Raw genomic sequence first — 72,089 nt, 5'->3', positions numbered from 1 at the left:
TGTGTTACGCTGTGAAGCAATCCTTTCTGCACAGGCCGGTGTGGCTCTCATAAATGGCGTCCTTTCTTATGCCCCTTTTGGTCCACACTCCGCACCTTTGCAGGTTGGGGAATTTTGCTTGGATGTGTTGTCCTGGTATAATGCGGGCGCCCTCGCTTCCAGCAGATATGTTTGGGTCCTCCGCTTCCTGGTTCCCTAATTTTAGGGCCTTGATAAATCGCCTCTTGAAACAGAAGAAATGTTCCCGTCAGGCTGCACAATTGCATATTTTTTTATTTCCTGACTTATTGGAGCCTTAACTAATTTTATTTTTTCATAGACGTAGTGGTATCAGGGCTGTTTTTTTTTGCGGGACGAGCTGTAGTTATAATAGGTACCATTTTTGGGTACATGCGACTTTTTGATCGCCTTTTATCCTATTTTTTGGGAGGCCAGGTAACCAAAAAAACGCAATTCTGGCATAGTTTATTTAGGGTTTTTTTTATACAGCGTTCACCACGAGTTATAAATTACATGTTACCTTTATTCTGCGGGTCAGTCCGATTCCGGCGATACATATTTTATTGAACTTTTTCATGCTTTAAAATGTTTAGCACAATAAAATTATTTTTATAAAAATAATTTATTTTTTCTGTCACCAAGTTGTGAGAACCATAACCTTTTTAACATTTTTGTCGACGGAGCTGTATGAGGGCTTGTTTTTTGCGAGACGAGCTATAGTTTTTATAGGTACCATGTTTGGATACGTGCGACTTTTTGATCACTTTTTATTCCTATATTTGTAGGGCAAAGTGACCAAAAAACAGAAACTCTGGTATTGTTTTTTTATGTTGTTTTTTTACTCTGTTCACCACGTGCAATAAATAACAGAATATTTGTATACCTCAGGTCGTTACGGCAGCAGCGATACCAAATACGTATTGTTTAATTTTTTTTCAAAAATAAAGGATTTGATAAGGGAACAGGGCGATCGTGTTTTATTTTCATTACTTGAAACTTTTATTATGTTTTCAACTTTTATTTTTTCACTTTTTTGACACTTTTTTTTCAAGTCCCACTAGGGGACTTGAAGGTCCAACTGTCAGATATATATTTTTTTTAATACATTGCACTACCTACTTAGTGTAATGTATTAGATCTGTCACTGACAGCAAGCCGATTAGGCTTCGCCTCCCAGCGGGGCCTAATTGGCTTCCGTAATGGCAGAGCAGGAGGCCATTGTGTCTCCTGTTGCCATAGCAGCAGTCGCCAGTCCTGATTGCCTGTCAGGTCTGACGATCTGCTAGCAACCGCTAAGATGCAGTGATCGCTTTTGATCACTGCATCGAAGGGCTTTATGGCAGGGATCGGAGCTAGCTCCTGTTCCTGCCGTTACAGGTGGATGCCAGCTTTAACATACAGCTGACTTCCACCGCTAAAGACGCCGGAACAGCTCCTGAGCCGGCGCCATCTTGCCGGTGGCTAGGGAAGCTTCTGAGGCGTATGGATATGGCAAAATGCGGGAAACACTAGCTTTCCATGGCGTACCCATACGTCAAATGTCGGGAAGTGGTTAAAAAAAAGACAGATCTCTCCTAGCCTACATTGACTATCGTGGTCTCAACCAGATCACGGTCAAGAATAAATATCCATTGCCACTAATCCCCGAGTTATTTGACCGTATACGAGGAGCCAAGATTTTCTCTAAGCTGGACTTGCTTGGGGCTTACAACTTGATCCGAATCCGTCGGGGTGATGAGTGGAAGACTGCATTCAACACTCGAGACGGACACTATGAATACCTGGTAATGCCCTTTGGTCTGTGTAATGCACCCATGGTCATCCAGGATTTTGTGAACAATATCTTCCGAGATCTCCTCTATGTCTGTGGGGTGATCTATCTAGATGATATTTTCATCTTCTCCCCAGATCCGACGACACATCGGAGGCATGTCCATCAAGTCCTGTTGCGATTAAGGGAGAATTGCCTGTATGCCAAGCTGGATAAAAATTCTCTCCCTTCATTGGCTAAATCATCTTTGATCAAGTCCTCAAGATGGATCCTGAGAAAGTTATTTCTGTCCTAAAATGGCCACGTCCTAATGGCCTGCGGTCCATACAGCGTTTTCTACAATACAATAATTCTACCGGCAGTTTATCCCAAATTTTTCATCACTGACGGCTCCCATCTCTACCCTTACCAAGCAAGGTTTGAATGCCAAGGTGTGCACTCTGGAGGCAGAATCAGCATTTAATAGCTTCAAGAGTGTCTTCACTTCAGCCTTCATCCTTCATTATCTAGATGTATCTCGGCAGTTCTCCTTGGAGGTGGACGCTTCCTCTGTTGGCGCAGGTCCACCTCTGTTTCAAAGAAGCTTCAAGGGAAAGGAAGTAGTGTGTGGCTTCTACTTTAGACTTTTTTTTATTCTGCAGAGAGCAATTACTCTATTGGGGAACGGGAATTACTGGCTATCAAGCTGGCACTGGAGGAGTGGAGACATCTGATGGAGGGCGCAGTTCATTCCATCTTGTTATATACCAACCACAAAAAATCACACTTATCTCCAGTCGGTTCAATGACTAAACACCCGTCAAGCCAGGTGGTTGCTGTTCTTCACCCATTTTCAGTCTGTGCTCCACTTCCATCTCGCTGACAAAAATGTTTTGGCCGATGCCCTGTCCAGGTCATTTGAAATGGAGGACACTGTGGAGACCCCTCAATGTATCATAGACCCATCCTGTAGTGTATATATAGACATCCCTCCGGGGAGGACATTTGTTTGTTTGGCGGGCAGGAGGTGAGCTCTTCACGGGAGACACAGCTTCAAACTGGCTGGGCACGCTGGTGTCTGTAAGACACGAGACTTGATAGCTCGTCATTTCTGGTGGCCCACATTGCCCAAAGATATTGTGGACTATGTCTCTTCTTGCATTGTCTGTGCTTCTAATAAAGTTGCCCATACCAGACCTGCCAGTCTGCTCCAACTTCTACCTGTGTCCAATGCTCCCTGGCAGCATATTGCAAAGGACTTTGTCACAGATCGTCCTTCCTCAGCAGGATGCAATACTGTTTGGGTGGTGGTGGACCGGTTCTCTAAGATGGCACATGTTATCCCGCTAACCGGCCTACCTTCTTCTCCTCGTCTGGTGAACCTCTGCATTCTACATATCTTCCGCCTGCATGGCTTGCCTCTTCATATCGTATCTGATTCGGGGGTCCAGTTCACCTCAAAATTCTAGAGTGGCCTCTGTAAACTCCTCGATTTGAGATTGGACTTTTCCCCGGCCTACCATCCTCAGTCTAATGGTCAAGTCGAGAGAATTACCCAAATGTAAGAGAATTATCATCATCACTTTATCTCCCTGCAGCATGATGACAGCTTCTTCCATGGGCCGAATTCTCCTATAACAACCACACAAGTGAGTCCACTATTTCCACGCCATTCTACAGCCAACATCCTTGAGTTCCTCTTCCTATTCCTTCTACATCTCAGGTACCCGCAGCTGACTCTGCGTTTGTGGACTTTCTACACATTTGGCAACAAACCAGGTCCTCTATTTGACCGGCAGTCGATCGCGAGAAGCGGAAGGCTGATGCATGAAGAAAAGAGTCGCCTCAGTTTCTTCTTGGAACCAAACTCTGTCTGTCCTCGAGGAATATTAATTTAAAGGTGCCTTCAAACAAATTTCCTCCCTGGTTCCTCAGACCTTATGAGATCCTGCAACAAATAAACCATGTCTCCTATAAGCTTCGGCTGCCTCCTACCCTCAGAATCCCCAACTCCTTTCAAGTGTCCCTCCTGAAACCTGTGGTTCTGAACCACTACAGTAAAGCTCCTAGACCTGCAATTGTTCCCAGTGGTTCTTCTGATGTGTTTGCAGTAAAAGGAGATCCTGGAATTCAAGAGTAGGTGGATGGACTTTCTATTTAGTGAACTGGAGAGAGTTTGGTCTTGAGGAGAGGTCCTGGAATCCAGAGGAGAACACTAATGCCCCTACCCTCATTAAAAAAATCCTCTCACGCTCTGGACCTAAGAAAAGGGGGTGTAAGGGGGGGGGGGTACTGTAAGGGCCCGTTGTCTTCTTGCCAGCATCTCCCTCCTAGAAAACGGCAGCACTCATTGCCGCTTTGCTCTGAAGTGTCCTCTAGGGTGCGTGTGCGCGCACTCGCGAACTTAAAGGGCCAGTGCACGCACATGCAAACAATTCCCAAATTTTCCCAGATCACCTTGAACTATAAAAAAGGCTCTGCCTTTCCACTCCTTGACTGAACGTTAATGTTTTATTCCCATATTATTCTTAGCAAATGGTCCATTAGTTGTATCCTGTTCCTAGTGTTCCCGTATCCTGCTTCCTGTATCCTGCATTTTGTGCTGTGTTTGTTCCTGTTCCTTTTTCTAGTGTTGGAGTCGTGTTGTGTCATTTGCCACACCTGCTGTCATATACCATGTCTGGGGTCATCTGCCATGCCTGGTTTTATCGGCCATGCCTGCTGTCATATACCACATCTGATATCATCCACCACGTCTGGCATCATCTGCCACACCTGGTTTGATCAGCTATGCCTGCTGTCATATACGACATCTGGTATCATCCGGCGTCATCTGCCACATTAAGTTCCATCTGTGCCAAAGCCTCTGCTACTGTCTGGAATCTTACAGGTACTCTTGTGCTAAGGACTTTGCATAGACTTTAATGACTGTTAGCATTACAGGTGACCAGGGCAAATCTTGCAAATAATTTTAACGCTAAAAGGTGCCCGAGGCTGGTACAGAAGAGAACAAAAGCACTTACAAATGGCTAGGGCAGATATAAAAGATAATAATAACACATACAGGTGACCAGGGAAGATATAGCAGATAATAATACTAACAGGTGACTGGGACTGATATAGTAGATAATAATAGCACTTACAAGTAACCAGGGCAAATCTTGCAGATAATGAAACTTACAGGTGACCGGGCAGCTTTAGCAGATAATAATAACACAGGTGAACGGGGCAGATCTAGCAGATCCGAAGCTTCACAAACTGACTTGTGACATCCTATGACTGTGCCACATGTAAAGTGGCTGAGCTCTTCTGTGTGACCCGTACTACTAGCAATGTTAATCCATGGAGAATACATGACTGTGTGCTGGCTTTTATGAACCTGTTTGCAATGGGTGGGGTTGAAACCCCAGAAATCAATAATTAGTATGGCCCAATACTTTTGGCCATAGATTTTGTTTAAGAATAATAGAACATGAACTTTGACAAGAAATATCCAAACTTTTGTATAAGATTGTATAAAAGTGTCACTTATTCCTCATGAACAGGTGCAGTACGTGAATGTTATGTAGGTTCCCAGCAGTGTTGACTTGTGGCCATGGGTGCAGATATATTACAGCACTTTCTGTCATTCATCCCATTGTAGAACAATATGGCTCCTTATACTAAATATATATAAATATACATCTGCATAGGAAAGGGAGAAATGACAAACATCTTGTGTAACGTCCCTTTACTGGACAAGAAGCGTTCACCTAAACACCCATAACAGTTATTTCATCTTCATGTCATAGAGGGATCCACAATATAAATGTAACATAAGACGTATTTAGACGTTGTTATAAATGACCCTCAGATTAAATCAGAAACATCTCTAGATATTTATTGTATTTCCAGAACAGTAGAGAAATATCTGAGCCAGGAAACAGCTGAGCCCCCACATAATCCAGGCCACACTGAGATGTATTATACTGAAGTGTATAAAAGGGGGGGGGAGAAGCTGATATCTAGTACATTGTCCCCTGTCCTACACCATGCTTCATGATCCTGCGCTCTACAGACACCCGCTCCTGTTCTGTGTTATATTGGTGTCCCCTGTCCTACACCATGCTTCATGACCCTGCGCTCTACAGACACCTGCTTCTGTTCTGTTATATTGGGGTGCTCTGTCCTACACCATGCTTCATGATCCTGAGCTCTACAAACACTCACTCCTGTTCTGTGCTATATTGGGGTGCCCTGTCCGTCACCATGCTTCATGACCCTGAGCTCTACAGACTCCCGCTCCTGTTCTGTGTTATATGGGGGTGCTCTGTGTTATTTGGGAGCCTCATACACAGACCTCTACTCTCAGCACACACCAGAACTGCCCTATTGCTTGTACTGATTCTGTATGTGACACATTGTAGATCCCATAATCCTCCACCAGCCTGTCATCTGCATCTAGCGAAGGCTGTTAAGGATTATGAATATTTTCGGGATGGAGACATCATTATCGGAGGAGTTTTCACCGTCAACTATTTTATGAATGGATTTGTAGAAAACAACACTCTTCCTGATTACATCTGTTTGAGGTAAGTGTGAATGTCTCTGGTCAGTGTTGAGGGTCTCTCAGGTCCACGTCTTCTGGACACCACAGATCCTGTATCCATGAGATCTCTGAGACATTAGACAATGTTATATCCCCGCTCACATGCTGCTTCTTCTTGGAGTGCATATAGTATCACAGCGATATCAGGAATTCTCTCAGGTGTTAGTGACTTCTATACATTGACGGCTGTAACAGTCTATACCAGAGCCGCTGTCTACTGGACATGGTCACTGGGGGTCGGAGGTCATTTCCACCTTGACTGGTAAAATGTTGTATGTATGTAATTTAGACAATGTAATCTTGGACTGCAGCTGTCACTCAATAGTTAAAATCAATTTGTAGTACAAGAAATCTCAGTGTATCTCTGGTCTTAATGTCAAAGTGAAGAAATCTCTACATAGTGATGTAATTGTTCATAGTCGGAGGTTTGGCAGAAGAAAGTTCCCATATATGTGATCGTCCGGGTAAATTCCTGTTCTGTTCCAGTGCCGCGTTTACTAATATTAATAATACTGTCAGTGAGTGTCGGCCTATGCTGCATCAGGACAGGTCACTGTCTACTATCATAGAGAGAGGGATTAAGGTGGTGGCCGGGGAATCAACTACCATAGGACAGAAACGTTCCCCAATAGTCCAACAGGAACCGCTCTGATCATCACATAAATGTTATAAAACGTGGGAACAAGATACTGAATATAAACCGTGGAAACTTTCTCCACATCAGTCCAGGCTATAAATGAGGATAGGAAACACAACATCTCTCCTTACATTACTGGTAATTCTAGGATCGTGGTATATGTGACTGTTACTGATGTCACCTCCAGTATGTGGGGTGTACGACACGTGTTCTGACCGTGCGAATACATAAATCTATCTGACATTACAAATACCTCTGCCGTGTCCTGACCTTTTACTTTAAAGTGTAAAGAAACTTTCAAAAAAACGATGCCATCAGAAGGTTTGATCAGTGGGGTTTGAGCACTCAGGTGAGTCCTGTGCCGCTTTGTTTCATTTCCGCTCTGCTCGGCATTCCTCAGAAAGCCGAGTAAGCGGTGTACGGGCTCACTAGAAAGTTTATGAGTCCGAACAGTTCCCGCTCGGCTTTTTGAGGAAAGCCGAGCATTAACAAAGTGGCACAGCGCTCATCTGAGTGCTCGGACACCACCGATCAAAACTTCTGAAGTCATTATGACATGTCAATAGGTTTTTGAAATTGCAGGTCCACTCTAAGTCACGGTGATAATATTACTGGATTTTCTTTTAAAGCCATTGAGACAGGGAGGTTTTCTAGCAGAGGTGGAGACCCTAGTTGTGCCCTGTGTAATAGGGAAGAAAAAGAGCAAAAAACACGGCGTCACCTTGTGCGGATCAATGGATTAGGTAGGTGAGAGTGTAATACATTGCCATGCTCACCTAGGTCAAATGTATATATCGCAAGGAAGGTCCACAAGTGCTCCTGCCAGATCCGAACCGGTTCCCAGAAGGGACCGCTTAATGAAACGAATAGAGGGATGAAAAGGAGTGGATCATCTGAAGGCGCTGCTGCGTGGTGAAATCACGGAAGGATAAGGAGATGAAGTCCAGGTAATGCAATATCTTTTTATTTAAGACAAGACGTGGCGTCGAAACGCGTAGCCACGTCTTGTCTTAAATAAAAAGATATTGCATTACCTGGACTTCATCTCCTTATCCTTCCGTTATTTCACCACGCAGCAGCACCTTCAGATGATCCACTCCTTTTCATCCCTCTGTGTAATAGGGAGACCTGATGGATCTTTATCCTGATGACCCGTGCTCTGAACAGCCGGAATTACAGACGAGATCTGATTCTACATTATTAAAAATAAAAATAAACATTAAATGTTGAAATATGTTCAGATGGAAGGTCATTCAGTGTTATGTATATATTGGGGATATAACAAGTGATCACATGGAATACAATGATTTTACAATGTCGCATTGTTTAACCCCTTAATGACCAGGTCTGAAAAGACCTTAAAGTGTAACTAAACGTTCAACAAACTTCTGACATGTCATAGTGACAGGTCAGGAGTTTTGATTGGTGGGGGTCTGAGCATGGAGACCCCCACTGATCGCTAGAAAAAAGCGGCAGAAGCACTTGGGTGAGCGGTGAGCCGCTTGGTTTCTGATCAGCTTTTTTTGGAAAGCCGATGTAGCGGTATACGGACTTATTAGAAAGTCTCTGGGCCTGTACACAATTACATCGGCTTTCCGAAAAAAGTTGATCATAAACTAAGCGGCTCAGCGTTCACCCGATCACTTCTGTCACTTCATTTTAGCGATCGCTGGGAGTCTCAGTGCTCAGACCCCCACTGATCAAAACTTCTGACCTCTCACTATGACATGTCAGAAGTTTTTTGAAGGTTTAGTTACCCTTTAATGACCTGCTGCATTTTTTGGTTTTTGTTTCTTTGTCTTTGAGTAGCCATAAGTTTTTTATTTTTGTATTGTTGTAGCTGTATGACGCCTGGTTTTATGTGTGAGAAATTGTATTTTTTTTTCTGTGAAGTTTGAGTGTACAAATAAAATACTGTGTCATTTATATAATTTATTTTTGTGGTGTTAATACAGGAAAAAGTGATGTTGCCATTGTTTTTTTCTATTCTGTTCAAGTTGCACGCTAAATTAATCTGTTCAATTAAATCTTCAGGTTATTACAGTCGTGTAGATACCGAATATGTGTACGTTTTATTTTTATGTAACATAGGGACAATAAAATATATTTTATACTAAATAAGAACTTTTTGTGGACATTTCTTTATTATTTGTTGCTAGTTTTTTTGAAGTGCTGCCTTTTTAGTAACTTTATTTTATACTTATAATGTATTAGCGTTCTCCTGTATTATCTATTATACTGTCACTATAATGTGTCCTAACAGCAGGCTTACAGAACAGACTGCCCTGGGGTCCTTACTAGGTCCCCAGAACTGACTGATTATAGTTCTCTCAGACTCCAACCATGTCACTGGGCTTCCAATGACACAATCAAAGAGGGGAGTCCCTTTTGATCATGCCACAGTCACGGACCGCATCAATCAAAGGGTTAAGTAGCTGGGGTCAGCATTTCCTCCAGTCCCAGCTGTATTCAGGAGGCTCCTCTGAGAACAGGAGATGTTAGTAACAGGTCCTGCTTAGATAATCAGCGCTCATTGGAGTACACATCAGTCTTTCGGCGTGGCTGAAGACTCCGGACCTGCACCGCACGCCATCAATAGACAGTGGGTGGTCAGGAACGGGTTAATGGCACATGACACAAAGGCCTCATGCACACGACCGTATTTTTTCCCACCCGTAAATACTGGCGTAAATACGGGTCCGGTGTCACACGTATTCGACCCGTTTTGCACCAGTATTTACGAACCCGTGCCCGTAAATATGGGTCCGGTGTCACCCGTATTCCACCCGTATTTACGGGCATGTTTTTGGCGGCAAAATAGCACTGCACTAATCGGCAGCCCCTTCTCTCTATCAGTGCAGGATAGAGAGAAGGGACAGCCCTTTCTGTAATAAAAGTTAAAGAAATTCATACTTACCCGGCCGTTGTCTTGGTGACGCGTCCCTCTCTTCACATCCAGCCCGACATCCCTGGATGACGCGGCAGTCCATGTGACCGCTGCAGCCTGTGACTGACCTGTGATTGGCTGCAGCGGTCACATGGCCTGAAACGTAATCCAGGACGTCGGGCCGGATGTCGAGAGGGACGCGTCACCAAGGCAACGGGCGGGAGACCGGACTGGAGGAAGCAGGAAGTTGTCGGTAAGTATGAACGTCTTTTATTTTTATTTTTTACAGGTTTATACTGATCGGTAGTCACTGTCCAGGGTGCTGAGTTACTGCCGATCAGTTAACTCTTTCAGCTCCCTGGACAGTGACTATTTACTGACGTCGCTTAGCAACGCTGCCGTAATGACGGGTGCACACATGTAGCCACCCGTCATTACGAGAGCTCCATAGACTTCTATGGACTGTCCGTGCCGTTATTACGGCCTGAAATAGGACATGTTCTATCTTTTGCAACGGCACGGGCACCTTCCCGTGAGAAAACGGGAAGGCACCCGTCGCCAATAGAAGTCTATGAGCCCGTTATTACGGGTCGTAATTACGACCCGTAATAACGGGAGTTTTTACGGTCGTGTGCATGAGGCCTTAGTTGTTTCCGCCCTGTGAGTATATGTACATCTGTATGAATTTTACTAATCACGCACATGCTACATCTAAGGATGGGTTTTGCCTGAATCGTGTAAGCGGTTCATCTGTTGAATCGTATCTTCTGCTTCCTGTAATGACTTTATCCTCATGTGCTGGTTAATCCTTGTTATTTATTCATTTCTGCTGGGCTTTGTGGTACCTCACTAGTTGTACATCGAGCACATGGAGGACATAATGTATTGGAAGTGAATTGTCTGGGTTGGGGAGATGATTATTATTTTTTATATTATATATATTTTCTTTGCTCCAATACAAATGTGAAATGAATTGAGCTAATAATTCCTGTGTAGTCGGATCCTGCAGTCATACGTTCCTCCCCTGCTCCTAGGTATGAGACTCCAGAGCTCTTTTCTTTGGAAATATTCCTTCCCTCCTGTTAACAGGCTTACTCAGGGGCGGATTAAGGGTAATATGGGACATGGGCTGTTCAAAAAGTGTGGGCCCCATCCAGGCCATCCACACACTAAGGCTCGGGAGCTCTGCAGATAACCAAGGCCGGACCCTCAGCAATCCAGACTCCCAAATCTGTGCTCTCACTCAGCAGCACCCCTACATGCACACATATAGAAACCTTTACCATTTTTGCTCCTTCCTTCTTTGTCACTTCACCTGCCTGTACCCTCATAGTCACTCGCCAAATCCTAGAACTCTCCTTCTTGTGTTCTCCTACCAATGAACACACTTAATGGAGTTGGCCACGAAAATAATGTATCACCTATCCACAGGATAAATGTATGATCGCTACAAGTCTGACCGCTGGGATCCCAAGCGATCACAGGACCGATGGCCCCCTTTCCCCCATTTAAATGGAGTAGTGGTCATGCGTGCAAGGCTTTATTTATTCCCTATGTGACTCGCAGAGCTATTTCTGTCAGTAACTGATTGCTACCGGGCCTGACAACAGCGATACAAAGTCATCCACAATTTTCTTGTGACTCTGCGTCCCTGTGGAGCCCTAACCTTAGCGTTAGTTAAAAGTAGCTTAAACGTTTGCCTAAAGGTGACGTACCCTATACTGTATGTCCCGGAATTGCTCATTATGTTATAGCAATGATTTCCAACCAGTGGCTCTGTATCAATTCTGTATTGATGTTAAGAGCTTGAAAAGTGCTGAATAGAATATTCGAAGACCTCAGGATGTCAGATACGACTTCTCGGGGCAATCGGAGCACTTGTGATTCGTAACAAATTTTTTCGGACCAAATTCATTTTGAGAAATTTGCTCATTTATAGTCGCAGGTTATTGGTTGCGAGGCAGGAACTTCTTGCAATGTTTACAGTTTTTATTTGTCAGGATTTATTCACCAGTAAATTATTAATTGATTCACCTGAGATGAGAGGAAAGGGTCTGAGGATTCAGCACCATTTGAATGGGGATGAGCTGCAATACCAGACACAGCCCATGGATAAGAGAGGCGCTATTACTAAAAATTTTAAAAACAGACAATTTTTTCATATTTTCGAAAACCAGCTTAAGTTTGCGATGGACTTGTCGCCTTTGGTGGGATCTGCTCATGTTCTATCGATGTGTTATTGCTGAAAGATTGCACTGAAATTTTCTGGATCTGCCATCAATATCTCATGTTCAGCTATAGGGGGTGCTTAGGTAGCAGGTGAAACTGAGCCCTGGTGCCTGAGGGGCCCAAAGACCCTGCTGCCACATTAGAGACACCAATATTATTTGTTACAAGTTTTTGCAATGGGTCCAGGAGCTTCAACTCACACCCGTGCCAATGTCCATACATAATGATAATGCAGCTATACACATGTAATTACTGTCGACCAAACGCCCAGACATTCAGAGAACAGATATTCCCCCTAACCCCCCATAATCATGAACAATGCGAGTGACCAAGTGCGCATGTTTATTTCAATACAGAAAGGGACATAAGCGACTGCCGGACTCCTCATGACTCCGAGGAACTCAGAACATAGGACCGGACATGTTGGCTGTTTGCCTTCCCCTATTTTCATTAGATCATAAAATTATTCCATCGATATTGGGAGGTTGGGCCAATGTCCAATACTGTTTTCCTGTAGAATATTAGTGAGATAATAGTGAGATAACTTGGCCGTCCTTACATCACGTTAGTCCCCTACATTTATAAACCTTTATAAACGTGTTCTTTGTGCTTCATAAGCCAGACAGAGATCAATGAAGTGCACTTTTGGTCTCCGTCGGGCTGGTATACATGAGTATACCTTATTTATGAAGGATGGAATAGCGCACTATTCAGTATAATTTTTTTTTACATGGGAGCCTATTGGTGATGGATGTCACTGTATGGAATCCGTTACAAGTATATGTTACACATATACTTGGGGAAGATCTCAACATCACTGTCCATATATACCAGAGTCCCCGTGCAGAGCATCGGAGGCACTGGGGAAGCTCCTGACATCACTGTCCACATATAGAGAGGGACATTAGGAGCTTCCTCAGAAACAGTACTTCAGGTATTGCTCTGCCCAGGGTTTTGGCAACGTATCACACTGTATGCCTATACAGGGAGATACATACAGCCTTCCATCACTGATATATCGCGAGACTCCTCCCCCGTATACCTCCAATAGAAGGTTAGATTGTGATTGGTTATGTTTGGGCACAAGCGCTCGTTACTATGATCTTTAGTCTCCATACATTTCCATCATGCCGGCAGCACATCGTCGTTTACACGGGGAGATGTGCTGCCGACAAAGATAATATTTAATGCTGCATAGAAGATACGATCAGCCGATGAATGAGCATTTGCCCGATCATTGGCCCATGTAAAAGGGCCTTTAGTGTTTTAGGTTCAGCAGTCCATTTGTAAGATATTCAATCTTGTAACGGCTGCCGTCGCGGACCATCGCCGTTCCTCTCCTTTGGACGGCCGCGACTGCAGGCTCCTGGCTTCCTGCTAGCGTCTCCCTTCTCGGAGATGCCAGCTCGTGCGGCCGTCCTGCTCTTCACTGCCTCCTAAGGTGCGCGCAAACTCTTCCCCAGCCTTGAAGGGCCAGCGCACATGCATATTAAAAGTTCCCTAACCAATCCCCAGATCACCCTGGACTATAAAAAGGTTTCCACCCTTCCACTCCTTGCCTGAGCGTTGTTGTTGTCTACCCATGTTTGTATTGCAAATGGTCCTTTCGTTTTTTCCTGATCCCAGTGTTCCCGTATACTGCTACCTATATCCTGTTGCTATCATTATTACCTGAGCCTAAACCTTTAGTTGGAGTCGATTGTGTTATTAGCCACGTCTGGTATCATCTGCCATGTTTGGTATAATCTGCCACGTCTGGTATCATCTGCCACGTCTGGTATTATCTGCCATGTCTGGTATCTTCTGCCACGTCTTGTATCATCTGCCACATCTGGTGTCATCTGCCAACTCAAGCTCCATCCATTCCAAAGCCTCTGTTACAGTTGGAGTCGATTGTGTTCTCAGCCATGTCTGGTATAATCTGCCACGTCTGGTATCATCTGCCACGTCTGGTATCATCTGCCACGTTTGGTATGATCTGCCACGTCTGGTATCATCTGCCACGTCTTGTATCATCTGCCACATCTGGTATCATCTGTTACGTCTTGTATCATCTGCCACGTCTGGTGTCATCTGCCACGTCAAGCTCCATCCATGCCAAAGCCTCTGCTACAATTTGTGTCTATCTGGACTCTTACAGGTACTTTTGTGCTAAAGACTTTGCATAGACATTATATAGACTGTTGTTTGGCAAATTGCCACCCCGCTACGGTGGAGCAGCCTAGTGGGTCCACATAGCCCAGGACCATGACAGTACGCTCAGGCCATGGATTCCGCTGGTCAACCTAAGACGATGTTTCAGGTGATGCAAACAGACATGCATGACCTGCGTACACGCCAGGATCAGCTCCTACTGGCAGTAAATTCTGTCATCACCCGTTTGGATCATCCTCCTGCCCCTTCTCTGTTTGCTGCTACTGTTCCACTACCTGTTACCCCTCCTGTCTGTTCCGGATCTACAGTGTCTGATGTCCTTCAACATCATCACATACAACACGCTTTTCTTCATTCTGGTGAGATCCCGTTGATGCCACTTCTGGTGCTTCCGGGACACCCCCTACACGTACAATTCTGATGCCGACACATGCCATGTGATTCATGCCAGGAGTTTCCGGCGGTCCATAAAGTGGAGGTCGCTGCAAATACAGGCAGCGCCTCCATAGCTGTCATCCGCATTCCATTGCGCCGTCACACTGTTTCTCCAGTATATTACAGGTAAGAAATGTATGGGATTGAGACATTAACACTAACATAATTTAATATAATATTTTCAACCCTGTCCCCTGCATATCATTATCTTGTGAGATTAGCTACTTCTCCCTAATATAGTAATCCAGACAGTACTTTATAACATAGATATAATACACATCTAAACACCAGACCAGTATTGATCTACTTTTTATAGCTAATATCTCTCATCAGATCATAATATCCATGAGTGCTACACATACTTTAAGTAACTAGAAAGGTACACAAACAATTTCCTCCTACAAGTGAATATATGTGGATGTATTTATATTAAAATATGTTTCTATATCTGTTGTTACTATTGCTTATATTCCGGATACAATGTACGTTCCTTAAGGATAAAAATATATATCTTCAGATAGAACACTGTTCATACGAATGTTTATTTCAATAAATATCTCCGTTTTCTGGATGACCTAGCACCTGGACTCTGTATTACTGTATACCCTGTATTGCATTTTTGTATCATTATTGTATCATGTTATATCACATCATATCATATTCCCCAATACTTTTGACAACTGGGTCCACCTGATTCCTATTAAAACTCTTCCCCTTCTCCATAGGTATTATTTTGTACACTATACTTTTTGATTCTCTCTGACAACTTTGTTTTATATACTCTATGGAGGTAATATATGTATATGTGTTATTATTAACTTCTAGTGCTTGATGAAGGTCTAGGATTAGACTGAAGCGTTACGTTGCACATTGTCATTAGAATAAAAATATTTTCTTCTAATCAGCTCCTTTTGGTGTGCGTAGTACTTGTCACAGTTTACAGTGTGTTGGGCCCCTACATATGCACCCATCGACAAGAAACCTAGTACTATCTGAACCTATGACACATCAGATCTACCTCTACCGCCACGCCATAACCGAGATGCTAGAGCCCGTAGAGGCATCATTAACCAATGACTTTAGACTGTGTGCTCATCTGATGAGGCCAAGGTAGCATTCAATGTTTCTCTTCTCGCTGGCAAAGCCCTGGCTTGGGTGTACCCCATCTTGGAACAGAAGGGCCCGGAATTCTCGGATCTATCATTGTTTTTAGAAATCTTTCTTACAGATTTCGAGGAACCAGGTCGAACATCCTCTGCAGCTGCCACTCTTCTAACCCTCAAGCAAGGGAAGTGGACGGTAGGAGAGTATGCCATCTCCTTCCGTACACTGGTGGCGCAGCTGGCGTGGAACAATGAGGCCTTGGCAGCAACTTTTTGGCAAGGACTGTCCATGCACATCAAAGATGAGCTTGCAGCTCGCGATCTTCCTTCCACCCTGGATGCTTTTATTCTGTTGGCGACCTGGGTCGACATGTAGATCCAGGAACGTGCTCAGGATGTTCGGTGGGAGAGACGTTTCTACAGACTCGCATCCTCTTTCCAGAGACCCATACTGCCATCCCCTGTTGTTCCACCTGAAGAGAAAATGGAGGTGGACAGAATCAAATTGTCCAAACAGGAGAAACAGCACAGACTCTCTTCAGGTTTTTGTCTGTATTGTGGCCTCAAAGGCCATTTTGTACGTCAATGTCCACAAAAGCCAGGAAACTCCGGCACCTAGGTTGGTTGGAGAGACAACCCTAGGTGGTACGACGCCAAATCCTCTTCCAAATTATCTATTCCTGTAACCATTGTCTCTGGAGAGAGATCACACAATGCCTCTGCCTACCTGGATTCCGGAGCAGCTGCAAATTTTATCCAGCAGGATCTAGTTGAACGCCTGCATCTACCCACAGTTCCTCTGGAGGGACCCCTGACTTTTGTCTCTGTGAATGGACTACTATTGCCCGATCCTATTGTGTCCATCACTGAGCCGCTGACATTACAAGTCAGAGTTATCCACTCAGAACAGATTGCTTTTCCCGTCATGCCTAAAGCTATCAACCCTATTCTGCTGGGGCCTGCCTTGGCTTAGTTTACATGCTTCGGTTCTCAACTGGAGTTCCAGAGAAGTCCTCCAATGCGGATCCAAGTGTCTTCACCGCTGCCTGCCACAGGTTCGTCCTGTTTTTCCTCCACTGCCTCAGTCCCTCTCCGATCTACCCACACATTATGGCAGCTTTGCAGACGTCTTTACCAAGTAGGCAGAGACTCTTCTTCCTCATCGCATCTATGATTGTCTTGTTGAACTGCTCCCTGACGTCTCACACCCTCGTGGACGAGTCTATTCTCTCTCTCTGCCGGAGATCCTGACCCTATCTGCTTACGTTAAGGAGAACCTTGAGAGAGGGTTCAACCGGAAGTCTTCTTCACGGGCCGGAGCCGGATTCTTCTTCGTGAAGACGAAAGATGAATCTCTTCGTCCATGTATCGACTACTCAGGTTTGAACCAAATCAAGTAAAAAACAAGTACCATTTCCGCTCATCTCAGAGCACTTCGATAGAATTTGTGGGGCCAAGGTGTTCAAAAGGCTGGATGTACACGGGGCTTATAACTTGATCCGTATCCGCAAAGGCGACGAGTGGAAAACCACATTCAACACTCGAGATGGTCACTGTGAATATCTTGTGATGCCCTTTGGACTGTGTAACGCTCCAGCTGTGTTCCAGGAGTTCGTAAATGACAGGAATCTGCTGTTTGTCTGTGTGGTGGTCTATTTGGACGACAGCCTGATCTACTCACCCGATCTGAAGACACATCGGAAGCATGTTTGCCAAGTTCTGTTGCGGTTAAGGGGGTGTCACCTATATGCTAAACTCAAAAAATGTGTGTTCGAAAGGAACTATCTGCCCTTCCTGGGCTACATTGTCTCCGATCGTGGACTCAAAATGGATCCAGAGAAGGTGAAGTCCATCTTAGAGTGGCCACGTCCACAGGGTCTTTGGTCTATACAACGATTTTTGGGATTCGCACACAGCTACCTGCAATTTGTCCCAAACTTTTCATTTCAGACTGCTCCAAACTTTGCTCTCACTAAGAATGGGGTGAACACCAAGGTTTAACCTCCGGTGATAGAGTCGCATTTACCAACCTCAAGAGCTCTCTAACCTCAGCCTCCATTCTTCATCATCCTGTCGCATCTCGGCAATTCTATCTGGAAGTGGATGTGTCTTCTGTTGATGCTTGGGTATTGCTGTGTCAAAGAAACTCCAAAGGCAAGTGGCTTGTGGCTTATTTTCAAAATAATTTTTCCCTGTAGAGCACAACTATTAGATCGGGGATCGGGAGTTGCTGGCATAGGGGAGTAGAGACACTTGCTGGAGGTCACTATTCACCCTATTATCATTTATACGGATAACAAGAACGTCATGTACCTACAGTCTGCACAATGACATAACCCTCGCCAAGCCAGATGATGGCTGTTGTTCGCCAGATTCCACTTCTTGCTTCACTTTCGTCCTGCAGACAAGAATGTGAAGGCTGATTCCCTGTCTCGATCATTTGAAACTAATGACTCTGAGGAGACTCCTCAATATATCATAGATCCTTCTAGGATTATTGCTGCTAGCCCTCTGCAAATTAGAATTATTCCTCCTGGAAAGACTTTTGTTCGTCTTGCATATAGGAAGATAATTCTCCTCTGGTGATACAGCTCGAAACTGGCTGGGCAATCTGTTATCCCTAAGACACAGGACTTGATAGCTTGTCATTACTGGTGGCCCACACTGCCCAGAGATGTTTTGGATTATGTTTCCTTATGTAGGAACTGTGCCTCGAACAAGCCTACCCATTCCAAATCTGCTGGTCTGCTCCTACTCCTGCCTGTCCCTGATGCCCCTTGGCAACATATCGCTATGGACTTTATTACAGACCTTCCTCCTTCAGCTGGATGTACTACGTTCTGGGTAGTGGTAGACTGTTTCTCTGAAATTACACATTTTATTCCTTTGAGTGACCTTCTGTCTGCTCCTTGCCTGGCAAATCTTTTCATTCTGCACATGTTTCATCTGCATGGACTACCTCTGCATATTGTTTCAGACAGGGGTGTACAGTTTACGTCCAAATTCTGGAGAGCCCTGTGCAACTTGCTAGATGTGAAGCTGGACTTCTCTTCTGCCTATCACCCACAGTCTAATGGTCAAGTGGAGAGGATGAATCAAATTTTATAGAATTACTTTCATAATTTTGTGTTTGCCCAACATGACAATTGGGTACAACTTCTGCCTTGGGTTGAATTCTCTTACAACCATCATACGAGTCTACTGCCTCTTCTCCTTTCTACATTGTGTATTGCCAACATCCATGAGTTCCTCTTCCTGTGCCAGCCACGACTCAAGTACCGACAGATAATTCTTCATTACAGACTTTCATTCACATCTGGCAACAAACCAAGTCTGCGATGCTTCAGTCAGTGGACTGCACGAAAAAGCATGCCTCAATTTTCTCCCGGAGCCAAGGTCTGGCTATCCTCAAGAATTATTAGTCTCAAGATGCCCTTTGACAAATTCGCTCCCAGATTCCTCGGCCCTTTCAAGGTTTTGCAACAAATAAACCCTGTGTCCTATAAACTTCAGCTGCCCCCTACTCTTTGGATTCCCAACTCATTCCACGTGTCACTCCTTATGCCTGTGTTTCTGAACTGCTACAGTAAATCTCCTAGCTATGCAGCTGCTCCCAGCGGTTCTTCTGAGGTCTAAGAGGTGAAAGAGATTCTGAACTATCAGAGAGTAGGAGGAAGGACTTTCTATTTAGCGAACTGGAAAGGGTTTTGTCCTGAGAAGAGGTCCTGGGAGCCAAAATAGAATCTTAATGTGAAGGATTTGCCTGACAGAGTTACCTCCTCATAGAGAGTACGATTTTGCAATCGATTTGGTACCAGGAGCTAAGCTCCCTAAAGGTAGGATATTTAATCTCTCTTGTCCCGAACGTGAAGCCATGAGAGAATATATCCAGGAAAGACTGGCCAAGGGATACATTCATCCCTCTACTTCTCCGGTAGGTGCTGGCTTATTCTTCGTAAGGAAGAAGGATGGTGGTCTAAGGCCGTGCATCGATTACCGAAACTTGAATAAGGTCACTGTAAGGAACCAATATCCCCTTCCTCTGATTCCTGATCTCTTCAATCAGGGTCAGGTGGCCCAATGGTTCTCTAAGTTTGATCTTCGGGGGGCTTACAACATTATCCGAATCAGAGAAGGGGATGAGTGGAAGACTGCGTTTAACACGCCCGAAGGTCATTTCGAATACCTCGTCATGCCCTTTGGGTTGTGTAATGCTCCCGCAGTCTTCCAGAATTTCATAAATGAGATTTTAAGAGATTACCTGGGGGTATTTCTTGTAGTGTACCTTGATGATATACTTGTGTTTTCCAAGGACTGGTCCTCCCACATTGAGCATGTCAGGAAGGTGCTCCAGGCCCTTCGTGAAAACAAACTCTTTGCTAAAACCGAAAAATGTGTGTTTGGGGTACAGGAGATACCATTTTAGGGTCAAATCCTCACTCCTAATGAATTCCGCATGGACCCTGCCAAGGTTCAGGCTGTGGCTGAATGGGTCCGACCTGCCTCCCTGAAGGCTTTACAGTGCTTCCTGGGGTTTGCTAATTATTATAGGAGATTTATTGCTAACTTCTCGGTCATCGCTAAGCCTCTTACGGACCTTACTCGCAAGGGTGACGATCTCCTCCACTGGCCCCCGGGTGCTGTCTTTTCCCAGGGTACCAGGTCTCTCACCCATCTCCGCCCCTGTGCCTACTTCTCAAGGAAGTTCTCCCCCACTGCGAGTAACTATGACGTTGGCAACCGCGAGCTCTTAGCCATTAAATGGGCATTTGAAGAGTGGCACCACTTCATGGAGGGGGCTAGGCACCAGGTAACGGTCCTTACCGACCACAAGAATCAGTTTTTTCTAGAATCTGCCCGGAGGTTAAACCCGAGACAAACTCGATGGACATTGTTTTTTACTAGATTCAACTTTGTGGTCACCTATAGGGCTGGGTCTAAAAATATTAAAGCTGATGCACTGTCACGTAGCTTCATGACCAGTCCTCTTCCGGAGGAGGATCCTGCTTGTGTTTTGCCCGCAGGTATAATCATATCCTCTATTGATTCTGACTTAGTCTCCGAAATTGCGGCTGATCAAGGGTCAGCTCCCGAAAACCTTCCTGAGAACAAGCTGTTTGTTCCCCTGCAATTCCGGCTAAGGGTACTCAGGGAGAATCATGACTCTGCACTATCTGGCCATCCAGGCATCCTGGGTACCAAGCACCTCATTGCTAGAACCTATTGGTGGCCTGGGTTGCCTAAAGATGTTAAGGCCTACGTCGCCGCTTGTGAAATTTGTGCTAGGTCCAAGACTCCCAGGTCCCGAACAGCGGGCTTACTATGTTCTTTGCCCATTCCCCAGAGACCTTGGACACATATCTCCATGGATTTTATCACCGATTTGCCTCCATCTCAAGGCAAGTCGGTGGTGTGGGCTGTAGTAGACCGCTTCAGTAAGATGTGCCACTTTGTGCCCCTCAAGAAACTACCCAATGCTAAGACGTTAGCTACCTTGTTTGTCAAACACATCCTGCGTCTCCATGGGGTTCCTGTCAATATTGTTTCTGACAGAGGGGTACAATTTGTTTCATTGTTTTGGAGAGCCTTCTGTAAAAAGTTGGAGATTGATCTGTCCTTCTCCTCTGCCTTCCATCCTGAAACCAATGGCCAAACCGAGAGGACTAATCAGTCTCTAGAACAATATTTAACCCCTTAATGACCAGCCTATTTTGTACCTTAATGACCATGCCAATTTTTACGTTTTTCCATCGTCGCATTCCAAGAGCTATAACGTTTTTATTTTTGCGTCGACATAGCTGTATAAGGTCTTGTTTTTTGCGGGACAAGTTATACTTTTCAATAGCACCATTTTGGGGGACATATTATTTATTGATTAACTTTTATTAACTTTTATTTGGGGGGAAATAGAAAAAAACTTGAAATTTCGCCACACTTTTTCGCGTCTTAAATCTACGCCGTTTACCGTGTGATATAAATAACACAATAACTTTATTCAGCGGGTTGTTATGATTGCAACGATACCAAATTTGTATAGTTTTTGTATGTTTTACTACTTTTACACAGTAAAAACGCTTTTTTTCAAAATGATTTGTTTTTGTGTCTCCATATTTGAAGAGCCGTAACGTTTTTATTTTTTTGCTGATGCGGTTGTATGAGGGCATTTTTTTTGCGGGAAGACTTGTAGTTTTTATTGGTACCATTTTTGAGTAGATGCGACTTTTTGATCACTTTTTCTAAAAAAAATTTAAAGTCAGTATTCACAGAAAACAGCAATTTTTCCATAGTTTTTTATTAAATTTTTTATGGCGTTCACCATGCGTTTTAAATAATGTAATAGATTTATAGTCGGGGTCGTTACGGACGCGGCGATACCAAATATGTGTAACTTTTTAACTTTATTTTGTTTTTTTAATAGTAAAACATTTTGTGAGGGGAAAAGCTGGGTTTTTCATTTTTTTCACAATTTTTTTTAAATTAACTTTATTAAACTTTTTTTTCACTTTTACTATTCCCATTAGGGGACTATAATATGCGATTCTGCGATTGCATTTATAATACACTGCAATACTTTTGTATTGCAGTGTATTATTGCCTGGCCGTTTAACACGGACAGGCATCTGCTAGGTCATGCCTGCGGCATGATCTAGCAGGCATTCACTCCAGGCAGACCTGGGGGCCTTTATTAGACCCCCGGCTGCCATTAGAGACACAGACACTCGGCGATCGTATCACCGGGTGTCGGTGGGAGAGAGAGGGAGCTCCCTCCCTCTCTCCAAAACCACTCAGATGCGGTGCTCGCTATTGTGCACCGCATCTGAGGGGTTAAACGTGTGAGATCGATACTAATATCGATCTCACCCGGCAGAGCAGGGACGCCCCCAGCCCTCAGCTGCCTCTAGCAGCTGAGAGCAGGGAGATCTGACAGCTCCCTGCTCTGTAAACTTATTCCGATGCCGCGACGTAAAAAGTCTATGGCATCGGAATAAGGCCCGTTAGTGACCGACGTAGAAACACAATGGGCCGGTCACTAACGGGTTAAGGTGTTTTATCTCTGACTGCCAAGGTGATTGGGTCACCTTCATTCCCCTCGCCGAATTTCCCCTCAATAACCGGGTCAGTAACTCGTCAGGGGTCTCCCCCTTGTTCTGTAATTTTGGGTTTAATCCACGGTTCTCCTCCGTTTCACCTGGTGGTTCCAACAATCCCGAGGTAGATGTCATTCATCGGGAACTGTGCACAGTCTGGGCCACTGGCGTAGCTATAGGGGTCGCAGCGCAGCGCAGCGCCCCCCGCACCACATCAATAAAAAGTTACTATAGTAACTCGGGCCGCGGGTCCCTGTTACTATAGTAACATACTTTACTTACCTTCCTGGTTCCGGATCGCAGCGGAGGTCCTGACGTCAAGCGCTGTGCGCAGCGCATGACGTCACAGCGCTATGCGCCGCGCACAGCATCGAGACGACAGAACTCCCGCCGCGGCCGAAGAGGAAGGTAAGGTTAGCCCTGACTGGCGGGGTCTGACTCCTGGGACCCGCCAATCAGCTGTTTTGAAGGGGCCGCAGCACTCGTACGAGAGCTGCTCCCCTTCATTCCTGTCACTTCATTCCGGTCACACTGTGAATCCATGTCGGCGATTCACAGTGTGGGCGAGTAGTGAAATGAAGGGGAAGCAGCTCTCGTACGAGTGCTGCGGCCCCTTCAAAACAGCTGATTTGCGGGTCCCGAGAGACACATCAGCTATTGATGGCCTATCCTGAGGATAGGCCATCAATGTTTAGGGACTGCACAACCCCTAAGCCTACGATGTAGCAGGCTTAGGGGGCCCATGAGACAGGATCACAGATTGTGTGATCCTGTCTGCTGGGCCCTGTATCTAAGCCAATCACATGGTAGGCTTAGATACATGGCCCATGCGTGATCCTGTCTGCTGGGCCCTGTATCTAAGCCAATCACATGGTAGGCTTAGATACATGGCCCATGCGTGATCCTGTCTGCTGGGCCCTGTATCTAAGCCAATCACATGGTAGGCTTAGATACATGGCCCATGCGTGATCCTGTTTGATGGGCCCTGTATATAAGCCTACCACACTGTAGGTTTAGATACAGGGCCCCAGCACACAGTAATCTTATACTGTATAAGATTACTGTCTGCTGGACCCTGTATCTACGCCTACCTTGTGGTAGGCTTAGATACAGGGTCCCACAGACAGTATCACACGTGGGCCCTGTATCTAAGCCTAACACATGTGTTACTAATCATTTTTTGTGTGTTTTCTTACAGGTTCGGTCGTTGGACTACGTCAGATTCCAGGACTACTTCGATGACAGCTTTTTTTTCATTATCAATAAAATGGTTAATGAGGGTTGTGTGTGTTTTTTTTTTTATTTCAATAAAATATTTTTTCTATGTCTTTGTGGTTTTTTTTAAACTATATTACTACCGCCTTAGTAATGGCCGCCGGCTGATTGACAGCATCCATTGCTAAGGCAGGGCTTAGTGTTAGCCGGAGCAGAGGCTAACACTAACCCCCTTTATTACCCCGGTACCCACCGCCACCAGGGGTGCTGGGAAAAGCCGGGTACCATCCAGTACTTGACCATCTGTAGTGATGGTCGGCCACTGGGGTGGCCGCAGGCTGGTATTATCAGGAGGGGAAAGGCCAAAAACAGTGGCCCTTCCTACCCTGGTGATGCTAGGCTGCTGCTGCTTTATTGTATCTGGCTGGTTATGAAAAATGGGGGGACCCCACGTCATTTTAAAAAATAAAATAAAATTGGAAAGAACGATGTGGGGTCCCCCCAATTTTCATAACCAGCAAGATACAACACAGCAGCAGCAGGCGGCATTACAAGGGTGGGAAGGGCCACTGTTTTTGGCCTTCCCCAGCCTAATACTACCAGCCTGCGGCCACCCCGGTGCCTGCCCGTCACTACAGATGGTCGGGTACTGGTTCGTACCCGGCTCTTCCCAGCACCCCTGGTGGTGGTGGGTACCGGGGTAATAATGGGGGTTAGTGTTGGCCTCTGCACCGGCTAACATTAAGCCCCGCCTTAGTAATGGAGGTTGTCAATCAGCCAGCGACCATTACTAAGGCGGTGATAATAAAGTTTAAAAAGATACGAGCACATAGAAAAAATATTTTATTGAAATAAAAAAACACAACCCTCATTAACCATTTTATTTAGAATAAAAAAAACGCCGTAATTGAAGTCCTCGTATCCGAAGTCAAACAACCGAACCTGTAAAAAAAACACAAACACACAAAAATAATCAGTAACACATAAAGAAGCAAAATTATTATTCTTACCTATCCTGGGTCCAGCGCTGGAGATGCAATGTCAGCGAGCTGGGCCCTGTATCTAATCCAATCATGTGTGATACTGTCTGCTGGGCCCTATATCTAATCCTATCATGTGTGATACTGTCTGATGAGCCGCTGTATCTAATCCTATCATGTGTGATACTGTCTGCTGAGCTGTGTATCTAATCCTATCATGTGTGATACTGTCTGATGAGCCGCTGTATCTAATCCTATCATGTGTGATACTGTCTGCTGGGCCCTGTATCTAATCCAATCATGTGTGATACTGTCTGCTGGGCCCTATATCTAATCCTATCATGTGTGATACTGTCTGATGAGCCGCTGTATCTAATCCTATCATGTGTGATACTGTCTGCTGAGCTGTGTATCTAATCCTATCATGTGTGATACTGTCTGATGAGCCGCTGTATCTAATCCTATCATGTGTGATACTGTCTGCTGATCTGTGTATCTAATCCTATCATGTGTGATACTGTCTGCTGGGCCCTGTATCTAATCCTATCATGTGTGATACTGTCTGCTGAGCTGTGTATCTAATCCTATCATGTGTGATACTGTCTGCTGGGCCCTATATCTAATCCTATCATGTGTGATACTGTCTGATGAGCCGCTGTATCTAATCATATCATGTGTGATACTGTCTGCTGGGCCCTATATCTAATCCTATCATGTGTGATACTGTCTGATGAGCCGCTGTATCTAATCCTATCATGTGTGATACTGTCTGCTGATCTGTGTATCTAATCCTATCATGTGTGATACTGTCTGCTGGGCCCTATATCTAATCCTATCATGTGTGATACTGTCTGCTGAGCTGTGTATCTAATCCTATCATGTGTGATACTGTCTGCTGAGCCGTGTATCTAATCCTATCATGTGTGATACTGTCTACTGAGCCACTGTATCTAATCCTATCATGTGTGATACTGTCTGCTGAGCCACTGTATCTAATCCTATCATGTGTGGTACTGTCTGCTGAGCCACTGTATCTAATCCTATCATGTGTGATACTGTCTGCTGAGCTGTGTATCTAATCCTATCATGTGATACTGTCTGCTGAGCCACTGTATCTAATCCTATCATGTGTGATACTGTCTGCTGAGCCACTGTATCTAATCCTATCCATAGTTTATAGGGTCGTAGTGCTATAGATATGCTATGCTGTCTCATATACACACTTTTTTTTTGGGGCGGACACACATGTATTGGGGCTATTTCCCTGACATTTTAAGCCCTGAGGGTATGTTCACACGGCAGCGTCTGTTACGGCTGAAATTACGGTGCTGTTTACAGGAGAAAACAGCACCGTAATTTCAGCCGTAATGGCATGTGCAGGCGTCTTTCGCTGCGTCCAGTACGGACGTAATTGGAGCTGTTATGCTATGGAGTCCATGGAAAACGGCTCCATTTACGTCTGAAGAAGTGATAGGCACTTCTTTGACGCGGGCGTCTTTTTTACGCGCCGCCTTTTGACAGCGGCGCGTAAAAAAAATGACCGTCGGCACAGAACATCGTAAGACCCATTCAAATGAATGGGCAGATGTTTGTCAACGCTTTTGAGCCGCATTTTCGGACGTAATTCAATGCTAAAACGCCCAAATTACATCCGTAAATAGGGTGTGTGAACCCAGCCTTAGTGATGCCCCGGCTGCTAGTGCTGCATTGTTGGGAAACTTAGGAGACCCAGCGATGCAGCTGAAAGCTGCGGACCGTCGGCCATGAGAAGTTTGCGGGGAGGGGGGGGGGGCCCAGTAAGAATTTTTGCATCGGGGCCCATGAGCCTTTAGCTACGCCCCTGGTCTGGGCCCAGGTTCAGAAGAACCTAGAGGTGCCCCAGAGCATACAAAAGACTCAGGCAGATAAAATGTAAGAAATACAAAAGAAAAAAGAAAAAATGCAAAGCGCACAATAGTGCATGAACCAAAAGAGATATAGGTCTGTTGAAGGTAACAATATCTGCTCACCTTATGGAGTTATGCTAGGAGCATAACATCTATAGTTGCATGGAATAAATCCTTGATAGCAGTGACAGCTATAGTTCAGGTGCAGCCAGGGATCCAATTCGAGGTCTGTGAAACAGGCTCGATGTTTCAATAGCAATAGGGAATAGGTAGAAAAAAAGGAATTTCCCTCTGGCGCATCCTCAGTTGGAAATAATTATTTGCATTCAAGAGAGGTGATTCAGGCTAAAACGGACTTTATTCAGGTACAATTATGACAAAAAAAGTTTCGAGATGGTACTGATCTCTTCCTCAGGTAGTGTACGAGTGCTTAACAGTGGATATCAGTCTCTGTTTTATAACACAGACAAGGAGTTAACAAGGAAACAACTACCGGGTCAAATTGGCAGGTCAAACAACAGTTCAAAAGAAAGGTATGTATAAATAATTCATTTTTCTATTAAAATACCAAATCAATTTAAAAATAATTTGTTAATACCTTATATGTTACATAGAATTATTTTGTTTTATTTTGCTTTGGTCTTGTATTTGAACCTTTGGACAAATACAAGACCAAAGCAAAATAAAACAAAATAATTCTATCAGTCAGAGGGGGCGACATGGTCTCAAAACTATTCCAATTGGGATCCAGATGGATTTACCAACTAAGGAGCATATCTCTGATGGGAATGAATGAGGAATGATTGCTTGTGGGATTCGTGTTAGTAATAGTGCCATTAAGGAATAGATAACACCCTTCTGGATCATGTTGAGCAGCAGGCATTTTACCAGGGACCTGCAGTTTAAAAATAAATGTTCACTCCTCCTGAGGCTGTCATGTAGGCACAGAGATGCCATATCAGGAACATGGCATGGGACACGGAGCGGCTGTGATTATATTTAACATGGGTCTCGTGGAAGAAGACGACATGCGATTTACATTTTTCGATTAAAGAGAATATTTGGCCTTTTTCAGAACGTAGCGGGTTATATTATTGGAGAGCACATTGGCATTTGAGGGAGATTGGTTTGGATCTTCCCTGTAACAAGCCACAATTTCCTCTTTCTGACATAATAGAGAGACATGTCAGAAGAAAGATCAGTGAGAATAGGGGAGATGAGACTCCAATCAATCATTATAAGAGAGGTTCTGCAGCGCTCTGCCATGTGTCATGGCTCCTACCACCTGCTTGGCTTTGCTTCAGAGTGACAGTGTAGGGTTAATACAGTATCATTGTGTATTATGTAATTCTATATTAGAAAATGCCCAAATGTATTATAGTTATTTGAAACTCAAGATGAACTTTTTTCTTTATGTTTAATGTTTTTATGTGATCAAACATCCCCAGTTCACTCCATTACTAACCGTCTACAATCATCTCCACAGACCCGTGCCTCTGTATTACAAGTATCTTCTGACCTTCCGTTTCGCCATTGAGGAAATTAACCGAGATCAGACAATTTTACCTAATATCTCTCTGGGATATCACGTATACGACTCGTGCTCCGATAGCAAGAAAGCTGTGAAAAGTGTCCTCCAGATTTTATCAGGACCGAGAACGACCGTCCCAAATTATTCCTGTACCGGGCAGAGGAAGGTAGCTGGTTTTATTGGAGATCACAGTTCAGTGAATACCGTGTCCATGGCTCAGATACTGGCATTATACGGATACTCACAAGTAGGTGGTCTCTACTTCTCCTAGTCCTAGTTCCTCTTCTCTTCCTCTTGCTGTTCATAGTCTGCGATGAGTAAACATCTTTAATCCTCCCTACAGTCGCTCCCTTTTCTCCCGTCCTCTATCTGGGTTACAATCCTTCATCTCTCTGGCTCAGTCACCAGTATCTTGAGTATTTGCTTTCCTTCTACAATTCTATCTTCACACTTACCATAGGTTATAAATGAAACAACATTGATGAATTTGTATTATTAGTATATTAATTAATATAAGATTGGTGTGGGTCTTACTCCCGATCCCCAACCGACCAGCTGACTGTTGAGGCCGCGGCGATGAACACCACAGCCCGTTCACTGTTTATCAGGCACAGCACTATAAAATTCTGTATTGGCTTTGCCTGGGATTGCAATTCTCTTCAGCCCAGTCTTATTCACCTGAATGGGACCGGTAGTGTAATCCTAGACACCGTCGTTATGGACATGTATGGCGCTGTGTATGGTGAACTGGGAATAGGCCACACTGTTGGTTGCTGCGGCCCTTTCAGTCAGCTGATCGGGTGGGGGTGCACAAAGTTGGATCTCCACCTGTTTTGGTATTGCTGACCTATCTTAAAGGGGTTGTCCGAGATACCATAATATTTTCAAAAATCCCTTTAACCCCTTAATGACCGCCGATACGTCTTTTTACGGCGGTCATTAGTGGGCTTTATTCTAGAGCGCCGCCATTCTACGGCGCTGCATTAGAATAAAGTAAACAGAGCAGGGAGCCGTGAAATCTCCCTGCTGTCAGCTGCCAGAGGCAGCTGAGGGCTGGGGGCGTCCCTGCTCTGCCGGGTGAGATCGATATTAGTATCGATCTCACCTGTTTAACCCTTCAGATGCGGTGCACAATAGCGAGCACCGCATCTGAGTGGTTTTGGAGAGAGGGAGGGAGCTCCCTCTCTCTCCCACCGACACCCGGCGATAAAATCGCCGAGTGTCTGTGTCTTCTATGGCAGCCGGGGGTCTAATAAAGACCCCCAGGTCTGCCTGCAGCGAATGCCTGCTAGATCATGCCGCAGGCATGACCTAGCAGATGCCTGTCCGTTTTAAACGGACAGGCAGTAATACACTGCAATACAAAAGTATTGCAGTGTATTATAATAGCGATCGGAGGATAGGGAAGTCCCCTAGTGGGACTAGTAAAAAAGTAAAAAAAGTTTAATAAAGTTAATTAAAAAAAAAAGTGAAAAAAAATAAATGAAAAACCCAGCTTTTCCCCTTACAAAATGCTTTACTATTAAAAAAAACTACAATAAAGCAAAAAAGTTACACATATTTGGTATCGCCGCGTCCGTAACGACCCCGACTATAAAGCTGTTACATTATTTAACCCGCACTGTGAACGCCGTAAAAAATAAAATAAAAAACAATGGAAAAATTGCTGTTTTCTGTTAATCCTGACTTAAAAAAAATGTGATAGAAAGTGATCAAAAAGTCGCATCTACTCTCAAATGGTACCAATAAAAACTGCAAGTCGTCCCGCAAAAAACAAGACCTTATACAGCTATGCCGACGCAAAAATAAAAAAGTTACAGCTCTTCGAATGTGACAATGGAAAAATGTAAAAAATGGCTTGGACATTAGGGCCCAGAATGCCAGCAGGGGGAAGGGGTTAATGCATGTAATTTATAAATGTACATACATTTGTAATATACTTACATTTTTCAAAGTGGCCCCGTTTTCAGATCCTGCCATGGGGAACTTGACTGGTGACGTCACTCTCTGCACTGGCTCTGCCGCTTTGTTGATCTTAAATTCTTTGCCGGGTATATAACACGTCACTTGTCACGTGGTGTATATTGGCTTGTTCTGCTTCACAGCCCGTAACGCGCATGTTCTGTCACTGTTGTTCTTGCGGTCCCTGCTGTTCTCGCGATAACAGCAGGGGCCGCACATGCGCGTTACAGCAGAGCAAACCGATATACACCACGTCACAAGTGACATGTTATATACCCGGCAAAGAATTCAAGATCAACAAAGCGGCAGAGCCAGTGCAGAGAGTGACGTCACCAGTCAAGTTCCCCACGGCAGGATCTGAAAACAGGGCCAGTTTGGAAAATTTAAGTATATTACAAATGTATTTACATTAATAAATGACATGCATTAAAGGGGTTTTTTGAAAATATGATGGTATCTCGGACAACCCCTTTACGTATAAAACTTTAATATTAAAGTTCCGGGGGAACCCCTTAAACCAATAAATCTGAAAGAATAACAAAGGTGCAGGTTGGGGGGCAATTAGGAAGTAGTGAGCATCATATAATAAACTTCCACTTGTCTTCCAATAGGATGTTTTGTCAAGGAGCCACAAAATCAATTGTAATGTCCTGTGTGTCATATTCAGGGCAGCACCAAGGCCAGCGCCAAGAGGGAGAGCCCAGAAGGCAGCTGCTGTCCACTGACCTCAGATCTTCGAAGCAGCCATGGGAGCCTGCAAAGACGCCAAACACTAGCCCTAACTTCAGGGAGTAGCTAGTTTTTGGCGCCTTTACAGCTGCCCAATCCCACCCCGCACCTTCTACCCACCCCACACCATGCAGGGCTTGCTGTTGTTTCCATTCACACAACAGGGTTCGGGTGTCGGACGTTAAAAATAGCCATCTAGGTCAGTTTTTAACTGACTTTTTGCATCTGTTTTGTATCTGTTCCGTGTCCGTGTTTTCCGTTTTTGCCAAATGTTTATAAACAGATGAATTTCATGTATAGATAATGAAACAGTGCCCTCTATAGATAATGACGCAGTGCCCTCTGTATATAGTGCCACAGACCCCCTGTAGATAATGCCAAAGTTCACTCTGTAGATAGTGCCACACAACCCCCTGTATATAGTTCCACACACCCCCTGTAGCTAATGCCACAGTGCCCTCTGTATACAGTACCACACAGCCCCTGCAGATAATGCCACAGTACCCTCTTTAGATAGTTCCACCCCCCCCCCGTATATAATGGCACACACCCCCAGTATATAGTGCCACACACCCCCTGTAGATAATGCTACAGTGTCCTCTGTAGATAGTGCAAAACATCCCCCTGTATGAGGTGGCGGAGTCATGTTTTGGGCTGGAATCATGGGGAGAGAGCTGGTAGGCCCCTTTAGGGTCCCTGGCGGTGTGAAAATGACCTCTGCAAAGTACGTAGAGTTTATCACTGACCACTTTCTTCCGTGGTACAAAAAGAAGAACCATGCATTCTGTAGCAAAATTATCTTCATGCATGACAATGCACCATCTCATGCTGCAAAGAATACCTCTGTGTCATTGGCTGCTATGGGTATAAAAGGAGAGAAACTCATGGTGTGGCCCCCATGTTTCCCTGACCTCAACCCTATTGAGAACCTTTGGAGCATCCTCAAGCAAAATACCTATGAGGGTGGGAGGCAGTTCACATCAAAACAGAAGCTCTGGGAGGCGATTCTGACATCCTGCAAAGATATTCAAGCAGAAACTGTCCAAATACTCACAAATTCAATGGATGCAAGAATTGTGGAGGTGATATCAGAGAAGGGGTCCTATGTAACATGTAACTTGGCCTGTTACGTTTTTTTTGATTGAAAGAGATTTTGATTGCTGTAAATATGACCTCCTGATAATGCAAATTCAACAAATGACCATTTTAGTTCTCTTTACAACCTTTAAAATGTTTTGATCTCTGTTGTGCATAATAATTTGAAACAGTGCATTTTGAGTTTTTTACTTCTAAAAAAAAATCTGTTATCATTAGGAGATTTCTTCAATTAAATTTGCATTATACTCCAACGGTTGATGGCTTGAAGATTATACTGACTGTCATTTGCATCGTCTATTTAGGAAAACCAGCGAAAAATAACATTTGCATAATAATTTGGAACGAGGTGTAGTGCCACCCCCCCTGTGTATTTAATTTCACGCACACCCTGTAGCTAGTGCCACAGTGCCCTCTGTATACAGTGCCACACCCCCTGTAACTAATGCCACAGTGCCCTTTTTAGATCGAGCAACCCCCCGTATATAGTGCCACACACCCCCTGTCGATAGTGCCACACACCCCCCGGTAGATACTGCCACAGTGCCATTCGTATATAATGCCACAGTACCCCCTGTAGATAATGTCACACAGACCTCTGTAGATAGCGCCACACAGCGCCTCCTGTAGATTGTTCCACATAGCGCCCCCCTGTAGATAGCATCACCCCCACTGAAGCTCCCACTAGCAGCGGAATCCCCGGCCATAGAACTGCCGACGCTGTGGCCGGGGATTCCCTCCGGGAGGAGGCCCTGAAATATATGGACGGTGATGTCAGGGGTAACTCCCTGAAGGGAATCCCCAGCCACAGCATTGCCAACGCTGTGTCAGGGGATTTCCATCATGGAGGATCCCCTGATGCGACTGTCCATATATGGACACTGACAGGGGCAAAGTACAATTTGAACAGACCCTAAGAGACGCTATTCTGGAGTATCTGAATGAAAATAAAGATATAACTCCACATAAGCATGGGATTATGAGGGATCGGTCCTGTCACACTTATCTGATCGGTTTTTATGAGGAAGCTTCTATGAAGTTCTGGACTGGACCGGGGGAGTCATTCGATGTCATATTTGTTGATTTTTCTAAAGCATTTGATCCTGTGCCACATAAAAGTTTTGTACATAACATGGGAATGCCGGGACTGGGGGAAATGTGAGTAAGTGTAACGTCTATGACCGAGGGCCGTCGTTCAGACTTACTCTCTGACGGCCCCGACCATGGACATTTGTGTTATCGGCGGCATCTCCAACCAGGGAGACGCCGGCATTCACTTTTGGGTTCTGGCACTGTTTCCCGCAGGGCGCGCGCGCCCGCGTGTGCATGGCCTTAAAGGGCCAGTACGTGTCCAGTTGTTATTAATCTGTAATTAGCCCAGAATGCTGCTGGACTATAAAAAGGGCTCTGCCCACTTGAACCTTGCTTGAGCATTGTTGTATACCTAAAGTTTGTCTTGCAAATGGTCTCCTGATGTTTTCCAGTTCCCAGTGTTACCCGTTCCTGCTGCCTGTACCCTGTATCCCGTGCTACCGTGTCTCTATGCCATCTACAGTGAAAGTCAAGTCGTGTCTTCCGCTGCATCTACTGTGAAAGTCAAGTTGTGCCACCGCTACTGTCTACATTGGCTCAGGTACCCTCTCTGGACTGTAGACATTGTTTTGTACCTAGTTGGCCAGCTGCTATCCTGCTACGCGGTATGGCCCAGTGCGTCCACACCCCACGCCACGAAAGCATGCTCAGGTCATGAACCCCGCTGGTCAATTCAAGGGCTTGTCACCCTCCCAAGCCATGCAGGCGGACCTGCATGATCTGTGAGCACGACAGCATCAACTTCTTGTGTCAGAAGACTCCATGGCACAGCAGCTAGGGGCGCTAGCTACTTCCTTCTCTGCTCCTATTCAAGCTCCTCCTATCAACCCTCCTGCTACACCTCCTGGCAGCTCCATTTCAGATCCTCGGTTCTCGCTGCCATTGCCACCTCTGTTCCATGGAGACGCAAGTACATGCAGGGGGTTTCTGAACCAATGCCACATCCACTTCATTCTGCACGCACAAGCATTTCATTTGGACGGAGCCAGGATAGCCTTCATTATGTCTCTACTTGTCGGCAAGGCCCTGGCGTGAGCGAATCCAATCTGGGAACGACAGGGACCTGAGACCCGAGACCGGTTATTCCGAACCGTATTTGAGGAGCCTGGACGAGTCTCGTCGGCAGCCACTGCTATCTTTACCCTTCGCCAGGAGGGCGCCTCCATGGGTGAATACACCATCCAGTACCGGACCTTGGCAGGAGAACTATCCTGGAACAATGAGGCTTTGGTAGCATCCTTCTGGCATGGCCTATCTCCTTAGATCAAGGACGAACTTGCTGCTCGAGATCTACCAGCTGCCTTGGGTGACCTGGTTCTACTGGCTACTCGAGTGGACATAAGGCTTAGAGAGAGATCTCAAGAGATTCAACAGGAGAGATGGCTTCCTAGACTGGTGTCCAATTTCCAGAAACCCCTCTTGCCTTCTTCTACTGCTCCACCCGAAGTTATAATGCAGGTGGATCGGCTTAAACTGTCCGTTCAAGATAAACAGCGCAGTTGCACCGCTGAACTCTGTTTATATTGCTGCCTCGCTGGCCATGTAGTGCGTCTGTGTCCCCAGAAGCCAAAAAACAGAGATAACCCTGCGCGATACTGCATTTAATAGAGAACTCTCCTCCAAACTGTTCATTCCGATGACCATCGTCGCTGGTGAGAGGCCCCATCCAGTCTCTGCCTACCTGGACTTTGTCTCTGCAGCCAATTTCATCTGCCGAGACCTTGTGGATCTTCTTCAGTTGCCCACTGTTCTGCTGGAAAGGCCGTTGATTGTTGCCTCGGTAGATGGACTGCCTTTGCCTGACCCAGTTTTGTCTGTGACCAAGCCGTTAAGACTCCAAGTGGGGGTTCTCCACTGTGAACTCATCTCTCTGTTTGTCCTGCCCAAGGCCGTCAACCCCGTGCTGCTGGGTTTGCCTTCGCTCCGTCTACACGCCCCAGTCCTGGATTCGAACTCTTGAGAGGTTCTCCATTAGGGTCCCAAGTGTCTTGACCTCTGTCTGGTGCATGTCCATCTGTCTCAGTCTCCTCCGCATCAGTCATTGGCAGGGTATCCTCCTTGTTACTCTTTGTTCTCGGATGTCTTCGACAAGAAGAATGCAGAGACATTGCCATCACATCGAGCGTATGATTGCCCTATCGACTTGGTTCCTGATTCGTCCCCTCTTTGTGGTAGAGTATACCCTCTCTCCTTGCCTGAGACCCAGTCTACGTCAGCCTACATTAAGGAGAATCTGGAGAGGGGCTTCATACATAAATCCTCATCCCCGGCCAGAGCCGGGTTTTTCTTTGTCGAAAAGAAAGATGGATCCCTCCGACCCTGCATTGACTACCGAGGCCTCAACCAGATCACTGTGAAGAACAGGTACCCATTGTGTTTCATTTCGGAACTGTTTGATCGCATAAGGGGGACAATTAATCTATTCCAAGCAAGACCTGCAGTAGGCTTACAATCTAATCCAGATTCATCAGGGTGACAAGTGGAAGACTGCATTTAATACACGTGATGGACACTACAAATATCTAGTCATGCCTTTTGGCCTGTGTAACGCCCCCGCGGTGTTTTAAGAATTTGTCAATGACATTTTTCGTGATCTCCTCTATGTCTGTGTTGTGGTGTATGTCGATGACATTTAGATTTTTTTTCCCCAGATCTTGTGACTCTTCAGGGTCATGTCCTCCAGGTGTTGCTGCGATTAAGGGAGAATTATCTATTATCTTTATGCCAAGCTGGAGAAGTGCGTGTTTAAAAGAAGTCTCTACCCTTCCTGGGCTATATCATCTCCGATCAGGGTCTCAAAATGGACCCTGAAAAGGTAAAGGCTGTCCTGGAATGGCCACGCCCCCAAGGCTTAAGTGCCATACAACACATCCTGGGGTACACCAACTTCTACCGGCTGTTCATTCCCAACTTCTCTTCATTAACAGCCCTCATCTCTACCCTCACTAAAAACGGCATGAATGCCAAGGTGTGGACTGCAGAAGTCGCATTTAAAAACTTAAAAAGGCCTTCACGTCAGCCTCTATTCTTCATCACCCTGATGTATCCCTACAGTTTTCATTGGAGGTGGACGCTTCCTCTGTTGGTGCCGATTCACAGTTGTACCAGAGAGGTTCGAAAGGCAAGAATGTGGTATGTGATTACTATTCTAAGCTGTTTTCTCCCGCAGAGCGCAACTACTCGATTGGGGATTGGGAGTTACTGGCCATCAAGCTGGCTCTGCAGGAGTGGAGACACCTACTGGAAGGCGCAGCTCATCCGATTCTGGTCTTCACGAACCACAAGAACCTGACCTATCTACAGACGGCTCAATGGCTGAATCCTCGTCAAGCCAGGTGGTCGTTGTTCTTTGCCCGGTTCCTGTTCGAACTCTATTACCGACCTGCCGACAATAATGTGAGGGCCGATGCCTTGTCTAGGTCGTTTGAAACAGAGGACACTGTGGAGTCCCCACAGAATATTATCGACCCTTCCTTGCATCTATTCTGTTAACCCTCCGCAAGTTAGACACATTCCTACGGGAAGGACTTTTGTACGTCTGGCAGACAGAGGAAGAATCCTTCGCTGGATTCACAGTTCCAAGCTGGCAGGTCACGCGGGTGCCCGTAAGACCCAAGATCTAATTGCCCATCTGTTCTGGTGGCCCACGCTGCCCAAAGACGTCATAGATTTTGTCTCCTCTTGTACAGTGTGCGCAGCAAACAAAGTTGACCACTCCAGACCAGCCGGTCTGCTCCAACCACTGCCTGTGCCCGATGCCCCCTGGCAGAATGTTGCTATAAACTTTGTCACAGATCTGTCTCTCTCTGCGGGATGCAGTATGATCTGGGTGGTGGTGGATCGATTTTCTAAAATGGCTAATTTTGTTCCCGACTGGCCTGCCTCCTGCTGCTCGTCTGGCCGACCTCTTCATTCAACACATCCATCTGCACGGCTTGCCTTTGCATATTGTCTCGGATCGAGGGGTCCAGTTCACCTCGAAGTTCTGGAGAGCACTCTGAGGCCTCCTCGGTGTAAAGTTGGACTTCTCCTCAGCTTATCATCCCCAGTCCAATAGACAAGTTGAAAGGGTTAACCAGATTATGGAGAACTATCTGCGGCACTTTGTCTCCAGATGACATGATGACTGGGTGAAGCTGCTCCCAGGGGCTGAGTTCTCCTATAATAACCATACTAGTGAGTCCACCACCTCCAGTTCATTCTTCATCATCTACGGCCAACATCTTTGCATACTTCTTCCTGTCTCTACTATGTCCCAGGTGCCTGCAGTTGAGTCTACCTTCAGGGACTTTCTGCAGATATGGCAAAAGACACGATCTTCTATTCTGCTGGTGGTGGACCGCATGAAGAGAAAAGCAGACACTAGAAGATGAGAACCTTCTCAGTTTCTTCCAGGTACGAAGGTCTGGCTGTCTTCCAGGAATATCCGGCTGAGGGTGCTATCTTGCAAATTTGCTACAAGGTTCCTCGGACCCTTCGAGATTCTGCTACAAATCAATCCTGTGTCTTACCCTCAAGATCCCACACTCCTTCCATGTCTCCTTGCTGAAGCCCGTGGTCCTGAACCGCTACTCCAGGACTCCTAGTTCCGCAGTGGCTCCTGGCGGTTCGTCAGGGACATTCGAAGTGAGGGAGATCCTGGCCACCAAGAAAGTGTGAGGAAGGACGTTTTATTTGGTGGATTGGAGGGAATTTGGTCCAGAGGAGAGGTCTTGGGAGCCAGAAGAGTACATCGATGCTCCTGTCCTCATGAAGAGATTTTTCTCCCGCTCTTATCCCAAGAAGAGGGGGCATAAGAGTGGGGGATACTGTAATCTCTATGGCCGAGGGCCGTCATTCAGACTTACCCTCTGACGGCCCCGGCCATGGACATCTGTGTTCTCGGCGGAATCTCCCTCCAGGGAGACGCTGGCACTCACTTACGTGTTCTGGGAGTATTTCCCACAGGGCACGTGCGCCCGCGCGTGAACGGCCTTAAAGGGCCAGTACGCATCCAGTTTGTTATTAATCTGTAATTAGCCCAGAATGCTGCTGGACTATAAAAAGGGCTCTGTCCACTTGATCCTTGCCTGAGCATTGTTGTATACCTAAATTTTGTCTTGCAAATGGTCTCCTAGTGTTTTCCAGTTCCCAGTATTACCCGTTCCTGCTGCCTGTACCCTGTATCCCGTGCTACCGTGTCTCTATGCCATCTACAGTGAAAGTCAAGTTGTGTCTTCCGTTCCATGTCTCTGTGCCATCTACAGTGAAAGTCAAGTTGTGTCTTCCGTTCCATGTCTCTGTGCCATCTACAGTGAAAGTCAAGTTGTGTCTTCCATTGCATCTATTGTGCCATCTACAGTGAAAGACAAGTCGTGTCTTCCTCTGCATCTACTGTGCCATCTACAGTGAAAGGCAAGTTGTGCCACTGCTACTGTCTGCATTGCCTCAGGTACCCTTTCTGGACTATAGACATTGCTTTGTACTAAGTTGGCCAGCTTCTATCCCGCTACACGGTACGGCCCAGTGGGTCCACACCCCGCACCGTGACAGTAAGGGTCGTTATTAATGCTACAAACTCAAAATAGATCAAAGTTACAAGTGTCCAGTATCCGAGGGCATGAACAATACTACTGTGCACCACAGGGGGTAGTATGGGAGGGGTCACTGTTACTAGTGGGATACCACAGGGTTCAGTATTGGAGGGGATCGCAGTTACTAGTGGGGTTACCACAGGGATCAGTATGAGAGGGGATCACAGTTACTAGCGGGGTACCACAGGGGTCAGTATTGGAGGTGATCAGAGTTACTAGTGGGGTACCACAGTGGGCAGTATTGGAGGTGATCACAGTTACTAGTAGGGTACCACAGGGGTCAGCATTGCAGTGGTTCACAGTTACTAGTGGGGTACCACAGGAGGCAGTATTGGAGGTGATTACAGTTACTAGTGGGTATCACAGGGGACAGTATTGGAGGAGATTACAGTTACTAGTGAGGACCACAAATGGCAGTATTAGAGGAGATCACAGTTACTAGTGAGGACCACAGGGGTCAGTATTGGAGGTAATCACAGTTACTAGCGGGGTACCACAGGGGTCAGTATTGGAGGGGATCACAGTTACTAGTGGGGTACCACACGGGTCAGTATTGGAGGGCATTACAGTTACTAGTGGGGAGCACAGGGGGCAGTATTGGAGGGGATCACAGTTACTAGTGGGGTACCACAGATGGGTACTGCACTTGAGAAGGGAGAATACATGTCACCATTACATACTAAATGGGAAAACACTGGGCAACACTGACATGGAAAAAGGATTTAGTGACAGTAAACAGAACTGTAGTTATCAGTGTCAGGCAGCCGCTGCCAAGGCAGATAAGATCATGAGGTGCAAGAAAAGGGTCATAGATGTACATGCCGAGAACATAGTATTACTACTTTATAAATCACTAGTCAGACCGCGCATGGAATATCGTATACAGTTTTGGGCAGCAGTGCACAAGAATGAGCTTGAACCGGTACAAAGGAAGGCAACTCATGTAAAACATTGAAAGGATGAGCTACAGTAACCAGAAAGATTATTCAGATTAGGGTTAGTTTATAAAAAAAAATATTAATATATCAGAGGTCTGTGCAGAGATCTCTCATCTTCTTCTTATACCCAGGACTGAAACTACAACAAGGGGGCGAGCACTAAATCTAGAGGAAAGGAGGAACATACCCTAACATAGAAGGGGATTATTTACTGTAAGAGCAGTCACACTATGGAACCTTCTACTGTAAGAGCGGTCACACTATGGAACCTCTACTGTAAGATCAGTCACACTATGGAACCTCTACTGTAAGAGCAGTCACACTATGGAACCTCTACTGTAAGAGCGGTCACACTATGGACCCTCTACTATAAGAGCAGTCACACTATGGAGCCTCTACTGTAAGATCAGTCACACTATGGAACCTCTACTGTAAGAGCAGTCACACTATGGAACCTCTACTGTAAGATCAGTCACACTATGGAACCTCTACTGTAAGATCAGTCACACTATGGAACCTATACTGTAAGAGCAGTCACACTATGGAACCTCTACTGTAAGAGCAGTCACACTATGGAGCCTCTACTGTAAGATCAGTCACACTATGGAACCTCTACTGTAAGATCAGTCACACTATGGAGCCTCTACTGTAAGAGCGGTCACACTATGGAACCTCTACTGTAAGATCAGTCACACTATGGAACCTCTACTGTAAGATCAGTCACACTATGGAACCTCTACTGTAAGATCAGTCACACTATGGAACCCTCTACTGTAAGATCAGTCACACTATGGAACCCTCTACTGTAAGAGCGGTCACACTATGGAGCCTCTACTGTAAGAGCAGTCACACTATGGAACCTCTACTGTAAGATCAGTCACACTATGGAGCCTCTACTGTAAGAGCAGTCACACTATGGAACCTCTACTATAAGATCAGTCACACTATGGAACCTCTACTGTAAGAGCAGTCACACTATGGAGCCTCTACTGTAAGAGCAGTCACACTATGGAGCCTCTACTGTAAGAGCAGCCACACTATGGAACCTCTACTGTAAGAGCAGTCACACTATGGAACCTCTACTGTAAGAGCGGTCACACTATGGAGCCTCTACTGTAAGAGCGGTCACACTATGGAACCTCTACTGTAAGAGCAGTCACACTATGGAGCCTCTACTGTAAGAGCAGTCACACTATGGAGCCTCTACTGTAAGAGCGGTCACACTATGGAACCTCTACTGTAAGAGCGGTCACACTATGGAACCTCTACTGTAAGAGCAGTCACACTATGGAGCCTCTACTGTAAGAGCGGTCACACTATGGAACCTCTACTGTAAGAGCAGTCACACTATGGAACCTCTACTGTAAGAGCAGTCACACTATGGAACCTCTACTGTAAGAGCAGTCACACTATGGAACCTCTACTGTAAGAGCGGTCACACTATGGAGCCTCTACTGTAAGATCAGTCACACTATGGAAACTCTACTGTAAGAGCAGTCACACTATGGAACCTCTACTGTAAGATCAGTCACACTATGGAACCTCTACTGTAAGATCAGTCACACTATGGAACCTATACTGTAAGAGCAGTCACACTATGGAACCTCTACTGTAAGAGCAGTCACACTATGGAGCCTCTACTGTAAGATCAGTCACACTATGGAACCTCTACTGTAAGATCAGTCACACTATGGAGCCTCTACTGTAAGAGCGGTCACACTATGGAACCTCTACTGTAAGATCAGTCACACTATGGAACCTCTACTGTAAGATCAGTCACACTATGGAACCTCTACTGTAAGATCAGTCACACTATGGAACCCTCTACTGTAAGATCAGTCACACTATGGAACCCTCTACTGTAAGAGCGGTCACACTATGGAGCCTCTACTGTAAGAGCAGTCACACTATGGAACCTCTACTGTAAGATCAGTCACACTATGGAGCCTCTACTGTAAGAGCAGTCACACTATGGAACCTCTACTATAAGATCAGTCACACTATGGAACCTCTACTGTAAGAGCAGTCACACTATGGAGCCTCTACTGTAAGAGCAGTCACACTATGGAGCCTCTACTGTAAGAGCAGCCACACTATGGAACCTCTACTGTAAGAGCAGTCACACTATGGAACCTCTACTGTAAGAGCGGTCACACTATGGAGCCTCTACTGTAAGAGCGGTCACACTATGGAACCTCTACTGTAAGAGCAGTCACACTATGGAGCCTCTACTGTAAGAGCAGTCACACTATGGAGCCTCTACTGTAAGAGCGGTCACACTATGGAACCTCTACTGTAAGAGCGGTCACACTATGGAACCTCTACTGTAAGAGCAGTCACACTATGGAGCCTCTACTGTAAGAGCGGTCACACTATGGAACCTCTACTGTAAGAGCAGTCACACTATGGAACCTCTACTGTAAGAGCAGTCACACTATGGAACCTCTACTGTAAGAGCAGTCACACTATGGAACCTCTACTGTAAGAGCGGTCACACTATGGAGCCTCTACTGTAAGATCAGTCACACTATGGAACCTCTACTGTAAGAGCAGTCACACTATGGAGCCTCTACTGTAAGATCAGTCACACTATGGAACCTCTACTGTAAGATCAGTCACACTATGGAGCCTCTACTGTAAGAGCGGTCACACTATGGAGCCTCTACTGTAAGAGCAGTCACACTATGGACCCTCTACTGTAAGATCAGTCACACTATGGAGCCTCTACTGTAAGAGCGGTCACACTATGGAGCCTCTACTGTAAGAGCAGTCACACTATGGACCCTCTACTGTAAGATCAGTCACACTATGGAACCTCTACTGTAAGAGCAGTCACACTATGGAGCCTCTACTGTAAGATCAGTCACACTATGGAGCCTCTACTGTAAGAGCAGTCACACTATGGAACCTCTACTGTAAGATCAGTCACACTATGGAGCCTCTACTGTAAGAGCGGTCACACTATGGAGCCTCTACTGTAAGAGCAGTCACACTATGGACCCTCTACTGTAAGATCAGTCACACTATGGAACCTCTACTGTAAGATCAGTCACACTATGGAACCTCTACTGTAAGAGCAGTCACACTATGGAGCCTCTACTGTAAGATCAGTCACACTATGGAGCCTCTACTGTAAGATCAGTCACACTATGGAACCTCTACTGTAAGAGCAGTCACACTATGGAGCCTCTACTGTAAGATCAGTCACACTATGGAACCTCTACTGTAAGAGCAGTCACACTATGGAACCTCTACTGTAAGAGCAGTCACACTATGGAACCTCTACTGTAAGAGCAGTCACACTATGGAGCCTCTACTGTAAGAGCAGTCACACTATGGAACCTCTACTGTAAGATCAGTCACACTATGGAACCTCTACTGTAAGATCAGTCACACTATGGAACCTCTACTGTAAGAGCAGTCACACTATGGAACCTCTACTGTAAGAGCAGTCACACTATGGAGCCTCTACTGTAAGAGCAGTCATACTATGGAACCTCTACTGTAAGATCAGTCACACTATGGAGCCTCTACTGTAAGATCAGTCACACTATGGAACCTCTACTGTAAGAGCAGTCACACTATGGAGCCTCTACTGTAAGATCAGTCACACTATGGAACCTCTACTGTAAAAGCTGTCACACTATGGAACCTCTACTGTAAGATCAGTCACACTATGGAGCCTCTACTGTAAAAGCTGTCACACTATGGAACCTCTACTGTAAAAGCTGTCACACTATGGAACCTCTACTGTAAGATCAGTCACACTTTGGAGCCTCTACTGTAAAAGCTGTCACACTATGGAGCCTCTACTGTAAGAGCAGTCACACTATGGAGCCTCTACTGTAAGATCAGTCACACTATGGAACCTCTACTGTAAGATCAGTCACACTATGGAGCCTCTACTGTAAAAGCTGTCACACTATGGAACCTCTACTGTAAAAGCTGTCACACTATAGAACCTCTACTGTAAGAGCAGTCACACTATGGAACCTCTACTGTAAGATCAGTCACACTATGGAACCTCTACTGTAAGAGCAGTCACACTATGGAACCTCTACTGTAAGAGCAGTCACACTATGGAGCCTCTACTGTAAGAGCAGTCATACTATGGAACCTCTACTGTAAGATCAGTCACACTATGGAGCCTCTACTGTAAGATCAGTCACACTATGGAACCTCTACTGTAAGAGCAGTCACACTATGGAGCCTCTACTGTAAGATCAGTCACACTATGGAACCTCTACTGTAAAAGCTGTCACACTATGGAACCTCTACTGTAAGATCAGTCACACTATGGAGCCTCTACTGTAAAAGCTGTCACACTATGGAACCTCTACTGTAAAAGCTGTCACACTATGGAACCTCTACTGTAAGATCAGTCACACTTTGGAGCCTCTACTGTAAAAGCTGTCACACTATGGAGCCTCTACTGTAAGAGCAGTCACACTATGGAGCCTCTACTGTAAGATCAGTCACACTATGGAACCTCTACTGTAAGATCAGTCACACTATGGAGCCTCTACTGTAAAAGCTGTCACACTATGGAACCTCTACTGTAAAAGCTGTCACACTATAGAACCTCTACTGTAAGAGCAGTCACACTATGGAACCCTCTACTGTAAGAGCCAGGGGCGGACATACCGCATGTGCAGCCGGTGCAGCTGCACAAGGGCCCCGCGTGGGAAGGGGGCCCGTTCCTCTGCTGGCCGACTCAGTTCTCAGCTGCGCGATGCTGAGGACTGAGACAGAGGCCCGTGGACCACTGGCGTAGCTATAGGGGTCGCAGCGGTCGCAATTGCGACCGGGCCCCGAAGCCAGGGGGGCCCACGGCCCCCCGCACCACATCAATAAAAAGTTACTATAGTAACTCGGGCCGCGGGCCCCTGTTACTATAGTAACATACTTTACTTACCTTCCTGGTTCCGGATCGCAGCGGAGGTCCTGACGTCACAGCGCTATGCCGCCGCGCACAGCATCGAGACTACAGAACTCCCGCCGCGGCCGAAGAGGAAGGTAAGATAGCCCTGACTGGCGGGGTCCGACTCCTGGGACCCGCCAATCAGCTGTTTTGAAGGGGCCGCAGCACTCGTACGAGAGCTCCCCCCCTTCATTCCTGTCACTTCATTCCGGTCACACTGTGAATCGGTTTCGGCGATTCACAGTGTGGGCGAGTAGTGAAATGAAGGGGAAGCAGCTCTCGTACGAGTGCTGCGGCCCCTTCAAAACAGCTGATTTGCGGGTCCCGGGCGACACATCAGCTATTGATGGCCTATCCTGAGGATAGGCCATCAATGTTTAGGGACTGCACAACCCCTAAGCCTACGATGTAGCAGGCTTAGGGGGCCCATGAGACAGGATCACAGATTGTGTGATGCTGTCTGCTGGGCCCTGTATCTAAGCCAATCACATGGTAGGCTTAGATACATGGCCCATGCGTGATCCTGTCTGCTGGGCCCTGTATCTAAGCCTACCACACTGTAGGTTTAGATACAGGGCCCCAGCACACAGTAATCTTATACTGTATAAGATTACTGTCTGCTGGACCCTGTATCTAAGCCTACCTTGTGGTAGGCTTAGATACAGGGTCCCACAGACAGTATCACACATGGGCCCTGTATCTAAGCCTTAGGGTATGTGCACAGACACTAATTACGTCCGTAAGTGACGGATGTATTTCGGCCGCAAGTACCGGACCGAACACACTGCAGGGAGCCGGGCTCCTAGCGTCGTACTTATGTACGACGCTAGGAGTCCCTGCCTCGCTGTGGGACAACTGTCCTGTACTGTAATCATGTTTTCAGTACCGGACAGTTGTCCGGCAGCGAGGCAGGGACTCCTAGCGTCGTACATAACTATGATGCTAGGAGCCCGGCTCCCTGCAGTGTGTTCGGTCCGGTACTTGCGGCCGAAATACGTCCGTCAATTCCGGACGTAATTAGTGTGTGTGCACATACCCTAACACATGTGTTACTAATCATTTTTTGTGTGTTTTCTTACAGGTTCGGTCGTTGGACTACGGCGGATTCCAGGACTACTTCGATGACAGCTTTTTTTTTTATTAATAAAATGGTTAATGAGGGTTGTGTTTTTTTTTTTTATTTCAATAAAATATTTTTTCTATGTCTTTGTGGTTTTTTTTAAACTATATTACTACCGCCTTAGTAATGGCCGCCGGCTGACTGACAGCATCCATTGCTAAGGCAGGGCTTAGTGTTAGCCGGTGCAGAGGCTAACACTAACCCCCTTTATTACCCCGGTACCCACCGCCACCAGGGGTGCTGGGAAGAGCCGGGTACGATCCAGTACCTGACCATCTGTAGTGATGGTCGGCCACTGGGGTGGCCGCAGACTGGTATTATCAGGAGGGGAAAGGCCAGATACAGTGGCCCTTCCTACCCTGGTGATGCTAGGCTGCTGCTGCTTTATTGTATCTGGCTGGTTATGAAAATGGGGGGGACGCCACGTCATTTAAAAAATAATTGGAAAGAACGATGTCGGGTCCCCCCCAATTTTCATAACCAGCCAGATACAACACAGCAGCAGCAGGCAGCATTACAAGGGTGGGAAGGGCCACTGTTTTTGGCCTTCCCCAGCCTAATACTACCAGCCTGCGGCCACCCCGGTGCCTGCCCGTCACTACAGCTGGTCGGGTACTGGTTTGTACCCGGCTCTTCCCAGTACCCCTGGTGGCGGTGGGTACCGGGGTAATAATGGGGGTTAGTGTAGACTCTGCACCGGCTAACATTAAGCCTCGCCTTAGTAATGGAGGTTGTCAATCAGCCAGCGGCCATTACTAAGGCGGTGATAATAAAGTTTAAAAAGATACAAGCACATAGAAATTTTTTTTATTGAAATAAAAACACAACCCTCATTAACCATTTTATTGAGAATAAAAAAAACGCCGTCATTGAAGTCCTCGTATCCGAAGTCCAACAACCGAACCTGTAAAAAAAACACAAACACACAAAAATAATCAGTAACACATAAAGAAGCAAAATTATTATTCTTACCTTTCCTGGGTCCAGCGCTGGAGCCGCAATGTCAGCGAGCTGGGCCCTGTATCTAATCCTATCATGTGTGATACAGTCTGCTGAGCTGTGTATCTAATCCAATCATGTATGATACTGTGCTGGGCCCTATATCTAATCCGATCATGTGTGATACTGTCTGCTGAGCCACTGTATCTAATCCTATCATGTGTGATACTGTCTGCTGAGCCACTGTATCTAATCCTATAATGTGTGGTACTGTCTGCTGAGCCACTGTATCTAATCCTATCATGTGTGATACTGTCTGCTGAGCCACTGTATCTAATCCTATCATGTGTGGTACTGTCTGCTGAGCCACTGTATCTAATCCTATCATGTGTGGTACTGTCTGCTGAGCCACTGTATCTAATCCTATCATGTGTGATACTGTCTGCTGGGCCACTGTATCTAATCCTATCATGTGTGATACTGTCTGCTGAGCTGTGTATCTAATCCTATCATGTGTGATACTGCCTTCTGAGCCACTGTATCTAATCCTATCATGTGTGATACTGTCTGCTCAGCCACTGTATCTAATCCTATCCATAGTTTATAGGGTCGTAGTGCTATAGATATGCTATGCTGTCTCCTATACACACACTTTTTTTTGGGTGGACACATATGTATTGGGGCTATTTCCCGGACATTTTAAGCCCTGAGGGTATGTTCACACGGCAGCGTCTGTTACGGCTGAAATTACTGTGCTGTTTTCAGGAGAAAACAGCACCGTAATTTCAGCCGTAATGGCATGTGCAGGCGTCTTTTGCTGCGTCCACTACGGAAGTAATTGAAGCTGGTTTTCCATGGAGTCCATGGAAAACGGCTCCATTTACATCTGAAGAAGTGACAGGCAGTTTTTTACGCGCCGCCTTTCGACAGCGGCGCGTAAAAAAAAATGACCATCGGCACAGAACATCGTAAGACCCATTCAAATGAATGGGCAGATGTTTTCCGACGCTTTTGAGCCGCATTTTCGGATGTAATTCAATGCTAAAACGCCCAAATTACGTCCGTAAATAGTGTGTGTGTGAACCCAGCCTTAGTGACGCCCCGGCTGCTAGTGCTGCATTGTTGGGTCACTTAGGAGACCCAGCGATGCAGCTGAAAGCGGACCGTCGGCCATGAGAAGTTTGCGGGGTGGGGGGGGGGGGCCCAGTAAGAATTTTTGCATCGGGGCCCATGAGCCTCTAGCTACGCCCCTGCCGTGGACAGTAGCTGCGAGCCCATCAGCGGGCCCCCCGTGGACAGTAGCTGGGCCTATCACTGAGTCGGAGGCCCGTGGACAGAAGCTACGGGCCCATCAGCACCCCCCCCCCCCCCGTGGCGCAGCGTGTATTGCATAGCTGTTCGGGGGGGGGGGGAGTTTTGCGACAGTTCAGTCCCCCGTGGCATATTAGTTGCCAGAGCGAGCAGCGTGTATTACACATAGCTGCTCGCCGGCAGGGCGCCGATCAGCTGTTGAACTGGAGGGGGGGGGAGTTTTGCGCTCTGCCACAGTTCAGTTCTTGTGAAATGTGGCGCCGGCAAGGCGCAGTTCAGCTGGAGAGGGGGGGGAGTTTGCGCTCTGCTCTCTGCTGCTCGCTTCCACAGTTCTTCGGCTACTTGTGGACAGAGCAGAGCTGACAGCGACACACAGCCACAGAGAGCCATTAGTGGAGTGGAGAAGCCCTGCTGCAATATTTACAGCAGCTACAGACAGACAGTATGTATATGGAGAGAGAGAGGCAGTATGTATATATATATTTATGTATAGTAAATAATATCATTGCACTGACACTGCAGTAGTTGTACATTTTCCAGTGCACAAGACAGTGTCATTTATTACACTGTCTTGTGTGCACTGGATGATCACTCACTGCAGGAAGAAGCCTTAACGTCAGTCAGTAAGCAGGGCAGCAAAGCTGCAGTCATTAAATGCCCCGCAGTTCCCAGGCTTGGGATCCCTTGGCTGAAGCATGGAGATCTAAATATATCCGCCCGCCCAATGGCTGCCACGTGTGACCTTAGACTGGATTCACACTTGCGTCCAGAATTCCGTTTTCCTGTTCCGTCAGAGGAGCAAGAAAACGGAATTCAATCTCCGTTACATGACCGTGCCCGACGGAACCTATTCACTAAGCATGCTGTGCTATTGTGTCAGGTAAAATGACGGACACTCCGATGGAACCATTATAGATTTTTTATTTTTTTTGTGCTAATACTAATTTACAAGTTATCCTGTAAAAAACAAGTCCTCACACAGCTCCGTCAACAGTAAAATAAAAATGCTATGGGTCTTTGAATGCGGCGACACAAAAACAATTAAAAGAGTTCTTATTGTGCAAAAGTAAAAAAAACATACAATAAAATACCTGTATATAAATTTGGTACTTCCGTAATTATACTGATGCGCAGAATAAAGTCAACATGTTATTTACACTTTATGGTAAACCCCGTAAAAAGCCCAAAACAATGGACTTTTTTTTAACCATTATCCCCCCCCAAAAAAAAAAAAAAAAATATATATATACTGTATATATATATATATATAAAAGTTATACAATACATGATGTATAACTATATTTGGCTCCAAAATGGTGCCATTAAAAAATACAATTCAGAATGCCCCTGTAACAATGCCAGTGCAGCATTTCTGAAAAAATGGTGGATAATGTACATCCCCCACCAGTACAAAGGGAATGTTCAGCTACATGTTCCATGTGCATTTTTTATGGCTTTTCCCCTTTGCATTGCAAAAGATGAAATCCACAGCAAAGCAAATCTGCTATATATAGGGCATGACAACCTATGAAGAATGAAGTGCAAACACAGTGCTCACATCTGTGTCGGAGCCTCCATCGCAGATTCCGTAATTTTTACTAGAATAGTGCTGTATGCAGCGTTATTTTTCCCGTCAAAATGACAGACACCGAGGTGGAATGCTGGTGTCCGTTATTTGATGAATCCGGCACTGTGCCATGGTTTCCATTTATGAAGGAAACCTTGACGCAGAGGTGAACATGGTATAACATCATATTTGTTAAATAGGCTATAATATTTACTCATAACATAGTAAACATAAATTACCATCTACTTTTCAGAATGGCGCCTGGCCCAAAACCTAAAAGTGGTGCTCAAAAGCGCAGACAAAGAAAGGACGAGTTAGCGCAGACGGCTAAACTACCAAAAATTAGTTCATTTCTTAAACAGGCTGAGAAAGAACAGAGTGAGATACCAGCCCCCTGCAGCAGCACTTCTGGTGACAGTGGTCAGATCAGCTTTATAGAAGAATGTGAAAGCAGTGCACAGGCAAGTGGCCAGGGTGAGGAGAATGAAAACTTACCAAATATATCTACTGAGGCTTCAGAAAATGCAGAGTGCTCAGAGACAGCGTCGAATAACGAATCCTGTGAAGCAGTTACTATAGAGAGTCAGAGTGAGGAACCTTCCAGAGAATATCTGGATGAAACATTTGTAGATGATGAAGGTCATGATACAATTGCTGATAAATTTCCAACAGACCGTGGTAATTTCCCATCAGAGCTTACAGACAGTCAAACAAAGAGATTCATCATTTCTCAGGGGTCTTGTAGGCCACTCATAACATTTCCACGAGACCAAAAACAGGGAGGACGTTGTTTTTCCCATACATTTTACACTAAGAGAACACAAGCTGGAGTATTGCTCCAACGTTCATGGTTGTGCTATTCTCCAAAACTAGACTGTGCCTACTGTGAACCATGTTGGCTTTTTGCTGATCGTACCTGTGGTGCCTACAATTCAGCATGGGTGAATGGTATGAGAAATTGGTCCCATCTAACACAGGCAGTGCATTATCATGAAAGCTCCATGCAGCACATTCATGCTTGCATGTTGATGCAGCAGTGGCGCAGTCACGGTACTGTAGATGAAGAAAACGAAAGGGAAATTAGAAAGCAAAAAAACTTCTGGAGGCAAGTGCTTGGCAGAGTGATTAATGTGACATTAACACTAGCAATGTGTAATCTTCCTTTCAGAGGTCACACAGAAGTGATAGGCCAAGCAAACAGCGGTGTTTTTTTGTCTTTTATTCAGTTGCTAGCAAGGTATGACTCTACTCTGCAGCAGTTATTGGAAATGCCAAGGGGATCTGTCCGGTATCTTAGCCATAGAGTACAGGATGAGATAATTGCTTTATTGTCAAAGAAGATAGAGCAGGATATTGTTAATGAGATCAAGAGCTCTCCATTTTTTTCCATAATAATAGATACAACACAAGACATTTCTAAAACTGACCAACTTAGTCAGATTTTTCGTTATGTGACAGTTGAAACAAATCAACAGAATACTGTTACAGCATTAAAGATAAATGAAGTTTTCCTCGGATTTCATGCCATCACGGATCAGACCGCTGCAAGCCTTGAAAAAGAAATTGTATTAAGTATTGAAAATAAGGGTCTTGACATAAGTAGATGTCGTGGACAAGGGTATGATGGTGCAGCAAACATGAGTGGCATATATACAGGCGTGCAAGCAAGAATTTCTAAAAGGGAACCTTGTGCACAGTATATACATTGTGCAGCTCACAATTTAAACCTTGCTTTAAACGATTCTGTCCGATACATCCCAGAAATAAACAAATTTTATGATGTAATCGAAAAATTGTACCAGTTTTTTGGAAACAGTATCAAAAGATGGGCATTATTGTCAGAAATATCTTCTGCATCTGAAACTGCTAACATTACGCTGAAGAGACTGTGTCCAACTAGATGGTCTTCCAGGAATGATTCCATCACAGCACTGAGGTACCGTTACACGGATATACTAAAGGCACTGACAAAAATCATCCTGAAGTCAGACAAAAATTCCAGTGACATCAACGATGCCTCTAGTCTAAAAAAGAACATCAGCTCCTTTGAGTTTGTGATGATGGTTGTCCTGCAGTCAAGGATTCTGGATGTTGTAGGACCAATTTCAAAGTGTTTGCAAGCCAAAGACACAAATATAGAAAAAGCAACACAATTACTTCAGAACGCAGTTGAAGTTTTTCAAAAGTTCAGAAGTGACTATCAGGGAGCGAAAGACAGTGCCATAAAATTATCAGAAAAGTGGGGCATAGGAGTTATATTTGAAAAAAGAAGAAATAAACGTGTAAAACGACAGTTTGATGAGTTGTGTCAAGATGAACGGCTCAACGATGCTGAGAGGTACTTCCAGGTTAACATCTACAATTCCTGTCTAGACACAATCATAATGCAACTAAAACAAAGATTCCAAAGTCTTCATGCAACAGTGAAAAAATTTAAAGCAATCCTTCCCAGCTCACTTTTGTCAGCAACTGATGAGGAACTTCAGAATGACGGAGAGAATCTTGTGAAGCATTTCAAAAATGACTTTTCACCAGCTCTCCCTGTACAACTCATTTCTTTCAGAACGTGCTTAAAATCACAAATTGCACAACTGACCACTGTAGAAGAAATAGCCAAGCTATTAATTGTTGAAAACAGTGTGTTATCTACAAGTTTTCCAGAAGTGTGCACAGCATATATTTTGTTCTTGACATTGCCAGTAACAGTGGCTAGTGCTGAACGCTCGTTCTCAAAACTAAAACTAATCAAGAACTACTTGCGGTCTACCATGGGACAAGAAAGGTTAAGCGGATTGGCTATGTTGTCCATAGAAAATGAACGTGCTAGAATGATTGACTTGAATAAGATCATTGATGAATTTGCAGAAAGGAAGGCAAGAAGGAGGAGTTTTAAGTGAATCAATCAACTCTCAGACAGACCAGTAAATGACAGGATCAAATATTCCCAGTTATCTGCCTAAACAGATTGAGTTTTGCTCTTTTGCATACGTTTTTCTATGCCTACATTGTATGGTTGACTACTTTTCAGTTGCCTTGATTCGGCTTTGTTGTGTAAGTTTAAGTACACAGTATTGTTTATTAGCTTTGTATAGTAAGTATTATTTATTTAAAAATGTTTTGTTTTTTTTTCATTGATTCCTCATGGCAATACTTTTACATTCCGTATGTGACATATTGAGATTCAGTCCTGCTTGATAGGTAACAGTGCAGTAAGCTAAGCATGATAAGATCATCTAAATTATTGCATCTCAGTTGCATGAGTGCTTTGTGTTATATTCAATGATTCAATTTAACCTAAGTCTCTAAATGTGGGCAAAGAAAATAAAAAAACTATACTCACCTCCTCCCTCGCCTCCGTTCACCCGCCGCAGCCCCCATCCTCCTGTCTCGGTCTGTGTTACAAGTGTACAAGGCTGCACTGGTGACGCGCTGCCGATGGCACGTGACCGCTGCTGCCAATAACTCCTCATTGGTGTGCTGCTGAGGACAGTAGTTCCACAGCAAATCGCTGTTGAGGGCATTGATTGGCTGCAGCGGTCATGTGCCATCGACCGCGCGTCACCACAGCAGCTTTGTAAACACAGAAAGGGATAGGGGCTGCGGAGGGGGAACGGAGGCGCCGGAGGAGGTGAGTATAGGTTTTTCATTTTCTTTGCCCACATTTAGGGACTTAGTTTAGATAAGAATTTAACCCGGAAAAAAATGTGTTACTTGTGTTCTAAACTGGTAATAAAATGTACAATATAAATCTTCCTTCATAATTTTTATTAGTAAGGTTTATTTTTATATGCATATATATGTTTAGGTAACTTTGTCGGTATTGGGGGGGGGGCGGGGGGGCCCTGGCACATTATCTGCACAGGGGCCTTTTGCAGTCTGTGTCCGCCACTGGTAAGAGCAGTCACACTATGGAACCTCTACTGTAAGAGCAGTCACACTATGGAACCTCTACTGTAAGAGCAGTCACACTATGGAACCTCTACTGTAAGAGCAGTCACACTATGGAACCTCTACTGTAAGAGCAGTCACACTATGGAACCTCTACTGTAAGAGCAGTCACACTATGGAACCTCTACTGTAAGAGCAGTCACACTATGGAACCTCTACTCTAAGATCAGTCACACTATGGAACCTCTACTGTAAGAGCAGTCACACTATGGAACCTCTACTGTAAGAGCAGTCACACTATGGAGCCTCTACTGTAAGAGCAGTCACACTATGGAACCCCTACTGTAAGATCAGTCACACTATGGAGCCTCTACTGTAAAAGCTGTCACACTATGGAACCTCTACTGTAAGAGCAATCACACTATGGAGCCTCTACTGTAAGAGCGGTCACACTATGGAGCCTCTACTGTAAGAGCAGTCACACTATGGAACCTCTACTGTAAGAGCAGTCACACTATGGAACCTCTACTGTAAGAGCAGTCACACTATGGAACCTCTACTGTAAGATCAGTCACACTATGGAGCCTCTACTGTAAGATCAGTCACACTATGGACCCTCTGCTGTAAGATCAGTCACACTATGGAGCCTCTACTGTAAGATCAGTCACACTATGGAGCCTCTACTGTAAAAGCTGTCACACTATGGAGCCTCTACTGTAAGAGCAGTCACACTATGGAACCTCTACTGTAAGAGCAGTCACACTATGGAGCCTCTACTGTAAGATCAGTCACACTATGGAGCCTCTACTGTAAGATCAGTCACACTATGGAGCCTCTACTGTAAGAACAGTCACACTATGGAGCCTCTACTGTAAGAGCAGTCACACTATGGAGCCTCTACTGTAAGAGCAGTCACACTATGGAACCTCTACTGTAAGAACAGTCACACTATGGAGCCTCTACTGTAAGAACAGTCACACTATGGAACCTCTACTGTAAGAGCAGTCACACTATGGAGCCTCTACTGTAAGATCAGTCACACTATGGAACCTCTACTGTAAGATCAGTCACACTATGGAACCTCTACTGTAAGATCAGTCACACTATGGAACCTCTACTGTAAGAGCAGTCACACTATGGAACCTCTACTGTAAGAGCAGTCACACCATGGAACCTCTACTGTAAGATCAGTCACACTATGGAACCTCTACTGTAAGATCAGTCACACTATGGAACCTCTACTGTAAGAGCAGTCACACTATGGAACCTCTACTGTAAGATCAGTCACACTATGGAACCTCTACTGTAAGATCAGTCACACTATGGAACCTCTACTGTAAGATCAGTCACACTATGGAACCTCTACTGTAAGATTAGTCACACTATGGAACCTCTACTGTAAGAGCAGTCACACTATGGAACCTCTACTGTAAGAGCAGTCACACTATGGAACCTCTACTGTAAAAGCTGTCACACTATGGAACCTCTACTGTAAGAGCAGTCACACTATGGAGCCTCTACTGTAAGAGCAGTCACACTATGGAACCTCTACTGTAAGATCGGTCACACTATGGAACCTCTACTGTAAGATCAGTCACACTATGGAACCTCTACTGTAAGAGCAGTCACACTATGGAGCCTCTACTGTAAGAGCAGTCACACTATGGAACCTCTACTGTAAGATCAGTCACACTATGGAACCTCTACTGTAAGATCAGTCACACTATGGAGCCTCTACTGTAAGATCAGTCACACTATGGAACCTCTACTGTAAGAGCAGTCACACTATGGAACCTCTACTGTAAGAGCAGTCACACTATGGAACCTCTACTGTAAGAGCAGTCACACTATGGACCCTCTACTGTAAGAGCAGTCACACTATGGAACCTCTACTGTAAGAGCAGTCACACTATGGAACCTCTACTGTAAGAGCAGTCACACTATGGAACCTCTACTGTAAGAGCAGCCACACTATGGAACCTCTACTGTAAGAGCAGTCACACTATGGAACCTCTACTGTAAGATCAGTCACACTATGGAGCCTCTACTGTAAGATCAGTCACACTATGGAACCTCTACTGTAAGAGCAGTCACACTATGGAACCTCTACTGTAAGAGCAGTCACACTATGGAACTCTCTGCCAGAGGAAGTTTTTATGGTAAATTCACTAAAAGAGTTAATAATGGGCCTTGATTTCTTCCCTGAGTGTAGTAATATTACAAGTTCTGAGTACTGGATTACTGGAGATGGGTCGTTGATCCAAGGATTTACCATAATTGCCATATTTGGAGTCAGGGAGGAATTTTCAGAGAATACAACATTGAAAGGAAAGGTATCATGATTATGCTTTTTTATAATTTTATTGTTTTTTATATATTTAAATATATTAACTAGTTTATTTATTTTGTCCCCTGTGGGGGGGGGGGGGTTGTGTGTGTGGGTGGGGAGGTTGTGTGTGTTTGGGGGAGGTTGTGTGTGTGGGTGGGGGGATTGTGTGTGTTTGGGGGGAGGTTGTGTGTGTTTGGGGGAGGTTGTGTGTGTGGGTGGGGGGATTGTGTGTGTTTGGGGGAGGTTGTGTGTGTCGGGGGATTTGCGGAGTGTCTGCATGTGTGGGGAGTTTTGTGGAGGGGGCTCCATGATGCGCCAGGATTATTAATATCTATTGATATTTCTGGCGCATCTCTAGGTCCCGTGCGCCACAATAGAAATGACTGTTCAATGACCTCTAGTATTTTTTGTTGTGCAGGCGAGAAGACAGAAGACGCTGGAGGTGAGAAGAAGTATTTATATTTTTCATGTTACTAACTTTATTTTTTTGTTTTGCAGGTTCCGCTGGACCTATTGGACTACGTCGTAGATTCGGTGGATTACTGCGATGATTTCCGTTTTTTTTTTTTTATAAAACGGTTAATATTAATAAAAATATTTTCTGATGTCTGTTCTTTTTTTAATACTTTATTAGCGCCTTAGTAATGACAGTTTTATGTTTGACGATGTCCATTACTATGGTGGGGCTTAGTGTTAGCCAGAAAAAAGGTTGCAACTAACCCCCCATTATTACCTCGGTACCCACCGCCCCCAGCGGTGCTGGGAAGAGCCAGGCACGATCCAGTAACCGACCGTCTTTAGTAACGCTCTGGTATCAGGCCGGCCGCAGGCTGGTATTATTAGGCTGGGAAAGACCAAAAACAGTGGCCCTTCCCTCCCTGGTAATGCTCGGCTGCTGCTGTGTTGTGTCTGGATGGTTATGAAAAATGGGGAGACCTGTCATTTATTTTTTTTAATTCTATAAATGATGAAAATTACGTGGGGACCCCCCATTTTTTATAACCAGTCAGATACAACACATAGCAGCAGCAGGCAGCATTACCACTGGTTTTGTCCGTTCTCAGTCTCATAACACCAGCCTGCGGCCGCCCCAGTGTCCGTCCGTCGCTGCAGATGGTCAGGTACTGGATCGTACCTGGCTCTTCCCGGCACCGCTGGTAGCGGTGGGTACTGGGGTGATAATGGGGGGGGGGGTTACTGCTAGCCTTTTAACTGGCTAACACTAAGCCCCGCCTTAGTAATGGACGCCGTCAAACAGAAACTGCCATTACTAAGGCGCTAATAAAGTATTACAAAAACAGAGATCAGAAAATATTTTTATTTAAATAAAAACTCCCCAACACAATCCTCATTAACCATTTTATTTAAAAAAAAAATGTAGGTCATCGCAGTAGTCCAACGAATCTACGGCGTAGTCCAATAGGACCAGCGGAACCTGCAAAAAAAAAAAAGTTAGGCCTCACGCCCACTTCAGAGCACACTGACCCATTCATTTCTATGGGGCCATACACTACAGTTTTTTTAACGGAACCGTGTGGCCAATATGACAAAAATAGAACAGGTTTTTTTGCAGGACAGTCTCAGCCATACCATTCATTTGGACCGTTGAAACAATGGAACGCATATGGAAGCCATCCGTGTGAGGTCCATGTTTCAGGGATCCGTGATTTGCGGCCGTGTGACGAGTAACGGATGTGTGCATGAGGCATTAGTAATATGGAAAAAAAAAATACGTCTACTCACCTACAGCGACTTCTGTCTTCTCCCTGTAAAGTAGTGGCCATGAAAAATATTTCCCTTAGGCCTCATGCACACGACCGTGCTCGTAATTACGACTCGTAATTATGAGCACGGCCGGGCACGGGCAGCCGGCCGCTTTTGCGAGCCGTGCTGTCATTATAAAGTATAGCAGCACGGCCCGTAAAATGAAAAAAATAGAACATGTTCTATTTTTTTAACGGCACGGGCACCTTCCCGTGAGAAAACGGGAAGGTACCCGTGACTAACAGAAGTCTATGGGCCCGTTATTGCGGGTCGTAATTAGGACCCGCAATAACGGGTGTTTTTACGGTCGTGTGCATGAGGCCTTAGGGCATGTTCACATGGCGCTAAGAAAAAGATGACATGTGAGCGTGTCAAATACGCTAGCGTTCTTTGGGAAGCGGTTTTTAAAATACAGGGATTTTGACGCATTTTTTGCGGGTTTTGTGCGTGCTTTTTGCAAGTATTTTGGGGCATAGTTAGGACTCCCGCTGACTCTGGGAACATTTGGCACATTTTAAGCACCAAAGAATTGATCCGACGCTTCTTTTTTACGCAATGCATCTTTAAAAAAAGCTTGTGTATAAAGGAGTGTTTTATGCGCAAACAGCGCGCTTACCCATTGATGTAAATGAAAAGCTTAAATCAAGCATTTGATGTGTTTTTCGGCACATAAAACGCGCCAAAAACGTGCCAAATACACGCCGTGTGAACCTGTCAACTGAAAAGTCATCCACCACAGGGTCTTGACTTTCATCATTCTAAGGCTATATTTACAAGAGTGTGACAGATTTAAGTGTGTCAATCTGTCTGTGTGCATTCCGTTATTGCATCAGTGTCCTTTACAAGTGAGATGTGTTTTTCGCGCACTCGCAAAGCACTTTATTTTTCAATGGAATTGATGTGCAAATCACGCACAGCTCACGGACGAGTTTTTTGTTCGTCTGAATGAGCCCTTAGCCTTTTGGTGTGTTCTATAGCTTCTACCAGCTGCCATTTGTACAATCTCTTCTATATTGGACCTGGACACTGCTTTGCAATTTGAAGACACCGTTTCCTGGCTTGTAGCCAAAAATAGGGAGGCGGGGTGAGTCTCATTCCCACATGTACAGCAGCTGTAAGTCAGGTTGCTTTGCCTGATTCACCATGCTGTAATTCTTGGAAGTGCTCCCTCTGGTGGCCAACATAGAAAAACATGTCAAATTATTATTTAATTTTTAATACTTCCCACTTGTGGAAGAAAAAAAACAATAAAAGCAAAAAAACAAACTAACTAACTTAAAAAATATTTATTTGCGACACATTCCCTTTAGGGTAATAGACTAAACTGGATGGACTTATGTGTTATTCAGTCTTACAAACTGTCATTAAGTTCAGCCCCACTTTCCTCCTCCGTCACTATAAAATCCATTTACTAAAAACCATGAAATAATAGAAAGGGATGAAAGGGGAGGAGGGAGATGTGGCTGCAGTATCTCTCTCACTGTGTATGAGACGGCATACTGTGAGAGAGGAGAAGTAGGGGAGACATCTGATTGGTCAAAGCATCGCACCAGGAGGAGACTTTCCGCTCAGCAGACGTGAAGAGAGAAAATGTTCATTTCCAAAACAAAAAGCAAAAGGAAGGAAAATAAACAAATTTGTGTCTTACGCCCATTTCTAGCCACATGTCTACAGCTGTCAGAGGGGGGTGGGATTTTTTTTTTTTTCAATTTTTTTTTTATGTGAAAAGAGATGGACATTCAGATTCACCAGAAGCGTGTTATAAATACTCCACTGATCTCTGTTCACAATGTCCCTGTTCCTTCCTCTCATCTCCATCTAACCAATTCACTCATGTTCTCTAACTATCCAGTGACTTGCAGCTCTCAGCGTCCCCGCCACATCCCCCGCGCTCCCATCTCCACAACCTCTTCTGCTCTGCTCCTCTACTCTGGGATATTTTGTCTCTACATTCCTTACAGTCACAGTTTTTGCCTGGAAACCCCATGTTTGATGATTGCTTCTGTCTCATAATGTGTCCCAGTTACACGAGCTGCTCACGCTTCACCAGAGACATGATTACTAGTGTCACTATTTTTTGCAGATCAGCTACGGGGCAACAACTTATATCCTAAATGACAGAAATCTCTACCCAACTTTTTACAGAACCATTTTAAATTCCCGGATCAGTTACTTGGTGTTATCAAATTTAATCATGTCCTTTAGGTGGATATGGGTTGGAATCATATCTTCAGATGATGACATTGGAAGTTCAGAAGTTCAGATTGTGACACAATATCTGACCATGAATGGAATCTGTGTGGCCTACACCATAAAAGTAAAGGATGTGCCCCTACGTTTTCTAGATAATATTGTAAGAAGTACCTCTGAGATTATTAGACAGTCATCAGCCCAGGTTATTATACTCTGTGGGACATATACTCCACATCTTGCAGATCGGTTATATGCAATAAGAGGTGTGCTCCATGATAAGACTCTGGTCTTTGGTCCGGCTTTTGCTTTAAACGCTTTTCTAATGGAGCATCACAGAGAAGCATTTACTGGGAGTTTGGCTCTTGAACCTTCTCCACTGCCTGTACCAGATATGAGAAGCTTCTATGAAAGTTTCCAGACCATAAGTCATCCAGATGATATGTTACTGGCTCATATATGGCTGGTAAATCTGCGCTGTTTATCAAGAGATCCAAGAATGAATAAAATCCATCAATCCTTATACAATTTTTCTCTTCATAACTGTTCTGAGACACTACGGGTAACAGATTTTTTTAGCTTTCAACGCAAAGGACTCTCTGACCGAGTGTATAAAGCTGTTCACTTATTGGCTCAAGCTCTACACGATCTACACATGACCAGGAAGGTCAATCATCTCCATAAATACAGACACCAGGCAAGTAAATTTATATTTTTGAATAAAATATTTTTAGTAAATGTCTTTTTTTTTTGCTTAATATTTTACATTTTTTGATAGAAAAAAATCCTGCAAAAAAAAATACAATAGTTTCTCACTGTGACAGGAGAAAAGGAAAGTGATTAACGGTGCGGACATTTCCAGGGTCCCGTCTTATAATTCCCTCTTGTATGAAGCAGCGAGAATTATAGGTATACCTTTCCTATAATGGTTTTTCCCATAATAGTAAGTGATGTGGTATCACTAGGGTCATTCACACCTTTTTGGGTATCAGACTCTAGCAGGTAAAGAGCACAATGTAATGATGGATTTTGGTGGAGGTGTAATATCTTTCTATATCTCAGTTCTTTAGTAACAATATTCTCGACGTCTTCTCGGATATTCACAATGAGTTGGGTTATCAAGTCAATTTGTTTTTCAACATCTAGAATTAAGACTCATGTTATTATCTGTTTCTAATCACTGTGAACTTAATCATGAATAACCAACTCCCAATTTTACTAATACTATATAATAAGGGCGCCATAGCCAAAATATAGAGTTTTTGTCTTACTCCAATGATCGTCTCATCAGTTTGAGTGGTTATTCTAGATGGTGTGTGGGCAGCAGAAGGACTCACTGAGGAAATCAGGTTTCTGCCTTGGAGTCTAAGTTATTCCGTTATTGGCCCAAGATTATTAAACTCTTGTCATGTGTATTTGAAGTCTATATTCCTCACGAGATAATAACTGTATTTTGGGAGGGGTGGCGTAGTCTGAACTCCGGTTAGTGAGGACGTGCTTCTGGAGCTCTGCTGGTGGCACACTTTATCCACCTCAATCCTCACTCCTGGGGCCCATCATACACCCGGCAGCTGTCCTGTAGCACTCCTGCTGTCGAGAGGCACAGTTTGGAACCTTCCTGGCCCGGTTTGGACATTGGACCTAGTAGGGGGACCGGACCTAAATATTTGACGGAAGAAGGCTGACGGCTACTTCCGGTCAGAACAGCGGAGGATCGTGGTTTCACTGCCAGGGCCATGCATCAAGGCCTCAGTGCTGCCCTGACACCCTATTACTACATAGGGACAGGAAAGAGTGGACCCTCTGTGGAGTCAACGCTTTTGGGGACGCGACCACCATTTTCTGTACAGGAGTGGTGAGCGACTTTAGCAGCTTGCTGCCACCAATCATGTGGGTATGTCTTTCCTGACTATTCGTACGAAGTACAAAAACAGAGGCAGCAATTTACAGAGGCCAAGAAATATTTGAGGGCGAAACAAATCGTCTATTCCATGGTATACCCCGCAAAACTGAGATTGGTGCACAATGGCTCCGCCGTATTCCTCGACAAGCCGGAAGATGTATTTGCCTGGTTAGAACGTCATAGACTTTAATGGACTTTGGTTTCTTTACTGCTGTAATTTCGTATCTCCTCATGTGACGGAGAGATGCCATAGAGGGAAACTGTTCTGCAACATGGAACATGTTATTAGTTTTGCTCCTTGACGGAGCTCTCGATTCTCCTCACCAAAGATTCCATGTCTGATGGGTGCTGAGAGATGTGCTACATTACCGATCTACTTCAGGTACTCTAATTATTGGGCTCCTATCCCTCCATATTTTCCTATGCTGTAAGGAACTATAATAAAGGGAGAATGTATTACACCATGGAACATGTTCTTCACTTTACTCTTCTGGTGAAGATTTGGAGTTTCATAACTTCAGTAATGATTGATGTCAGGTCACCTACCAGTACTTGGGTATTTTGCGATAATACTTCTGTCTTCCAAGCTGTAGTTCTATCATGTCTATTAAATTTATATGAACATTCTTGCAGTTTTCTTGGGGGAGGGGGTTGCCCCCCTTTGCTAACCATTTCAACATACCTTGTAGTTTACTTTCTGTTTTTTGCTACTTGCTGCAATTGGTAATGAAACCTGTCTCAAGTTCTGGGGGATTCGGTAGGGTGGGTTTTGGTTGGATTGAAATGTTTTTTGCCTTTCATATGTTTTTGCCTGTCTGCTTGTATATATGTAATTTCTCTGAGTATGTAAACTGGTGATTTGATCTATGGGAGTGCTGGTGTTGGAGATTTCCATAGGGGACACAATTTCAATATTCAACACCAGTGTGCTGCGGCTTTCTAGATTTATATTGCCCTTAATATTATTCATGGAGAAGCGAAACCATCTTAAAATTATCTCCTGGAACGTAAAAGGATTAAATGACAAATTCAAATGTGCTCTAGTGTTTCATTTCCTCTCTACGTACAATCCGCAGAAAGTTATTTTACAAGAGACCGATTTACTTGGTTCCAAGCTGCGAGCTCTTACACGGCCTTGGGTCAGGCATGGTTATCTCACCTCCTACTCCAGTTACTCCTGTGGGGTCTCTTTACTGGTTCACATATCTCTACAATTTGATGTTACGGATGTAAAAACAGATCACCGGGGAGGTTCATTGTGTTATTCTGCCAAATCCATTTCACATCCTGTATTATAGTGAATGTCTATAATCCTCCTCTGGCCTCTATCCAACTACTCACTGATATAACGACCCTGGTAACAGAGTTTGGTCCTGTTCCCCTTCTGCTCCTGGGGAATTTTAACCTCTTGCTGTGTTCTGGCCTAGATAAACTGTGGTTAGTCCCGGGTTCTGGTTCCCCTTTAACTGATTAGGCTGTCATGTATCATCTACAGTAAATTTGGCGAGCTCGTTATTCTAACTCTTTAGCTTATTCATGCCACTCACCAGCCTATAGATCCTTCTCCCAAATTTACTTGGCATTTGGTAATGCTGCCTCCTTGGCATATGTAGTGGATGCACAATACCTCCCTCGAGGAATCTGGTACCACTCTCCCCTCATGGTTACTCTGGGGTACCCCAAAATTTCAAAGCGTAAGATCTGGAGACTGAGTCCCCTTTGGCTCTCCTGTGCGGATATTGCGACTACATTGGAAAAATAAATTGTAGGGTTCTGGAGTACTAATCTGGGTTCGGCAGATAGTAATCTGGTATGGGATGCCTTCAAGGCATATATTAGAGAAGTGGTTCATACGGCCAATATCCTCGTATAGGAAGGGTCTAGCTCAGCAGTGTACAGTTTTGGAATCGGAGTTTGCTGTGGCAGAGGACGAGTAACTTAGGACTGAGGAGTCTTCAGCCTCTACTGCCTTCTCCAAAAAATAACGAGAAAATAATCTTTTGTTAACTGAATTTGCTAAAAAAAAAAATTATATTAACAGCAGAAAGTTTTTGAGCATGAATCCAAGAATGGTATTTTGCTGGCCTACCTGGCTAGAGAGGACACCACCCCAAACCCTATTTTGGAAATAAACTCCTGTACTGGGATGTATGTTAGTGACCTCTTGGCCATTAATTAAGTATTCTAAGGTTTCCACCACTCCTTGTGATCAAGAGCCATACTTAGATAATATTGTGTTCCATGTCCTGGATAGAGAGGACATTGGTATTCTTGAAGCTGATTTGACTACAGAGGAAATTAAGGAGGCTATTGGCTCCTTTCCGAACCAGAAAACCCCGGAACTGGATGGCCTGCCCATAGAATGGTATAAACTACATGTTGAATGAATTGCCCCTTATTTACTTATAAACGTTTCCAATTTTTTGTTGGGGCGATACCCTCCCTCTATGAGAGAGGCTCTTGTAATACTGATCCCCAAGCCCCGTAAACATCCAAAAGAATGCGGCTCCTACCAGCCTATCTCACTCCTTAATTGTGATATTAAAATATTGGTCAAAATTTTAGCAATGCATCTGCAAAAAAAAAATAATTTCTCATATTATCCTTCTGGACCAGTCTTGGTTTTATGTCCGGGAAGGCCACTGATGTTAACCTTCGAAGGCTGTTTACCAACATGTCCTCTGCTGAGGGCTCGGGAGGATCCAGAATTGTTGTCTCCCTAGATCTTGAAAAGGTGTTTAAATGGTCTTATCTGTGGCCTGTACTTGGTAAGTTTGGACCCAGATTTATATGATGGATACAGCTATTATACTCCCAAACTATAGCCAGTATTAGGACCAATTGTCACATCTCCCCCTCATTCACACTTGCCCGAGGAACTAGACAGGGTTGACCATTCTCGCCTTCCCCCTTTACATTAGCTATTGAGCCTCTTGCGTTGGCTATAAAATACTCTCCTGACATAAAGGGCTTAGTGATGGGTGGGAGGGAGGAGCGTGTCCCTCTCTATGCTGACGATACGCTTCTATTCCTTAATGATCCGGGTCCATCTCTGCGGGCAATGTTATCTTTGATTTATTTGCGTCCTTCTCCGGACTTCGTGTAAATTAGTCAAAGTCCAAAGTTTGTGATGGCGATAGATGATGCGATAGATGATGCAGCTGGGAAGGTTGTACTTGCTTCCAAACTACATCGGGTGAATACAATTACTTATTTAGTTGTAGTAATTAGGCCCAGTATTTGTATATTTATACCAGATAATATCACTCCTTTGGTACAATCCCTTAAGATGGACCATGATAGATGGAAACACCTCCCTCTCACTCCTACAGGCAGAATTAAATCTATTTAAAATGAAGTCCATGCCCAGGTTTCTATACATTTTTCATAACTCTCCAGTGTGGCTACCACTAGCACTGTACACTAATATCGATAAAGATGTTAGATCTTTTATTTGGGCAAGGGGCACTCCTAGAATTGCACTTGGCACACTACAACTCCCCACTGAGCGGGGAGGGGGGTTGGCTCTCCCGAATTTATATCTTACTACCTGGAAGCTTCACTTCTTGGTTCCTATAAAGCCCTAGTGAATTCTATTTATAGGCAGCCCCCCCTCCGGGATACACTCTTACAGTCCCAATCCAGACTACTCTAAATGTTTGGCAGAGATCAATGCTGCTATCTAAGTCAGAGGAGGAGTCCTGGTCACCTAGGACGCCACTATAGTATAACCCGCTTCTACCACAGTTAAGAAGACTCCTTAACCCTAGTGAGTCAGAAACCCTTGGGTTATTGACCTTCGAGGATGTGATGGTAGAGGACAAGATTGCCACTTTCACACAGCTTAGATCCAAACATCAGATTCCGACTCAACTCAGACTATGTATGTCCCCGGTAGAGGACTGGGTGACACAGGAGACAATGGCTTAACTATTGTCCACACTTTATCGGCTGTTGCTTAATGTATCTTCCAATAAACTTGACAAAGCCTTTGACCGATGATCTCAGACTCTTCCCTCTGTAACTATGGATGATCATAAAGAAATTCAATCTGCTCTGACAGGTCCTTTAATATCTACAAGAGACCAACTTATTCAAGTACAATTTTTCCACCAAATTTATTGCACTCATCCAAAGTATTTAGAAAGGGACGTATAGTTACTCCTGTTTGCCCGCACTGACAGAGAGCTGAGGGCTCCTTACAGCATATGTTCTGGGAATGTCCAATTATTAATAATTTCTGTGTGAAGTACTTGAATTTGTTGAGCTCAAACTAGGTCTCCCTCCTATTCTTGACCCTAGAATTTGTCTCCTATTGCTGGAGGAAGAAACTATACCTACTGTGGCTGTTAGATCTCTCATGACACTACTATTATTTTATGCTTAAAAAAAAACATAATCCTGCACTGGAAACATCCTAAGGTTCTTACGTTATCCACATGGATTGCGTTGGTTAACTCAGTTTCATCCATGTCGCCGCTGCAGCCAATCACAGGCTGTAGTGGCGGTCACGCACGTCAGGATGACGTCAGAAGGCCGGCCTCCAGGGATGACGCTTCATCCCACGTGACCGCCTCTGCAGCCAATCACAGGCTGCAGCGGCCTCTGCAGCCAATCACAGGCTACACCGGCCTCTGCAGACAATCACACGCTCCTCTCCTGAAATACTCTGTGCTGCGCTGCCTTAAACTCTGTGGACAGGTCAGGATCCTGTTTCTTTTAAATGCTGCTGGGGAACCCGCTCGATCCACTATATAAGGCTGCCCTACAGTGCAGCATTTAAAAGAAACAGGATCCTGACCTGTCCACAGAGTTTAAGGCAGCACAGAGTATTTCAGGAGAGGAGCGTGCAGATTCAGTGCTGCTGTGAACTCTGCTCTTACCATTACGTGGCTCTCAGTCTGTTACCTCTCCTCCACTACTGTCCTCAATAACACCTTCACATGATTGGCAAGTCACCACGTAATGATAAGAGCAGAGTTCACAGCAGCACAGAGTATTTCAGGAGATGAGCGTGCGGATCTTGTTCGGGGTGGTGACTTGCCAATCATGTGAAGGTGTTATTGAGGACAGGAGTGGAGGAGAGGTAACAGACTGAGAGCTACGTAATGGTAAGAGCAGAGTTCACAGCAGCATAGAATCTGCACGCTCCTCTCCTGAAATACTCTGTGCTGCTGTGAACTCTGCTCTTACCATTACGTAGCTCAGTCTGTTACCTCTCCTCCACTCCTGTCCTCAATAACACCTTCACATGATTGGCAAGTCACCACCCCGCACAAGATGTGCACGCTCATCTCCTGAAATACTCTGTGCTGCTGTGAACTCTGCTCTTACCATTACGTGGTGACTTGCCAATCATGTGAAGGTGTTATTGAGGACAGGAGTGGAGGAGAGGTAACAGACTGAGAGCTACGTAATGGTAAGAGCAGAGTTCACAGCAGCACTGAATCTGCACGCTCATGTCCTGAAATACTCTGTGCTGCCTTAAACTCTGTGGACAGGTCAGGATCCTGTTTCTTTTAAATGCTGCACTGTAGCGCAGCCTTATATAGTGGATCGAGCAGGTTCCCCAGCAGCATTTAAAAGAAACAGGATCCTGACCTGTCCACAGAGTTTAAGGCAGCACAGAGTATTTCAGGAGATGAGCACGGCCGGCCACGGGCAGTCGTTCGTTTTTCCGAGCCGTGCTCCCATTATAACATGTTCTATCTTTTTAACGGCACGGGCACCTTCCCGTGAGAAAACGGGAAGGTACCCGTGGCTAACAGAAGTCTATGGGCCCGCTATTTCGGGTCGTAATTACGACCCGCAATAACGGGTGTTTTTACGGTCGTGTGCATGAGGCCCCGTAATGACGGGTGACTACATGTGTGCACCCGTCATTACGGCAGCGTTGCTAGGCGACGTCAGTAAATAGTCACTGCCCAGGGTGCTGAAAGAGTTAACTGATCGGCAGTAACTGTTTCAGCACCCTGGACAGTGACTACCGCTCCCAATATAGAGTAACCTGTAAAAAAAAAAGACGTTCATACTTACCGAGAACTTCTGCTTCCTCCAGTCCGATCTCCTGGCCGTTGCCTTGGTGACGCGTCCTTCTCGACATCCCTGTGTGACGTTAAAGCCCATGTGACCGCTGCAGCCAATCACAGGCTGCAGAGGCCTCTGCAGCCAATCACAGGCTGCCGCGTCAGAAAAGAAGGTCGGACTGGAGGAAGAAGAGGGACTCGTCACCAAGACAACGACCGGGTACGTATGAAATGCTTTTTATTTTATTTTTAATCAGCAGCCTCTTTTCTCTATCAGTGATTGATAGAGACAAGAGGCTGTCGATTTGTATAATATTTTTGACCGGGTTCGGTCAAAACGGGTTTGGCCGAACCCAGTGAAGTTCGGATTCGCTGCGAACTGAACTTTTCGCGATGTTCGGACCGAAACCGTGTTCGGTTGTCCCGGTTCGCTCATCTCTACTGATAAGGAAAGGCTGTTTGTTACGTTTTTGTTTTTTTTTCTAATATCTATGCATATTCATGTGTCAAAACTATACATGTATGTTTCTATAGATAATTGACCTTATACATTGGAACTACTGTATTGTCTCTTCTATGTATTGTGCAGGCTTTTCTGCCTTTGTACTTGTACCGCTGTTTGTTATGAGGTCTTAATAAAATGACCTTTTAAAAAAAGAATCATTCTGGGAGCAAAGTCCGACCTTATTGGCTAAAAAAGAGCAAACAATAACTGTTGTTAGAGGCTTTTCTTTGCTGTAGGTTCAGTGTAGGTTTTCTTTCTTCTATTTTTTCCCCTCTACCTTTGGAAAGTATTGAGTAATATATATATATCTTAAGTCTTGTTTGCCAAAGGGATCAAATACTTATTTCTCTGTGCACAATGCAAATAAATATAGATCATTTTGACAATGTGATTTTCTTTTTTTTTTCTATAATCTATCTCTCACTGGTATAATTAACCTAGCCTAAGAATTCTAGACTGTTCATGTCTTTGACAGTGGGCAAACTTACAAAATCAGCAAGGGATCAAATACTTATTTCCTTCACTGTATATATACTGTATATTATGCCGTTTTGTTTTCTTTGTTTTTTTGTCTTTCTACTCTTTTGTAGGTAGAGGCAAAATAAAAAAAATATATAAAAAAGGGAAAGAAATTATATACAATCACTTATTATAATATTAATAAACTGAAGCCTTTAACTCATGTGATGCATTGTCTCAGGGAGATATGAGGCCAGACAATCATCTGAATCCAGGGAAATCAACCTCGGATGGACATGACCGACCCTCTGACCTTTCCTCCTTTCCTACTGATATCACACAGTGCTCTTTGGAGGTGTATAGTTCACCTCAGTCTTGTGGAAGACTCACTGTGATGTCCATGACGGGCTCCAAAGAAATAATAAAACCCATGTCCTTCTTTCTGTCTTCCAGCTCCATCAATTTTTGAGGAATCAAAGATCCATTGATGGAATTCCTTATTTTTTGGAAAATGGAGATTTTGTTGACCAATATTCTATTGTAAATTGGATAAATTTAAAAAATGAGACGCCTCTTTTTAAACTTGTTGGTCGCACAGAAACAAAGCAGCATAAAATTACTATGGACATAGAGAACATAATATGGAAGACCAGCAGTAACCAGGTGAGATCCTTCATGACTTGGAGACATCATTACTCTGAAGATAACAGTTTGACATCTTAAATTGAACAGAGAGAATAAAAATGAGAGATCTATCTGTGCAACATACAACTTAAAACAGGTCGTCACAAGAGGGAGGGGGGGGGGGCAGTTCTCAGAGAGCGGTGAGGCTGAGAGGCTAACAATATTAAGAATACAGCTGCCGGCCCATCGCCAGTGTAAAAGGACCTCACACAAGCCCTGGATTTACATAACAGGCAATTAGTAAGTACTTTTTAAGCTAGGTCTGGTGCTTTATAATTTTTAGAGGCCAGAATACCCCTTTATTAAGGTAAACTGTCCCTAGATAACTGTAATGTAGCATCTAGTGCCCTTGTCCCATAACAGAAATCATGATATTGTATTTCAATTATGTGACAAGGATTAAATCACAGATAATTTCTGAACAAGCGAACATTAAATGCTTTTCATTTACTTTTCTCAGGTCCCAAAATCTCAGTGTTCAGAGAATTGTTTACCAGGAACCCGGAAAGTCTCAAAGTCCAGAATCTATTCCTGCTGCTATGATTGTGTCCAGTGCTCCCCGGGAGAAATCTCCAACTTGACAGGTATGAAGACGTTAGAAATAGGTGTTCTCCACTGATCATTATGGAGGGAAGGTATATTGACCACATTTTGGATACTGAATATTCTGTAGTATTGAAGTTTTTTATTCTTCTATTTCCCAGACAGTGAAAGCTGCATGAAATGTACAGACCTCGACTGGCCCAATGAGAAGAAGGATCGTTGTGTTCCCAGATTGCTGGAATTTCTCTCCTACACAGATGACACAATCGTCCTGGTTATTTGTCTGGTTTCTATTATATTTTGTTTCCTTACATTCATGATTCTTGTGACTTTTATTTTGTACCAAGACACGGCCATTGTGAAAGCCAATAACAGAAACCTGAGCTTCCTTCTCCTGGTCTCCATCATGCTGAGCTTCCTCTGTGTCTTCTTGTTCCTGGGACATCCAGTGGACATCACTTGCCTGCTACGTCAGGTCTCATTTGGAATCCTCTTCTCAGTAGCCGTTTCTTGTGTCTTGGCCAAAACCGTCATGGTGTGCATCGCTTTCAGAGCCACCAAGCCCGGCAGCGCCTGGAAACGCTGGATTGGAAGCAAGTGGTCAAATTCTCTGGTGTTGTTCTGCTCATCCATCCAAGTAATAATCTGTATGGGTTGGTTGACTCTAGCACCTCCCTTCCCGGAGCTGGACATACACTCCTATCAGGGAAAGATCATTGTGCAGTGTAATGAGGGCTCGGTTATTGGGTTCTACTCTGTCCTGGGTTATATGGGAGTCTTGGCGGCTGTTTGTTTTATTACAGCTTTTTTAGCTCGGACGTTACCGGACAGTTTTAATGAGGCCAAGTACATCACCTTCAGCATGCTGGTGTTCTGCAGTGTCTGGATAGCCATGATCCCAGCTTATCTGAGTACCAAAGGGAAATACATGGTGGCTGTGGAGATATTTGCCATATTAACCTCTAGTGCTGGACTTTTAGGGTGTATATTCTTCCCAAAATGCTACATTATCCTATGGAGACCAGAACTGAACTCAAGAACACATTTACTGGAGGGAGGAACCAGATGAGATAATTGTTTAGTCTGCACTTTCAGATGATGATGGATGATGATGAGACAACATAGAGATCATGTGGTTTATATAACTATGATAAATATAATGTTTTAGCTTCATCCCATAAAACATATTCTCTATGATAGGCTTGGAAGGCTCTGGACAATATTTGGACATGTTGGTTTTTTACATAGCTCTGTAATTTGTATTTTAAACATAACTTTTCTATTGGGAAAACACAAGAGTTCAGTTCTGGTTACCAGGTTTAGTGAAGCGTGTCTCTCTTACATTCAAGGGATGTTTGTGAATGTTAAAGTTTTTCTGAGATGTGTTTAGGAAATTTGTATGATAATGACACTAGGTGGAGTTTACTACTATTTGTGTTCTGTATTCCTTAGTTGGGTTGGCGGTGTACTGGTGTGGGGTGTGGAGTGTGGGTGTTATGCTCAGTGTAGGGACTAGTGGTTGGTGGCAACACACCAGCTGGTCAACTAGTAGTTTTGGGAGGGGAGAAGGTTTGGGAGGAGAAGGGAAGGAGAGGTATTTTTTTTTTTTCCTATTATGATAGATGTTGATAAATATTTTATCATGGAAAGTGCACGGTCTGTGGAGTAGACTATAAAGGGTTACAATATTTAAATTAATAAAACACTACCTTCCGACCATAGTTTGCCTCCAGGAGACACATCTGACAAGGAAGAGAGTTTCCTCAATGTCCAAACGACGGATAATTCAACTATTCAATTCTTGTTACAGAAACTCCTCCAGAGGGGTGAGTGTATTAATACATCGGGATATCAAGTGTCAAGTTATTTCACAATTAATATATGATGAGGGCCGGTATATTATCTTGTTCTGCAACCCTAAGGATACAAAGTGTGTTATGGCTCTTGTTTATGTGCCCCCTTCGCCATTTGCTTCTACGGTCCTTGTGAAGCTACAACTATTTCTAATGGATAAGACCACACATCCAATAATAGTGGTAGGCAACTTTAATAATGTTTTGGATGAGGA

The 72,089-nt window shown here is 44.7% G+C and overlaps 1 protein-coding gene across 1 annotated transcript; it reads left to right on the top strand.

The window, feature by feature from the left end:
• Positions 1–28,654: 28,654 nt before the first annotated feature.
• On the top strand, positions 28,655–71,121 carry LOC142758997 (vomeronasal type-2 receptor 26-like). The gene is made up of 4 exons (XM_075860770.1): positions 28,655–28,730; positions 69,248–69,457; positions 69,939–70,062; positions 70,183–71,121. Exons 1-4 carry the CDS (start codon positions 28,695–28,697, stop codon positions 71,088–71,090), a joined length of 1,278 nt encoding a protein of 425 aa, XP_075716885.1. The 5' UTR covers positions 28,655–28,694; the 3' UTR covers positions 71,091–71,121.
• The last annotated feature ends 968 nt before the right edge of the window (positions 71,122–72,089 follow it).

The sequence above is a fragment of the Rhinoderma darwinii genome, chromosome 4 (genome assembly GCF_050947455.1).
Source record: "Rhinoderma darwinii isolate aRhiDar2 chromosome 4, aRhiDar2.hap1, whole genome shotgun sequence".
Lineage (NCBI taxonomy): Eukaryota > Metazoa > Chordata > Amphibia > Anura > Rhinodermatidae > Rhinoderma > Rhinoderma darwinii.
Note: the sequence above shows the minus strand (reverse complement) of the source record. Positions and strands in the feature narration are given on the sequence as shown.

Bases quoted from the DNA above. Each gene is read 5' to 3' on its own strand.
- LOC142758997 (XM_075860770.1), top strand. From the start codon at position 28,695: ATGGCTCAGATACTGGCATTATACGGATACTCACAA. The intron at 28,731-69,247 runs GTAGGTGGTCTC...TCTGTCTTCCAG, and splicing joins CATTATACGGATACTCACAA to CTCCATCAATTTTTGAGGAA. The intron at 69,458-69,938 runs GTGAGATCCTTC...TACTTTTCTCAG, and splicing joins GGAAGACCAGCAGTAACCAG to GTCCCAAAATCTCAGTGTTC.